The sequence below is a fragment of the Camellia sinensis genome, chromosome 13 (genome assembly GCF_055761805.1).
Source record: "Camellia sinensis isolate YWXY chromosome 13, ASM5576180v1, whole genome shotgun sequence".
Classification (NCBI taxonomy): domain Eukaryota; kingdom Viridiplantae; phylum Streptophyta; class Magnoliopsida; order Ericales; family Theaceae; genus Camellia; species Camellia sinensis.
In genome coordinates this window covers 144510741-144582829 of record NC_138973.1, presented here as the reverse complement: position 1 = coordinate 144582829, position 72089 = coordinate 144510741, and positions in this window count along the sequence as shown.

Here is a 72089-nt window from a genome sequence, read left to right as displayed (position 1 = left end):
TGAGTGTGGCTGAGACTCACTCATGTTGGTATAAGCCCATTTGTCATTTCCATGTCATTTCATCACATTTTGCCATTGCCTCGGTTTGCGTGCCCGTGTGCACGCATTTCGAGGCACTTCATTTTTATCCGCTGGCATCCGATGTGAGTGTGGCTGAGGCTCACTCATGTTGGTATAAACCCATTTGCCATTTTCATCGCATTTTATCATCGCCTCGATTTGCGTACCCGTGTGCACGCACTTCGAGGCATCTCATTTTCATCGCATTTTATCATCGCCTCGGTTTGCGTGCCCGTGTGCACGCACTTCGAGGCATCTCATTTTCATCGCATTCTGTCATCGCCTCGGTTTTCGTGCCCGTGTGCACGCACTTTGAGGCACCTCATTTTCATTGCATTCTGTCATCGCCTCGATTTGCGTGCCCGTGTGCACGCACTTCGAGGCATCTCATTTCCATTGCATTATGTCATTGCCTCGGTTTGCGTGCCTGTGTGCACGTACTTCGAGGTATCTCATTTTCATAGCATTCTGTATGTTAGGATTATATCTTAGTTGCATTTCATGCACATCATGCATATTGCATCGTGTCCGGAATAGGAGTTAGCCCGGGCACGGGAAACGAGGTACATTTCGTACTCCGAGTGACGGAATGTGTCTCAATTCCCCAGTCACCGACACTCCGGATTGTCCATGATGGAGTTAGGTTTTAGCTGTAGTTTCATGCGCATTCATCCTATATTGAGTTGTGCATTTCGACTCCTCGGCCATCATGCCTCGGTATGCGTGATTGGTAGCACGAGGATCGAGACATGCATATATCTGTGCAAATACGTTGCTATGCCCCTTTCCGGCTCTCTGTTGCAGCAAAACGAAGAATCAGCAACTTTTGGGACTTGGCACGCATTTCAAGAATAGGTGTAAACAGAGGCTAATTGGGGCATTCCGGTGGATTTCCGCGCAAGACAACCCGGACATGCATCATCCATCAGAAGCAAGGCAGTCCCTGACTTGCACGCCAGTTTTATTCGCTTTCTTAGTTAATTTGTTAATTAATTAGGATTTTGTAATATTTTGGACTGTAATATTCTTTTATTCGGGACTGTAATATTTGGACTGTATATTTATTCGGACCCTCCGAGTGAGGGTACAACTGTAATAAGTGTGGGTGAGTGTGATGTATGTCTTCCAACCCCACGTCTTTCTTCCTTTTATTTGTCCGCTTATGATGGTTAGATTAGGACATGTTTAAATTAGCATACAGTATGACAGCATGTTTGCATTCATTCATCTGTATTGCATGCACCGGGCTCGGTGCACCATACTAACTGCATCGTACTTTCAATTCCAAGTTGAATACATGGTAGTTGTAGCATTTCATATACCATCTTAGAATAGCCGAGCCTGCTATAGTTGCATTTTGCATGTGTTGCATTAGGCATTTCTGTATACTTAGGATCATGCATGATTTCTAATAAGTGTCTATTTTGGCTTGGAGTACTCGGTAAGTTTTTATGCTTTAGCATCCTTGCATGCGTGTGAGTGATTGCCATGAATAGCATGCTTACCATGAGGCTATTTGCTTACCTGATATAACTGCCTGAATGCCTGTGGGTGAAGGTTGGGTTATCTGGATTGGAGTAAATCATCAAATGTTTCAAGCCTACCTGCGGGTAGCAAAACCTCTTTCGAAAAAGGCAAACATGAAATGTTTTGTTCCAATTCGGGCGACCCGGTCTATACTTATATGCTGTGCGCATCACATAATAACCTAGGCTAATAAACCGGAATAAGAACTCACATTGTTTTCAAAATTTGATATCATGGTTAGTAGAGGCCGGTCTATGACCGGGCGAGCGGGGGTGCTCACGAAGTGACCTTCCCCAATCGTACCCAAGTTCCCGAGCCGAGGCAACTTTGGTGATGACGGGCACGTGGCCTTTTGGCACCGAGTCAGGGTTTCCTAAATTTCCCAAAATAAAATATTTAGGTGGCGACTCTGTATCTGGCAAAGCAGTCCATGTTTGGCACTACTTTTTCAAAAATCAGTTTCTCAAAACGATTTGCCAGATTTGGACTCTTTGGTTCAGATTAGGAACCGTGACATTTTAAGAGTCCGAGCTGTAGTGACCCCAAATGAACAGAACGGGAGTTAACCCTCCCGGGGCGTTCGGGGGGACGTCTACAGTTTCTGGCGACTCCGCTGGGGATTTAGAGAGCTTGACTCGAACTCTTGATATCTGTTTTTGACTACGCTTGTGTGTTTCTTTGCATTGCATTTGCATTGGTGCGCCTAGGACACCGTGTTTGCCATCTGCTATTCCTGAACGGTTTGCCGGAGGCTTGTCTTGTCAAGGCATGACCATAAGGCTGACCGGTTGTGGGCTCTGCCAGTATGGGAACACAAACCCCGATTTTTCCGGGGCACCCTCTTTGACCATTCGACCTAGTGCATATTCGGATCCATAGTGACCATTCCAAACTAGGACAGGTTGCTTACTCGATCATAGGTTGTTTGAAACCGCCGTGTGCGTAGTAAAACCCTAGCTTCTGACAAAATAGGACAGGGAAACCCTACCCCTTCATAGGGGTGTTTTGGCTCTCACTTACCTGTTATGTGCTTTAGAGTGCGTCTCTACAGGAATGCATGTATCAGTGTATGAGTTTGGGCGTCAGGCCTGCGGGCACCAGTTTGCGAATTTTGGCATCAGGCCTGCGGGCATTACTATCAGTATTTGGGAGTCAGCTTGACCTGTGGGTATCAGACTCAGATTTTGAGGCCGAATTTTGGGGCAGAATTCGGTAGAGAGCACACTCATTCAAATAGGTTCATATCTATTCAGGTGGAATCAGGCTGAGATGCTGTCTGTTTTCTCTTTTGCAGGGTAGTCTGGGAACCATAGCTTCAGAAGGCTCCAATATCCCCTGAGGTTCATCGAACTTGTGCTGATAGACTTTGTCAGGTCAGAGATTCAGTTCAAGGGTAATCAGTGTTCTTTCGCTGAGGCAAGGTAAAGAAAAGCCGGTCAGGGCTCATATGTTCATCTAATCCGTCAGTCGCCAGTCACATCACCTTTGTTCAGACTCAGCAGACTGTGATGGCACAAGGTTCGGAAGAGTTTGCGGCCGTGACAGCAGCGCTAAATCAGGGAACTACCATGCAGGCTGAGACCAGTATTGAAACGCAGCGCCCATCTGGGGCATCTGCCTCACACCCAGCTTTGGGACCCCAGCCGAACTTTGACCCAATTCCGCCAGTTGAAGATTTGCAGTGTCTGAATCCTCAAGAAGGGTTGGCTCAGGCTCAGGTGCTCAGACCCCTGGTGCAGCCTAATGAGAAAACTCAACCCTTTCATGTTGATGAGTTCAATCCGACTGCAGTGAAAATTGCAAACCTTGAGAAGCAATTCAAAAGGGCACAGGGCCTTAACTCCATTCCTGGCATTGAGGATGGGCACACCGAGGCTGCCATCCGGCTCCCAGACAGATTCAAAATGCCATATATCGACCGTTTCGACGGGTCTGGAGATCCAATGGTACATATCCGACTCTTCTTAGATGTCCTGAAGCCGATGGGTCTGACTAAGCCACAGAAACTCTCTCTGTATGGAAGAACCCTGTCGGGTGTAGCAGCCACTTGGTACACTAAGTTGGAAGATAAAGTGAAGCAAAACTGGGATGAACTGGCTGAGGCCTTTGTCGATCAGTATTCCTACAATACCCAAGTTGAAATGACCATCTAAGAGCTTGAAGCAACCCGCCAGAACCCAACAGAGCCTTTTGTGGAATTCGTTGCAAGGTGGAGAGCAAAGGCAGCACAAATGATAGATCGTCGCCCTTCTAAGAAGGATCAAGTGCAGATGATGGTCTGAAACCTCGAGCATGATATGTTGCAAAAGTTGATAGTTGCTCCACTATTCACTTTCAAAAGTTTGCATGAACTAGGGGTTCAAGTCGAGAATGCGTTCAACAGCGGGATCATTCCCAGGACAAGGGAACTGACAAGGAAGGTGATTTCAGGGAGTACCAACACTGGTAGTAGCGCTATTCCCAAACTCACCGAAATCAATACAGTCGCCACAGCCGACCCTTTTGCTAAACCAAGCCTACAAATAGCTGGCCCAGCCCGAGCTCAGGGTAGAACTTTCACCCCCCTCTATATGAGCCTTACTAGTGCACTAAAAGCCTTGATGGAACAAGGCCATCTCAAACCCCTCGATCCTCAACCTCTTCCCAACCCACTCCCAGCCAGACATAACCCCGCCAAGTACTGTGTGTACCATCAGCAGCGCGGTCATGGCACCGACCGTTGCTACCGCCTTCGTCATGAGGTCCAAAATCTCATCGACAACCGGACGATAGCTCCACCTTCAGACCCCAATGACCAAACATCTCCTGCCTACCTCAATCACATCCACATACTGCCATCCACCTTTGACCCCAGCATATACATCACCCCGGCCCATCTACCCAAGCCTGAGGTGTTTATCCCAGAAAGCATGGACTTATGCATGATGGGTGCACCTGAACCTCAACCATCTCAAACCCGTGAACCCACTACTTCTGAGTTGATGGGAATGATTAAAGATCTTCAAAAAACCATGACGGATCTGGCATCCGGGACATTGGCTCCATCATCGACCGCACCACATACCGGGAACTTCATGTCAAGAGACTCCCCGATGTTGGGACGGGCTGCATTTGAGGAAAGCCAATCCCTTGGCAGAATGGAGGTGAGTGGGAGGAACAAGATAGGGGCGGACATGGATCCCAATGAACATCTTCTGTTGGCTGTTGAGGCTTTGAAAGCCGAGGGACTGAACAAAGAGCAAGTCGTCGCAGTTGTTGCAAAAGCTGTGGATGACACTTTCGCTACTCAGGTTGGAGGCAGTCCGAATCAAAGGGAACATCGGGGGAAGGGCTATCATACCAGAGACGATCCTGTTATCTCTAATCCTCCACTCGGAAGAGATCGGCAAACCAGGCCAGCACCTGCCAATCCCTTTGCTGGTGCGCCCAGCAAAAATTCACAAGCCTTGAAATACCAACCCCGAGGACGGAGGGTCTTCCATGCCCTCTATATGCCTTTGTCCAAAGCTCTCCAAATCCTTGTTGGACAAGGCCATCTCAAACCCCTTGAGCCTCGGCCTCTCCCGAACCCTCTTCCGGCTACACATGATACTACCCAGTACTGCGCGTACCATCAACAAACTGGCCATACTACCAACGCCTGCTTCCGTCTTCGCCATGAAGTACAGGATCTATTTGACAATGGGGTCATCCCCGCACCAGGTCCTGCAAAGTCTATCGGCACTTGATCAGTGAACTTGTAGGGGATAATGTGATGTGATTGGAGGGATAAACCACCTGCGGGCAGCGCTCAGTTTACTCCAGATATGGTGGATGGCATGCACTGTTTTGAGCATTTGCGAATGCCGGTTTCCGACTCGGGTATTGGGTCAGTCTTGTTGTTTCGTTTTGAGTCTGTCGTTTTGTTTTGAGTCAGTCTCTTTTGTTTTGGGTCTGTCTTGTTGTATCAGGTCAGTCCTGTTGTATAGGAGTCAGGTGATTCCGGGGGGTGTTACCTCAGGCGTCACCATTTTGTTTTGTGTTTGTCTTTTCGTTTTGTTTTGAGTCTGTTTCTGCCAGGGAGCCAGTTGTACCAACAGATTTGAATGAAACAGCAGTGGTTTTTCATGCTTTGTGCTTGCTTCTGCTTTGTGCCAGTTGTGCTAGAAAGTTTGAATGAAACAGCAGTACTTTTCGCCTACTCTTCTGCACCCCGGAATCATTGCATTGACCTAAGTTTTTCAAAACTTTTTTGAACACTGCGGTGCAAACGAAGAGGAAGGAATTCCTCGGGATTTGCAAAACTTTGATCAATTGAGAGAAAGAGAGGCATGCTAAGCCCTTAATGATTGAAATCATGCCTGTTAGCGTGAGTACTGAGAAGGATCCTGGCTTGATCCAGATTGGTTCTACACTGTCTTCAGCACAAGCGATTCGTCGCTTTCTTAAAAATTTTCAAAAACAAAATGTTTTGCGCGGTCCTGCGAAGACTAGTGTGGAATCGCTCTTGAGATTGTGCAGTTTAGGATCGCTCTCAGCCTCGAGACTTGAGCCCTTGCTTTCAAACCTTGACCTTGAATTCAGGAGGTTCAACGATCAACTACGATGTGAGGCCTGCGTGGCCGGATTCAAAGCAGCCCTCGAACAAGAGGCCAGGAAAATCGGGTCAAGAAGATCAGATGTCATCAAAAGAAGCTTGCGAAGCTAGAACAACAGCCATTCTCCTGGATTCAGATAATCTCAGGATCTCAAAACCGTTTGGCATGGATTTACTACACTTTTACCCTTGAGAGGCTCGCTGGGCCGAAAACCCGGAAGGGCGACCCAGGCAAAAGTTAGAGCAAGAGAAAAATACAAAAAAGAAGCAATACAAAAATGTAAAAGAAAACAAAAAGAGAACAAAAAAGAAAGATGCAAAGAAAAGAACAAAAAAGAAAATCTGAAAAAATAAAGAAGGAAAAAGAAATGAAAAGAATTGAAAAGAAAAGAAAAACAAAGCTCGCAAGGTCGAAAACCCGCAACGGGCGCCTTGGCAAAAGTTAGAGCCTAAAAAGGAGAGGTTAATACCCGAGTGTACCTTAACCCCGAACTACGTAAGGCTTGATTCCCATCTTTGGGATACGTAGGCAACTTCATTCTGAAGTCCAGCCATAAACCCTTCCAATTCGATTGTGTCCATGCGATGGTTCTAATCATCTTTGTTTTCTCTGTATCTGAGGGTTTGGTTGTGTTCGTCGCTCTGAGAACTGCCTACAATGCGCTGCGGTGCCATCCAAACAGGGGGCAACTTTCCGTTGCCATTCAAATGCGCCGCGGTGCCATCCAAACAAGGGGCAACTTTCCGTTGCCATTCAAATGCGCCGCGGTGCCGTTCAAACAAGGGGCAACTTTCCGTTGCCATGCAGTTCCCCTCAAGCAAGGGGCAATCTTCCTTCGAATCCGAAGTTGTGCATCTCAAGAGTAGGTTCCGTGCTCGTTGGGCAGTGGTCGTTTGCAAAAATAGTTTTTGAGAATTTTTACTGAGGTTGACTAACCTTTTCGAAAAGTATTCAATTTTCAAAACTGGACCATTTCTTGGACCCAAAAGAGGAAAATTTTCAGTGCTCACAGCCTAACTTGCATGATTTTAAATCAGAAAATTGAACAAGCATGCTAATCTAACTCTCTTTTTGGTCAAATTTTTTTAGGAGAAAACTAAAACAAAAAATAGTCAAAATGATGAACTAGGGGCACAGTTGAGTCAGGCTTCCTGTCTTTCCCATTGTCAACATACTTGCCAAGAAGGGCACTCTACTTGCCAGAATAGGGCACAACTGAAGTTAACAACAAAGGGCTGAAAGCTCTCTCATCCTCCGAGCAACAAGGTATCAACCCAAGTGCGAAGCACGAACCGAAATGGGACAAGATATTCCACTCCGTTATCTGGACAGATCTTATCACGTCCGAACTCCCCAACAGAGCATCGTCAACCAATGTCAGCTGCAGATTTGCTACACACCCAGTTGTAGCGCAACCCTTCCGTGGGAGGAATTCACTAGCTGTGAGCGGAAGAGAGAGAATCTAGCAGAATGCTAGGGGCACGAGCCCACAATTTGTTGTTCGTCCATCAACCACCCAGGGGAGGGATGAAAAATGAGAGAATGAAGAATAGAGAGATGTGCGATGAGAGGAAAAGTGAGAAGAGGGCTTTTTCAGAAAAACAGAGCTTGAGGGCCAAGCGATGTAAGAGCCACAAATAAGAAAGGGTGGGAAACACTACCCGGTGAAACAGGCTCCCCGTGCACGTCTGATTGTCGTGTCTTTTTGTTTTTATCTCGATTCTTGTTTTGAGTCGTTTCGAGTGTTACTCGATGTGTCTAGGTTGTGTGCCTTTTATTTCCTTGTTGAGTCTTTTTCGCTATGTTCAGTCGTAGGCTCGATACCCAGTCAAAAAAACTCATCTCTCAAATTTCAAAAATGAATCGTTTTATGCTCAGAGTGCCGTGCCGTTCTCCACATCTGTGCAAAACAAGATTCGTTCTTTCATAAAAACCGCAGGGTTCAACCCAGGTCACGTCAGAACAGTAAAACCAGGACCTATTTGAAGCTATATGGGTTCCAGACTGTAAAGCAAAAGAAAATAGGGAAAATTTTGAGCATCTGAGTGTGTTTCACCTTTAGAAAATTCTGAGATTGCATTCCATATGTACCTCTTCAGGCCTTGTCAGTGCTCTGAAGAATGACTGTGCCTCTACTCCAAGCTTAAGCATGCTTCAAGTCAGAACGGCAATTAAAGCAGCAGCAACAGATGTTATCTCTCGCCAATATGAACAGGGTGTGCCCCTTTTTGAGCTGAGTGTGTTGCAAAGTCCTCTAAGAGGTAAATCAGAGGCACCAGAGTACATATTCGATACTCCTCAACTACATAGAATATGAATTTTCATATACACTATTGTTGCATGCGTGCCACACATAGTTATGATTCATGCATAGAATATGCTTGCTCTCGATTCTGCATAGAATTTGCTTTCAATATTGCTTAGAATATGCTCCTGTTTCTTGCATAGAAAATGCTAGTATCTTTTGCATAGAAAATGCACTCTTCCATACTTGCATAGAAAATGCACCTCATTTGCATAGAACATGCATTCACTCGCGCTATCTTGTGCACTTACACTTTGTATCTCACTAGCACTGTCTTGTGCATCTTGTGGTTGTATCTCACTCGCACTATTTTGTGCATTGCATTTCGAAATCAATCGCGTTGTTTAGCGCATCGCACTGTTTAGTGCATTTCAATCGCGCTGTTTAGCGCATCGCACTGTTTAGTGCATTTCAATCGCGCTGTTTAGCGTATCGCACTGTTTAGTGCATTTCAATCGCGCTGTTTAGCGCATCGCACTGTTTAGTGCATTTCAATCGCGCTGTTTAGTGTATCGCACTGTTTAGTGCATTTCAATCGCGCTGTTTAGCGCATCGCACTGTTTAGTGCATTTCAATCGCGCTGTTTAGCGCATCGCACTGTTTAGTGCATTTCAATCACGCTGTTTAGCGTATCGCACTGTTTAGTGCATTTCAAATCAATCGCACTGTCTTGTGCGTTTCAAAATCACTCGCGCTATTTTGTGCATCGCACTGTTTTGTGCAGTTTACATTTCGCGCTATTTTACGCACCTCAATCGCACTGTCCTGTGCATTTCAAATCACTCGTGCTTTCTTGCGTATTGCACTGTTTTGTGCACCTTACTTGCATTTTGCATGCATTCCATCGCGCTATCTTGCGCATCTCACCTGTACTTGTTAGTACATTGTATCGCGCTATCTCGCGCACCTTATCTGTTTAGCACTATTTTGTGCATTCACTCTGCATCGCACTGTCTTGTGCACTCCCCGGTCTAGGAGACCTTAAATCCTCTAAAGGTGCAATTCCTTTGGTGTTTGTCGTGCCCGAACGACTTCCGGTGGTCTGGTATAGCCACCTGCCTGTGTTCGCGGTGAGTTCCTAGGAGACCAACTGCGACGGTGGAAACTAGAGTTCGAATGGCTGATGCCTAGAACACAAAGGTTCAGGATTTCCGTGACTAAAGTCTGGTTTAAATACCCAGGGGCGTGTCCTCGGCTTGAAATCTGTATGGAAGCCCCATAGGTTGAGATAGCGTGTATGCACCTCAATTCTGGATACTGAGCCAACCTAGTCTGTCACCCCGTTGGAGAATAGGGAAAACTGCGACCATGGTCAGGGAGAAAAGTAGTACCTGTGGTTCAACCAAGAAGAAGCGAGAGATCCCCAGCACCATCAGGCACGATATTGTATGTACGGTTCATTTGAGGCTGGTGCGACCAGACGAATCGCGCAGGTATTGTATCTTCTCCGTGTGGGACGCGACGAGAATTGAGCAATTCTCCGCATTCTTAACTACATGAAATGTAGTTGCTGCTTTGCATTCATACTTAAAAACTATTACATCTATTTGCGAATACTTGCTTCATTACAGCTCTATTTGCAGGATCATGAGTGATAACCGGCTTCGCGTAGCGTATAAGTCCAACTTTCAAATCCGGCTTCGCGTAGCGTATAAGTCCAACTTTCAAATCCGGCTTCGCGTAGCGTATAAGTCCAACTTTCAAAACCGGCTTCGCGTAGCGTATAAGTCTAACTTTCAAAACCGGCTTCGCGTAGCGTATAAGTCCAACTTTCAAATCCGGCTTCGCGTAGCGTATAAGTCCAACTTTCAAAACCGGCTTCGCGTAGCGTATAAGTCTAACTTTCAAAACCGGCTTCGCGTAGCGTATAAGTCCAACTTTCAAATCCGGCTTCGCGTAGCGTATAAGTCCAACTTTCAAATCCGGCTTCGCGTAGCGTATAAGTCCAACTTTCAAAACCGGCTTCGCGTAGCGTATAAGTCCAACTTTCAAAACCGGCTTCGCGTAGCGTATAAGTCCAATCTTCAAAATCTCCCTGCATATCATTTTGCATTTTGCCCCTGCCTGCGGGCATTCCTGCGGGCACACATCTTTGTTTATCTTGTACGTTTGTCTAAGTCTTCGGCCTTGTCAAAAATGGGTCGTCTCTGGGCTTTGACATTCACTCCCGTCACTTATGACTTCCGAGTTCTGTCAAAGAGGGGCAACTGTAGACACCCCATTTTTGACCGACCTTAAGACTCAGACGTCACTGATTGAGCGCTTGGTGATGTTGTATAATGTGCTCGTTCAGAAGTTTCAGAGTCACGGCCGTGCACCCTGCCTCCGAACTTCCGAACCCTCTTCTGTGCCTTGCCTCGATTTGCGAACCAGGCTCGGTTTTCTCGGTTTCTTTTCCTGAGGGGAGGGAGAGGTCTAGTAGACCATCTCTCAATGTCCGTAGGCTACATTTGGTGGCCGTAGGCCATTTTGCCCATTTCGGAGCCCGGTTTCCGGTTTTCCGGGACCGTCAGGCCGTGTGCCTCGGTTCGGGACCGCCTAACCATCTCCGTTTGCTCTGATTTTTGACATACTTCCTATTTGCTCCCTTTTGAGGGACACTGGGGTCCCGGAAACCCACTTCGTGGCGGAACGCCACTTTCGGTGCTTAACAGCCCATTTTCGGGATCCCGAACTGCGTATTTTGGCCCCCGAACATTCGTTTTGCATCGGTTTTTGCTCATTTTTGGCAGGTACCTCTGTTTCATCACTAGGAAGGTCATGGAAGGGTGGAAGGCTAGTAATTGTTGCAGCAACCAGTTATCTCTCCTCCGGAGCCTCCCGGCGCCCGTTTTTCCAACTTCCGGGCTAATGTTGAACACCCTAGGGTTAGTGTTGCCAACTTTCAACCACATACCTGTGATCTACACACCTTGGAGAACCCAAAAAAGTCATGGCCGGCCACTAATTGTTCTTTCCATTTTTGCCCCTCCTCTTTGAGGCTAATGTTGAACACCCTAGGGTTAGTGTTGCCAACTTTCAACCACATATTTGTGATGTACACACATGGGAGGACCCTAAAAGTTGGTGGTCGGCTACTAATGTTGCTTGACCCTTTTGAACCCCTCCTTCCGAGCCAATGTTGAACACCATTAGGCCATTTTCTTAAACTTTTAACCACATATTTGTGATGTACACACATAGGAGAATCCTAAAAGTTGGTGGTCGGCTACTAATTCTCATTGACCCTTTTGACCCTTGGCCGGCCGGCCAAAATAGGTGGCCGGCCGGCCAAAATAGGTGGCCGGCCGGCCACCTGCAGCTCCAAAAGTGGCCGGCCATGATCCTCAGGTTGTGTGCATTACAGCTATGCACTTTTTTTCCGCAAAATATCTGTATCCGGGGGAAATATCTTGTGGGGGAAAGCTTACCTCCTTTTTGCCCCACCTTTACACCCTCTTTTTGTCCATATAACCAGCTGCAAGCATGCATTATAGAGGTTAGAAAAACTCTCCTTCAAGCTTCCATAGCCAACTCCATTTCCATAGCTTTCAATTCTTTGAAAAACCCTAAGTTCCTAACCATCATTCCTTCTACACCACCAAGCTCTACCACCACCACCTCATTTCCAGCAACAAGGAAGGTTTCTCAAAGGCTAAAGAAGCGGCAAATTCATCCAAGAAGCAACAAAAGTTTGAATCTTCAAGGGTAAGTAATACTTTTACCCTTTTGACCCTTTTTCTTGATCTATTTCTAAGCCCCACTTTCTTTTTGTTTCAAGCTCCGGCCCTAACTGAAAAGGGCCGTATTTTGAGCTCATCTTCACTTTTCATTAAGGGCTCAACCCTGTTTGAGCCCTCCATAATACACTTGCTTCATTGATCCTCTTGTATGTCATAGTTTTGCATGCTATTTTTAACCCATGAGCAATCTGTTTTTGAGCATGTTGTAAACTGATATTAGGCTTATTTTGAGCCCCTCTTCAACATTGGAGAAGGGCTCAACATTGTTTGGTGCCTCCATGTGTCACTTGTAGTTATACCCGTTATTTGGCTCCATTTTTGCATAAATTGGCAACCCCCTTTACTTCTATTTTTGGACCTTGGTCCGAACTGAAATTGACCTTATTTTGGCCCATAATTCATGTTTCATTAACATTTTTTTTCTGTTTGGTGATTATTTTGTATACTTCATGTTATAGCCATTTTTTAGCCTTATTTTGCATCACATTTTTATCATCTTTGTATACTGATTTTGAGGCTGCCATATACTGTAAATATTCATATTTTTGGTCACTCTTCAGTGTTGTAGAAGGAAGTTTTTCAGTTTGGGTTTTGCTTATATCACTTGCTTCATTACCCCTCTTTTGGCCCCTATTCTTGCATGCCATTCTTGCCATACCTATGCTTGCTGTTTGGCCATGTTTATAACTGTGAAAGTGCATTTTTTGGGACTTTCTAGCTTCTGTCTTTCCATTGCATGTCCATGTTGTGCATGTTTGGCATAGCTATAGGCCATTTCGGGTGCCTAAATTTGCATTTCGGGTTAATTCCATGCATTTCATGTCATTTCGCCTCATTTCGGGACTGTTTTCCCCCATATTTTAGTGCTGGAATTCCATTAGATTGTTTGCCATCCATTTCCATGTCATTACATCGCATTTTGCCATTGCCTCGGTTTGCGTGCCCGTGTGCACGCATTTCGAGGCACTTCATTTTTTATCCGCCGGCATCCGATGTGAGTGTGGCTGAGGCTCACTCATGTTGGTATAAGCCCATTTGTCATTTCCATGTCATTACATCGCATTTTGCCATTGCCTCGGTTTGCGTGCCCGTGTGCACGCATTTCGAGGCACTTCATTTTTTATTCGCCGGCATCCGATGTGAGTGTGGCTGAGGCTCACTCATGTTGGTATAAGCCCATTTGTCATTTCCATGTCATTACATCGCATTTTGCCACCGCCTCGGTTTGCGTGCCCGTGTGCACGCATTTCGAGGCACTCCATTTTTATCCGCCGGCATCCGATGTGATTGTGGCTGAGGCTCACTCATGTTGGTATAAGCCCATTTTTCATTTCCATGTCATTTCATCACATTTTGCCATTGTCTCGGTTTGCGTGCCCGTGTGCACGCATTTCGAGGCACTTCATTTTTATCCGCTGGCATCCGATGTGAGTGTGGCTGAGGCTCACTCATGTTGGTATAAGCCCATTTGCCATTTTCATCGCGTTTTATCATCGCCTCGATTTGCGTGCCCGTGTGCACGCACTTCGAGGCATCTCATTTTCATCGCATTTTATCATCGCCTCGGTTTGCGTGCCCGTGTGCACGCACTTCGAGGCATCTCATTTTCATCGCATTCTGTCATCGCCTCAGTTTGCGTGCCCGTGTGCACGCACTTCGAGGCACCTCATTTTCATTGCATTCTGTCATCGCCTCGGTTTGCGTTCCCGTGTGCACGCACTTCGAGCATCTCATTTTCATTGCATTCTGTCATCACCTCGGTTTGCGTGCTCGTGTGCACGCACTTCGAGGCATCTCATTTCCATTGCATTATGTCATCGCCTCGGTTTGCGTGCCCGTGTGCACGTACTTCGAGGCATCTCATTTTCATAGCATTCTGTATGTTTGGATTATATCTTAGTTACATTTCATGCACATCATGCATATTGCATCGTGTCCGGAATAGGAGTTAGCCCGGGCACGGGAAACGAGGTACATTTCGTACTCCGAGTGACGGAATGTGTGTCAATTCCCCAGTCACCGACACTCCGGATTGTCCATGATGGAGTTAGGTTTTAGCTGTAGTTTCATGCGCATTCATCCTATATTGAGTTGTGCATTTCGACTCCTCGGTCATCATGCCTCGGTATGCGTGATTGGTAGCACGAGGATCGAGACATGCATATATCTGTGCAAATACATTGCTATGCCCCTTTCCGGCTCTCTGTTGCAGCAAAACGAAGAATCAGCAACTTTTGGGGCTTGGCACGCATTTCAAGAACAGGTGTAAACAGAGGCTAATTGGGACATTCCGGTGGATTTCCGCCCAAGACAACCCGGACATGCATCATCCATCAGAAGCAAGGCAGTCCCTGACTTGCACGCCAGTTTTATTCGCTTTCTTAGTTAATTTGTTAATTAATTAGGATTTTGTAATATTTTGGACTGTAATATTCTTTTATTCGGGACTGTAATATTTGGACTGTATATTTATTCGGACCCTCCGAGTGAGGGTACAACTGTAATAAGTGTGGGTGAGTGTGATGTATGTCTTCCAACCCCACGTCTTTCTCCCTTTTATTTATCCGCTTATGATGGTTAGATTAGGGCATGTTTAAATTAGCATACAGTATGACAGCATGTTTGCATTCATTCATCTGTATTGCATGCACCGGGCTCGGTGCACCATACTAACTGCATCGTACTTTCAATTCCAAGTTGAATACATGGTAGTTGTAGCATTTCATATACCATCTTAGAATAGCCGAGCCTGCTATAGTTGCATTTTGCATGTGTTGCATTAGGCATTTCTGTATACTTAGGATCATGCATGATTTCTAGTAAGTGTCTATTTTGGCTTGGAGTACTCGGTAAGTTTTTATGCTTTAGCATCCTTGCATGCGTGTGAGTGATTGCCATGAATAGCATGCTTACCATGAGGCTATTTGCTTACCTGATATAACTGCCTGAATGCCTGTGGGTGAAGGTTGGGTTATCTGGATTGGAGTAAATCATCAAATGTTTCAAGCCTACCTGCGGGTAGCAAAACCTCTTTCGAAAAAGGCAAACATGAAATGTTTTGTTCCAATTCGAGCGACCCGGTCTATACTTATATGCTGTGCGCATCACATAGTAACCTAGGCTAATAAACCGGAATAAGAACTCACATTGTTTTCAAAATTTGATATCATGGTTAGTAGAGGCCGGTCTATGGTCGGGCGAGCGGGGGTGCTCACGAAGTGACCTTCCCCAATCGTGCCCAAGTTCCCGAGCCGAGGCAACTTTGGTGATGACGGGCACGTGGCCTTTTGGCACCGAGTCAGGGTTTCCTAAATTTCCCAAAATAAAATATTTAGGTGGCAACTCTGTATCTGGCAAAGTAGTCCATGTTTGGCACTACTTTTTCAAAAATCAGTTTCTCAAAACGATTTGCCAGATTTGGACTCTTTGGTTCAGATTAGGAACCGTGACATTTTAAGAGTCCGAGCTGTAGTGACCCCAAATGAACAGAACGGGAGTTAACCCTCCCGGGGCGTTCGGGGGGACGTCTACAATAGTATTCCTGTTGTTAGAGAATTCTCCGATGTATTTCCTAATGAACTGTTAGGGGGATTGGTTGACATAGAAATAGAGTTTACCATTGATGTTGTCCCAGGCACCCAGCCTATCTCAAAATCCCCCTACAAAATGTCTACTATTGAAATGAAAGAATTGAAAGAACGATTGCAAGACTTACTTGACAAAAGGGTTATCCGACCGAGTACTTCACCATGGGGTGCACCAGTGTTATTTGTAAAGAAGAAAGACAGGACTCTACGTTTGTATATTGACTAGCGGGAATTGAACAAGGCAACAATAAAAAACAAATACCCTTTGCCCCGTATTGACGATTTGTTTGATCAGCTACAGGGATTACAAGTGTTTTCAAAAATTGATTTGAGATCTGGGTACCATCAGTTAAAGGTGAAAGCTGAAGATGTTGAGAAAACTACATTCAGAGGAAAGTGTGGGCATTATGAATTTCTGGTTATACCATTTGGAATGACAAATGCACCTGTAGCATTTATGGATCTTATTAACCGAATTTTTAAATCCTACCTTGATGAATTTGTTGTGGTTTTTATTGATGATATTCTGATATATTCAAAGAGTAGACTTGAACATGAACAACATCTGAGAATTGTCCTGCAAACACTTAGAGAAAAGAAATTATTTGCTAAACTAAAGAAATATGAATTTTGGTTGGATGAGGTTGTTTTCTTAGGGCATGTCATCAACAAAGATAGGATTTCAGTAGACCCACAAAAGATAGAGGCAATTGTAAACTGGCCTACACCAACCAATGTAACAGAAGTCTACAGTTTCATGAGCTTAGTTGGGTACTATAGACAGTTTGTGAAGGACTTTTCAAAAATAGTTGTGCCTCTTACCCAACTTGCACGTGAGGGACAACATTTGAATGGAATGATGAAAGGGAATTCGCCTTCCAAGAATTGAAAATGAGATTGACTACTGCACCAGTGTTAACATTGCCCAAAGGTACGAAAAACTTTATGATTTATAGTGATACATCTTATAAGGGTCTAGATTGTGTATTAATGCAGGAAGGAAGGGTAATTGCTTATGCCTCTTGATAATTGAGACCATATGAAAAGAACTACCCAACACACGACTTAGAATTAGCCGCTGTTGTGTTTGCTTTAAAAATTTGGCGGCATTACTTGTATGGGGCGAAATGTGAAGTTTACACAGATCACAAAAGTTTAAAGTACTTCTTTACTCAGAAAGAATTGAATATGCGACAGAAAAGATGGATTAAATTAATAAAAGATTATGATCTTCAAATTTTGTATCCCCCGAGAAAAGCCAATACAATTACTGATGCCTAAAGTAGAACATCAATGGGGAACTTGGCTTGTCTACTCACTGAACAAAATGAAATCTTGCAAGACTTTGAGCAATCTGAGATTGAAGTAGTGTTATATGACCAAGGTGGAATGATAACCGCCATTTCAGCCGAACCAACAATTATTGATGAGATCAAGCAGAGGCAAAAAGATGATGAATTCCTCCATAAGATAATCGATAAATTTGAGGTAAATCTGAAACTAGGGTATAATGTTGCAAATAAAGCATTGAAATTCCAAGACAGATTGTGTGTTCCAAATATCCCTGAGTTAAAGAGGAGAATTCTCAATGAAGCCCATAAATCAATGTTTTCTATGCATCCGGGTAACAACAAGATGTATCAACACTTAAAACAGAGCTATTGATGGCCAAATATAAAGCGCGAAATTGCAAAATATGTCCAAGTGCCTTCAATGTCAGCAAGTTAAAGCTGAACATCAAAAACTGGCAGGTCTACTTCAACCTCTCCCTATTCCGAAATGGAAGTGGGAGTACATAACCATGGACTTTGTTGTTGGCCCACCTTGGACACCTAGAGGTATGGATTCTGTTTGGGTTATAATTGATAGATTGCCTAAATCTGCATATTTTCTGCCTGTGCAAACTACGTATGATGCATATAGATTAGCCACTAGTTATGTTGATGAAATTGTTTGTTTGCATGGAGTTCCGGTGTCTATCGTGTCGGATAGAGATCCAAAATTTGTATCTAGATTCTGGAAAAGTCTTCAAGTTGCAATGGAAAACAGAACTGAGGTTTAGTACAACATTCCATCCACAAACTGATAGACAATCAGAATGGACAATATAGACTCTAGAAAATATGCTCAAAATGTGTGCTTTGGATTTTCAAAGTAAATGGGAGACTTACCTACTGTTGGCTAAATTTGCATATAACAATAGTTTCCATTCCAATATTGGTATGGCACCATATGAAGCTTTGTATGGCCGAAAGTGTAGATCTTCAATATGCTGGACTGAAGTTTGGGATAGGGTCATGCTTGGACTTGAACTTGTGTAAACAACTACCGATAAAATCAAAGTCATTCAACAAAGGATTAAGACAACATAAAGCCAACAAAAGAGTTATGCGGATATAAGAAGAAGACCTCTTGAGTATGAGATTGGCGATCATATGTTCGTCCATGTAATTCCGATGAAGGGCCAGTCGAGTTTCGACAAAAAGGAAAAGTTGTCACCCAGCTGTATTGGGCCATTCCAAATTCTGGAGAGAATTGGTCCAGTTGCTTACAGAGTTGCCTTACCACCAAGCATGAAACAAATGCATAATGTGTTCTATGTATCCATGTTGAGGGGTTATCTCTGAGATTTGTTCCATGTTATTGATTACCACTGGGTAGCCCTTGATGAGAATATGGAGTACAAAGAATGGCCAGAACAGATCATGAATCGACAGGTCAAGCAACTGAGAAACAAATGCATTCCAACGGTGAAAGTGGAATGGAAAGAGCAATACAGAAGAGATGCCACGTGGGAAAAAGGAGATGAGATGCAACAACACTGCCCACATTTGTTTCCAAATGGAGATAAAATAAGTTTGGAGGACCAAACTTCCTAAAGGGGGGAAGATTGTGACAACCCCGTTCTGTGCTATCTTGTTAATCTTGAATTATACTTGTGATTATGTGCCTAATGTGAATTTGGCTACTAATCATATGATTATATGTGAATTTAAATTTATATCTATTTAACGTAGGAAAACTTATTATACATTCTATTATAATTTGAAATTGAGAGTTGTAGAGGCGACAAAAACCAAAATTAACTGCATCATTACTATCAGCATAATTTTTAGAGCCTACGGTGAACTTTGATTAAAAATTTCTTCGGACCAAATTAATTAGATTAAATTGATTAAAATAAGTGCACTTGATTAACATTAAGCAAGTTTGATTAGTTTAAGCTAATCACCACTATATATATGTATAGTTAGTGCTTAGGCTCAAGACATTGAGCTCATTCTCATCTCTTGGCTGAGTTTACACACCATAGGGAGAGAAAAGTGAGGATTACAAAGAGGGAGCTTGTTCTTGAAGAATTGAACTCAAGCTTGGGAAATTCAAGCGCTAGATTCAAGAATTAACTAGAATTGATGGAATTGAAGGCTCTAGGTAAATGACTAAACTCTAATTCATGTGTTTAACTCCATAATTATGTGTATTCAAGAAGAATTGGTAAATTAATGTGAGTTACAAACTTAACATGAAGAATTTTGTTGAGCCTCATGATTTTGAGCATCATTTGTACCATTGAAAAGGAATTAGAGAATATATTTCACATGCATTCATAATTCATGAAGTTATCGGACTTGATTGCATGAGTGTTGAAATTGACAAGAAGAATTTGAAATGATATGGGAAATGAACTATGATTTTGGACAATTGGTTTCAAGCCAACTATATTTTCATGCTGTATAATGTTTTTCCATGTTTTTGGTATCAACTTGCAAGCTTTGAGCCTTTAGAAACCTGTTTTGAATTTCAAACAAAGTTCTAGAAATCGCAGAATTCAAATAGTTTGCTCGAGCGCAGGAAATAGCACTCGAGGGTAAAAATTTAGCTCCCAGAAGTTTTACAGACAATTGCACGAAGGCTCGAGCGGCAAAAGTTATGCTCGAGTGGACCCTATTTTGAACTACTCTTGGTACGAGCAACCAGTTCTTGTGCTCAAGCCTAAAATTCAAGCAACCAGTACTTTTGCAGACCACTCAAGTGATCTAAGTTGTGCTCGAGTAGAGTGCCATGTTTCAGGAACTTTTGAAAAGTTGTTTTATGTTCCATTTTTCATTCTCTTTCATTTCTGAGCATTCTTAGACACACATTGAGCATCCTAAATGAATTAAAGAACATGAAAGAAGCCTAAGAGAATTAAACAAACTAAAAAACAGATTGAATTGTATTATGACCCAATGCCTTGTGAATTATGTAGGGTCAAGTGTAAGGACGAATAAAGTGCCAGAACCCTGTGAGTAATATCTTAGTAAAGATATTTTTGTGTATACATTATTTTCTAAGTGCTACCTATGTGGTAAGTTTCTAAACTTCTAAATTTGTACTATGAATGAGTATCCTATCTGTTTGATTTGTAATTAAATATGTGAAGTGATTGATGTATGAATGTGAAATGGGCTATTCAGTCTGATTTATGTTTGATTTATGTCTGATTTGTATCCACTGATTTGTCTAAGATCTTTGATCACCAAAATTGCTAGAACAAAAAAAAAAAAAAAATTATGAAAAACATATATATATCTTATTACAGTTAATACGTATTATCATAATAAAATAAAAAGGTATTATTGTCTCAAATATATATATATATATATATATAAATCAAGAAAAATGAACTTTCTGAAATAGAAGTCTAAATATATAGAATTTGATGGAACGCTAGAAAACTTTATAAATTTATTGAACTATAAATTTACTAAATAAGATTTATAAATAAATATCTCCATTTATTTGTATAACAGTTTACGGACTTTCCCAACTTCAAGCAAACACTCATCAAGTACCTGTTCTACCATAAATAAATGATAGTTTACGGGCTTTCCTAACTTCAATCAAACACTCAACAAGTACCTATTTTGCCATTTGAAACCACAACCTGTCATGACCCGAACCCGTCCCTATGGATTACGACAATAACCGGGCAGTAATCATGAGATTACTTACGGCCTCGACAGAAATCAAGACATAATTAATAATATGGGGGCCAAAATGCGGAAGCAGAACTTGTAAAGATTATCCAATGAGCTGTGCATACATGGCTTAACAAAAAACTTTTCTCATATATATAATAACTCACCATACAAATATCTTGAGAATGTAAATACATAAGTCCAGGATCATTCCATAGTCAGTCTTAACAAACCCAAGGCTATATACAACTTAGTCACATATGACCACAAAAGAAAACAAAAGGAAAACAAATCAAAAGTAAGGCCTCTTGCATGAGGCGACCTTGGTTGACTTCTTAAAACTCGGTTTTCTCACAGATCACTGGGGCTGGGGCTGGACATCCCGCTACTCACTTACATACATATACATAAAGAGTGAGCCAACACCCAATGAATAATACCAAAGTAAAGGGTTCATGAATGAGATTCATTAAATCAAAATCCATAAAACTATACTTATTGATCAATATCAAAGCAAAACGACCTCAGGTCCAATATATCATATCCATGTACAAAACGACCTCGAGTCCAATTAATACACAAAATGACCTTGGGTCCATTATGTGCAAAACGACCTTGGGTCCAATTCATATACAAAACGACCTTGGGTCCAATATATCATATCCATATACGAAACGACCTCGGGTCCAATTAATATACAAAACGACCTTGGGTCCAATTCATATACAAAACGTCCTTTGGTCCATTATATACAAAACAACCTTTGGGTCCAACATTTCATATTCATATTCGTGCGCACTTTTAGATCCATGATCATGTTCACATTTGCCTTCATATTCAAAATGACCTTAGCTCTGTAGACGTGCCCCGCGAGAACTCTCCGATATCTGCGCGCGATGGGCGCGAATCTCGTTTTGTTATCCAGGCTACTACAGTTCGGACTCAATGTCATGGTTCTGAATCTAATCTCACAATGTGCGATGTGAGACCAATAAATCACCAAAGAGTCCAAATCCGGAAAATCGTTTTGGAAAATTGATTTTTATAAAGAAGTGCCAAACATGGACTGCTTTGCCAGATATAGACGACGCCTAAATATTTTATTTTAGGGGAAACTTAGGAAACCCTGACTCGTGCCTAAGGCCACATGTCCGTTATCACCAAAGTTGCCTCGGCTCGGAAACTTGGGTACGAGAGGGGAAGGTCATGCAATGAGCACCCCCGCTCGCCCAATCAAAGATCGGCCTGTACTAAGCATGATATTTTGTTTTTGAAAACACATGTGCTCTTATTCCGGTTAATTAGCTAATCTTACTACGTGATGCGCACAACATACAAGTATAGACTAGATCACATAATTTGGAACAAAACATTGCATGTTCGTTTGTGAAAATGGTTTGAAGTTTGCTACTCGCGAGCAGGCTAAAACGAGGATTTCAATGAATTGTTTCAATTCAAGTAATCCAACCTTCACCCATAGGCATTCAAGCAGTTAATCACATAATCAGTTAGCCTCATGGCAAGCATTCTGAACATGGCAGTCAATAACACACATACAGTATGCTAAAGCGTAAACACTCACAGTGTACTCCGAGCCAAAACAAAGAACTAGTTAGAAATCATGCAAGATCCTAGTTTATGTTAAGATGGCTAATGCAACACATACGAGAATGCAACAAGATTGGCTCGGCTATCCTAAGATGTCATGTGAAATGTAACTTGGTACATGTATTCAAATTGGAATTGAAATATAATGCCGTTAGTATGATGCGTCGAGCCCGGTGCATGCAAAACAAATGAATGATGCACGCGTGCAAGCATAAGGATGCTAATCAAAATATGCCCTAGAACTAACCATCATAAGCGGTTAAGTAAAAGGGAGAAAGAAATGGGGGTTGGAAGACATGCATCACACACACGCACACTTATTACAACAATTGGCCCTCTCGACGGAGGGTCCGAATAAGAAGCTAACTAGCTAATCTAAGCTAATTAAACTAATTATTATATCACAAAACTAATCAACTAATCCTAGTTAACTAGTTAAGATATTACAACACAAATCGAATAGCCAAGCTCATTAACTAATTAAGTACAAACCAAAGCATAAACTAGCTAAGCAAATTGGCTAAGTAAAGCAGTAAAGCAAAGTCCTCAAAGGGAAAGGAATGCATGCATGCCCGGTCGCCTCGTTTGGAAATCCGTCGCGATGCCCCAATTTGCCTCTATTTGCAACTGCTCTCAAAAACTTTCACCAAGCTCCAGACAGCTTCCAACTCACCTGGGGACTTGTGGGAGGGTGGCAGACCAGTTGTTGATGTGAGAGACCACCTGCCGACCACTTTTGGTTATTGCAAACTAGAAAAAGTGGTTGGCCAACTAGTTTTTCTGGCTAGCCGACCAGTTGTTGCCGTACTTCTCCAATTTGCTGCAACAGAGAGCAAGAAAGGGCATGGCAATGTATTTGCAAGATATGTGTGCACAACCACCCTCCCTATCTGTAGACACCCCATTTTTGACCGACCTTAAGACTCAGACGTCACCGATTGAGCGCTTGGTGATGTTGCATAATGTGCTCGTTCAGAAGTTTCAGAGTCGCGGCCGTGAGCCCTGCCTCTGGACTTTCGAACCCTTTTCTGTGCCTTGTCTCGGTTTGCGAACCAGACTAGGTTTTCTCTGTTTCTTTTCCCGAGGGGAGGGAGAGGTCCCGTAGACCATCTCTCAATGTCCGTAGGCTACATTTGGTGGCCGTAGGCCATTTTGCCCATTTCGGAGTCCGGTTCCCGGTTTTCGGGACCGTTGGCCGTGCGCCTCGGTTCGGGACCGCTTAACCATCTCCTATTGCTCCGATTTTTGGCATACATCTTATTTTCTCCCTTTTGAGGGACACTGGGTTCTGAGAAACCCACTTCGTGGCTGAACGCCATTTTCGGTGCTTAACAGCTCATTTTCGGGATCCCGAACTGCGTGTTTTGGCCCCCGAACATTCGTTTTGCATCGGTTTTCATTCATTTTTGGCAGGTACCTCTGTTTTATCACCGGGAAGGTCACTGAAGGGTGGGAGGCCAGCAATTGTTGCAGCAACCAGTTATCTCTCCTCCGGAGCCTCCCGGCGCCCGTTTTTCGCACTTCCGGGCTAATGTTGAACACCCTAGGGTTAGTGTTGCCAACTTTCAACCACATACCTGTGATCTACACACCTGGGAGGCCCCTAAAAGTTGGTGGCCGGCCATTAAGGTTACCTGACCCTTTTGACCCCTTTCTTCCGGGCTAATGTTGAACCCCTTGGACCCTTTTTCTTGAACTTTGAACCACATACCTGTGATCTACACACCTGGGAGGCCCCTAAAAGTTCATGGCCGGCCAGTAATTCAAATTGACCCTTTTGAACCCCTCTTTCCGGGCTAATGTTGAACCCCTTGGACCCACTTTCTTGGAATTTTAACCACATGGTTGTGTTGTACACACATAGGGGTACCTCACCAGTAGCTGGCCGGCCAAAAAATCTCATTGAACCTTTTGACCCCTAGCCGGCCGGCTAGGTGGTGTGGCCAGCCGGCCACCTGAAACAAAAGTGATAGGCCGGCCGTGTTCCTTGCACTGTGCACTTTACAGCTGTGGGGCAATATCCCCCAGACAAGATATTTATCCGGGGGATATTTTGTGGGGGACTTTTACTCTCCTTTTCCCCCATCTTTACACCCCTTCTTTGGCCTATATAGCAAGCAAGCCTTGTAGTGTTAGAGGGTTGGAAAAACTCTTCTTCAAGCTCCCATATAGAACTCCATCTCCATAGCTCTCATTTCTTGAAAAACCCTAAGTCCCCTAACCATCATTCCTTCTACACCACCAAGCTCTACCACCACCACCTCATTTCCAGCAACAAGGAAGGTTTTTCAAAGGCCAAGGAAGCTGCAAATTCATCAAAGAAGCAACAAAAGCTTGAGTCTTCAAGGGTAAGTAATACTTTTACCCTTTTGACCCTTTTTCTTGATCTATTTCTAAGCCCCACTTGCTTTTTGTTTCAAGCTCCGGCCCTAACTGAAAAGGGCCCTATTTTGAGCTCATCTTCACTTTTCATTAAGGGCTCAACCCTGTTTGAGCCCTCCATAACACACTTGCTTCATTGATCCTCTTGTATGTCATAGTTTTGCATGCTATTTTTGGCCCATGAGCAATCTGTTTTTGTGACGCCCCAAATTTTGATAATATAATACAACAATGCACCAGGGTTTAGCTAGAGGATACACATCATTTTTAAGCACAAAATACAAATAATTACACTAAAATAAAATATTAATAATAGTTACAGATAAAATTCTTCAAGTCTTTAGATACATATCGGTTCCTTGATACAAAAAGATTATCCAAAATACAGGAAATATGCAATCTAATTTCTAAGACAGCCACTGTTCCACAAAGCTTTTAGGGATTCTGTTCTTGGTGTAAAACTCGCCTTTACCTGGCATAAAACGCCATGAGCTTGGAATGCCCAGTAAACACACACACCCCGACCCCTTTCCCATTCCAAATACACAAGAACATAACGGCATGATCATAACATACAATGAAAGCAATAATTAAGCAGAGTTTATAATTAAATTTCAATTCTCATGAATAATAGTCAATTTTAGTTAGTTCTAGGCAACTCCCCGCGGAATGCCGTTCCTACCCAACCACTAACACTGGCCACGGGCAATTCGGACTCCCCCTTGGTTAATACAATACCAATGCGTCGCTTACCGCATGACCACCAGTGCGTCACTTACCGCACAATTACCAATGATGCCCACGCACCTAGGTTACATACCCAAGTGGTGACATCACGGTCTGCCCCAAGGAAACGGGCTTCCAGGGATACTCTCCCTGTGTGAGACCCTCACTGCCACCCTTATGCCTCCCATTTCCGTTAAGCAGCCAGAATACCTCCCGTGCCATGTTAGGGTTCGGAAACACACTTGCGCAAGACTTCACAAAAATGGCATACATTCCATTATATCATACTCTTGAATCAATCGTTCATTATCTCATAAAATTTAATGCAATGGTCGCAACCCATTACCATCCCATTTGATTTCCCCTTTATTAAGTGCGTTATGTTCTCAGTTATAGCAAAGCATGGTCAGTATAATTATGAATCCAAACTAAACAAGAAGTAGTTTATTCATGGTAAAGAAAATTTACAATTTATCACATATTACATATCAAGACTAAGACATTCAAGAAACATAGAATATAAGAGTTGCAAACCAAATAAGAGCATATTAACACAAATTTCCAGATTTCCAGATTTTGAACCAGTTCGAAAATAATTTAAAAAAAATACTTTTATTGGCCCTAAGTATCTGGCCTCATGTGAGTTGGTAGATAAATAAGTCTAGTTTCAAACTCAATTTACGAAAGTAGGATAGGTATTTTAGATTTTAAGATAATTCAGAATTACCAAGATCTGTCCAGATTCGTTGACCGTTACGCAAATCGGTTTTTCTCTCAAACCCCTCGCTCTCTTGAGCTCAAACAAATTTTAGTTAAAATATAACACCAAGATTAATATTTTGACATAAAATTGGGCTCAAGATTATTTTTCTGGAATTTTCTAAAAATAGATAAAGTTGACTGTTTTTCTGGTTCTGTGAGTATCAAACTTAGAAAATTTGTTTAGGTTATAAAAACGCATCCTTAGGACCTACAAAAATTACCACATACTCTAGACATACCAAATATTGTACCATAAAAACAGATTTTGAGTTTATGGAGTTTTGGTGGGAAAATAAATTCAAGAGAGGGAAAAGATTTGCTGCTGGAAATTTAAGAAAGAAAGTGAAGCATACCATTTCTTGATTAATACACACTTATACAAGAGTGTAGGCCTAGACTACAACATATATATACAAAGAGCATGTATTAGGAGGGGAAAAACAAGTGGTAAGAGAACTTGAGAGAAGAGGTGTTGTATGTTTACCTTTGTTGTACAAGACTAACACAATTCTTCCTTTTCTACTCCTCTTCTTCTCTCTCACTCTCTCCCTCTCTCTTTTTTTTTCCAAGATCACTCTTTCTCACTCCTCTAGTGGATGGCTGAAAATGTATATAATGAGGGGGGACAAGTGTGCATATATAGATATATATAAAGAAAAGATTGGGAAGGTTTCTTGGGGACTAAGTTCCCTAAGTGCAAATTGTCAAAGTTGCAATTATGGCCCTTATTATCCATCACATGGTCAACAACTTGGGCTCCAAGACATACATATATATATATATATGATATTTGTATGAGATATTTGTATTTATAAACATAATATAATGCAAGTACATTAATTAATAAGATATTACAATTAAGGGTTGGAATGAAATAAAATAAAAGTATATAGGGACCAAGTCTAAATTTATGGAACCTTGATATATGTTATTAATATACTAACATTGGAAAATAGTTAAAATAATAAATTCGGGTCCCGTTAAATTAAAGCGCAAACAAATGCGAGAAACCGAGCAAAAACGGCATTACCGGGAATTAAAATTTTAGAGTGATTAATATCTAATGATAGGGTCTAATAACTAATAATATGGTTTTAAAGGTGATTATTAATCTACCGGGATCGATTAGGGTTTAGTTGAATTATTCCGCAATGCTTTCTGATTTTAGGGTTTAAAACACAATTAAATAAAAATTCAAGGGCTTTATTGAAATAAACTGAAGGTTAGGGATTTAATGGTAATTACAAAAATTAGGGTCTCTACAGTTTTTGAGCATGTTTTAAACTGATATAAGGCTTATTTTGAGCCCCTCTTCAACATTGTAGAAGGGCTCAACATTGTTTGGTGCCTCCATGTGTCACTTGTAGTTATATCCCTTATTTGGCCCCATTTTTGCATAAATTGGCAGCCCCCTTTGCTTCTGTTTTTGGACCTTGGTCCGAACTGAAAGTGGTCTTATTTTGGCCTATACTTCATGTTTCATTAACACTTTTTTTCTGTTTGGTGATTATTTTGTATACTTCATGTTATAGCACCTTTTGAGCCTTGTTTTGCATCACATTTTTAGCATATTTGTATACTGATTTTGAGGCTTCCATATACTGTAAATGTTCATATTTTTGGTCCATCTTCAGTGTTGTAGAAGGAAATTTTTCAGTTTGGGTTTTGCTTATACCACTTGCTTCATTACCCCTCTTTTGGCCCCTATTCTTGCATGCTATTTTTCCTTTACCTATGCTTGCTGTTTGGCCATGTTTATAACTGTGAAAGTGCATCTTTTGGGACTGTCTAGCTTCTGTATTTGCAATGCATGTCCATGTTGTGCATGTTTGGCATAGCTATAGGCCATTTCGGGTGCCTAATGTTGCATTTCGGGACAATTCCATGCATTTGGTATCATTTCGCCTCATTTCGGGACTGTTTTCCCCCATATTTTAATGCTGAAATTCCATTAACATGCTTGCATATCATTTTTGCCATGTTGCATTGCATTCCGCCATCGCCTCGGTTTGCGTGCCCGTGTGCACGCATTTCAAGGCACTCCTTTTTTATCCGCCGGCATCCCATGTGAGTGTGGCTGAGGCTCACTCATGTTGGTATAAGCCCATTTGTCATTTCCATGTCATTACATTGCATTCCGCCATCGCCTCGGTTTGCGTGCCCGTGTGCACGCATTTCAAGGCACTCCTTTTTTATCCGACGGCATCCTATGTGAGTGTGGCTGAGGCTCACTCATGTTGGTATAAGCCCATTTGTCATTTCCATGTCATTCCATCGCATTTTGCCATCGCCTCGGTTTGCGTACCCGTGTGCACGCATTTCGAGGCACCTCATTTTTATCCGACGGCATCCTATGTGAGTGTGGCTGAGGCTCACTCATGTTGGTATAAGCCCATTTGTCATTTCCATGTCATTTCATCGCATTTTGCCATCGCCTCGGTTTGCGTGCCCGTGTGCACGCATTTCGAGGCACCTCATTTTTATCCGACGGCATCCTATGTGAGTGTGGCTGAGGCTCACTCATGTTGATATAAGCCCATTTGTCATTTCCATGTCATTTCATCACATTTTACCATCGCCTCGGTTTGCGTGCCCGTGTGCACGCACTTCGAGGCACCTCATTTTCTTTGTTTCTACCATCGCCTCGGTTTGCGTGCCCGTGTGCACGCACTTCGAGGCACCTCATTTTCATTGTTTCTGCCATCGCCTCGGTTTGCGTGCCCGTGTGCACGCACTTCGAGGCACCTCATTTTCATTGCATCTGTCATCGCCTCGGTTTGCATGCCCGTGTGCATGCACTTCGAAGCATCTCATTTTTCATAGCAATCTGTGTATGTTAGGATTATATCTTAGTTGCATTTCATGCATATCTTGCATATTGCATCGTGTCCGGAATAGGAGTTAGCCCGGGTACGGGAAACGAGGTACATTTCGTACTCCGAGTGACGGAATGTGTCTCAATTCCCCAGTCACCGACACTCCGGATTATCCATGATGGAGATAGGTTTTAGTTGTAGTTTCATGTGCATTCATCCTATATTGAGTTGTGCATTTCGACTCCTCGGCCATCATGCCTCGGTATGCGTGATTGGTGGCACGAGGATCGAGACATGCATATATCTGTGCAAATACATTGCTATGCCCCTTTCCTGCTCTCTGTTGCAGCAAAACGCGGAATCAGCAACTTTTGGGGCTTGGCACGCATTTCAAGAACAGGTGTAAACAGAGGCTAATTGGGGCATTCCGGTGGATTTCCGCGCAAGACAACCCGGACATGCATCATCCATCAGAAGCAAGGCGATCCCTGGCTTGCACGCCAGTTTTTATTTGCTTTCTTAGTTAATTCTTTAATTAATTAGGATTTTGTAATATTTTGGACTGTAATATTCTTTTATTCGGGACTGTAATATTTGGACTGTATTATTTATTCGGACCCTCCGAGTGAGGGCACAACTGTAATAAGTGTGGGTGAGTGTGATGTATGTCTTCCAACCCCACGTCTTTCTTCCCTTTTATTTATCCGCTTATGATGGTTAGATTAGAGCATGTTTAAATTAGCATACAGTATGACAACATGTTTTGCATTCATTCATCTGTATTGCATGCACCGGGCTCGGCGCATCATACTAACTGCATTGTATTTTCAATTCCAAATTGAATACATGATAGTTGTAGCATTTCATATACCATCTTAGAAGAGCCGAGCCTACTATAGTTGCATTTTGCATGTGTTGCATTAGGCATTTCTGTATAATTAGGATTCATGCATGATTTCTAATAAGTGTCTATTTTGGCTTGGAGTACTCAGTGAGTTTTATGCTTTAGCATCCTTGCATGCGTGTGAGTGAATGCCATGATAGCATGCTTACCATGAGGCTATGTGCTTATCTGATATAACTGCCTGAATGCCTGTGGGTGAAGGTTGGGTTATCTGAATTGGAATAAATCATCAAATGTTTCAAGTCTACCTGCGGGTAGCAAAATCTCTTTCAAAAACAAACATGAGATGTTTCGTTCCAATTCGGGCGACCCGGTCTATACTTATATGCCGTGTGCATCACATAGTAACCTAGGCTAATAAACCGGAATAAGAACTCACAATGTTTTCAAAAATTGATATCATGATTAGTAGAGGCCGGTCTATGACCGGGCGAGCGGGGGTGCTCACGAAGTGACCTTCCCCAATCGTACCCAAGTTCCCGAGCCGAGGCAACTTTGGTGATGACGGACACGTGGCCTTTTGGCACCGAGTCAGGGTTTCCTAAATTTCCCAAAATAAAATATTTAGGTGGCGACTCTGTATCTGGCAAAGCAGTCCATGTTTGGCACTACTTTTTTTCAAAAATCTGTTTCTCAAAATGATTTGCCGAATTTGGACTCTTTGGTTCAGATTAAGAACCGTGACATTTAAGAGTCCGAGTTGTAGTGACCCCAAATGAACAGAACGGGAGCTTAAACCCTCCCGGGGCGTTCGGGGGACGTCTACAGTTTCTGGCGACTCTGCTGGGGATTTAGTGAGCTTGACTCGAACTCATGATATCTGTTTTTGACTACACTTGTGTGATTCTTTGCATTGCATTTGCATTGGTGCGCCTAGGACACCGTGTTTTCCATCTGCTATTCCTGAACGGTTTGCCGGAGGCTTGTCTTGTCAAGGCATGACCATAAGGCTAACCGGTTGTGGGCTCTGCCAGTATGGGAACACAAACCCCGATTTTACCGGGGCACCCTCTTTGACCATTCGACCTAGTGCATATTCGGATCCATAGTGACCATTCCAAATTAGGACAGGTTGCTTACCCGTTTATAGATTGTTTGAAACCGCTGCGTGCGTAGTGAAACCCTAGCTCCTGACAAAATAGGACAGGGAAACCCTACCCCAACATAGGGGTGTTTTGGCTCTCACTTATCTGTTATGTGCTTTAGAGTGCGTCTCTACAGGAATGCATGTATCAGTATATGAGTTTGGCCATCAAACCTGCGGGCGTCAGTTCAGTATTGTCAGTATCAGGCCTGCGGGCATCAGATCAGTATATGAGTTTGAGTATCAAGCCTGCGGGCGTCAGTTCAGTATTGACAGTATCAGGCCTGCGGGCATCAGTTCAGTACATGAGTTTGGGTATCAGACCTGCGGGCATCAACCAGTATTTGAGGATTAGTTATCTGCGGATATCAGATTCTATTTTAGGAGACAGTGATACAGGGATGATAATCAGTGTTTGAGGACAGTGTGTATTTTAGCTTATTGACTGTGTGTTGTTATGCCCGACTGCGTGTCATGCATTTTATTTTAAGCTGTTATGCTGTCCGTTTATCTGTTTATTTATTTCCTTTTCGCTTTATTTATCTTTTGCTAGGTCAGTTTTAGCACGATTGCTTCCAACCCAGCAGGCATTCCCCAAGCACTTTGGACACGAGGTCGTCGACTCCATCGATCTGAGGATCTAATCGACGGACAGCCAGTGTTCCATTCTCTACCCCCTGTTACCAGAAGGAAGCCGAAAAGGCGCAGTGTGTCAGAACAGAGGTTGTCAGGGCAGTGGGTTACTTCATCAGAGGACTATAGGACTGAGGTCTCAATTACTGCTGTAGAAATAGACATACCAGTTAGACAGATGGAGCAACAGAATACATCAGGGATGGAGGCTCTAATGCGCCAGATGCAGGAGAGTATGAAGCAAATGCATGACGATGCCGCCCGTCAAGCGGAATTCTCCAAACAGCAGGCCGCAGTCATGGCCCAGCAGGCTGAGCTGATTGCCAGATTGCAACAGCAGAATACAGCATCCGCTTCACACCAAATCCCTCCTCCGGCAGGGGCTCCGTTACCTGAGCAGGCACCTACTGTTCAGAACCCCCCACCAAATGCCCAGAATACCCTACCAAATGTCCAAAACTTACAAGAGGACACGAGTCTTCCAACGGGGCCAGCTCCGCCCCCGCTTCCACCACAACTGTCCAAAGTCCATACATCCAATCACCCGGACTCTCCATCTGAGGTCGAGGTTGATCATACAGCTCTGAAATTGAGCAAACTGGAAAAGCTCTTCAAAAAATCCCAAGGGGTCAAGGCTATGCCGGATATCAGAGATGGATATACCGAGGAGGCCGTAACACTCCCCGATAGGTTCAAAATGCCACAAATCGACCGTTTTGACGGGACCGGCGACCCCATGGTCCATATCCGACTGTTTGCAGATGTTTTGCGGCCAATGGGCCTAACACGACAACAGAAGCTCTCACTATTCGGCCGAACCCTGTCGGGTGTGGCCTCCCATTGGTACGCAAGATTACAAGATGAAGTGAAGAAGAATTGGGATGAGATGGCTGAGGCCTTTGTCACACAATATTCGTACAACACTCAGATCGAGATCACAACCCGTGATCTTGAAACGACAAGGCAAGAGCCCAAGGAATCTTTCTCGGACTTTGTGATCCGATGGAGGGCAAAGGCGTCAACGATGACTTTAAGGCCCACTGACAAAGATCAAATTCGGATGATTGTGCGCAATCTCCACCCGAAGTTAATGCAGAGAATGATTGTAGTCCCCTTCCCCACTTTCGCAGATTTACATGATATGGGGGTGCAAATAGAAGATGCTATGAGACAAGGTCTGTTTGACCAGGACAGAGAACAACCGAGGAGGACCTTCAACCGCAACAACAATGCGGGCCCGAGTGGTCTTGCTTGTCGTGTTAATTTGAAGGTTTTATCTTGCCTTGATTCGTTTAAGTTGCTTGCGTGATTTTGTTCCTTGCTTAGTGTGTGTGTGTGCGTAGCCGTGATCATCTTGAGCTTAGTCCACCTTTGACCCTTGTGCTTAGAACTATCTTGTGATCTTGTTCAACCCCATCTTCACCTCGGGCATTCTTTGCCGAGATGTTTTGCACTTGAACCTTGTCCGCAGGCAGGTATGGCCTAGGCCGAGATGTGGCGCACCCCGGCCAAGGTGTGGCACAGCTTAGTCAAGTGTCGTCCTCCCTAGCCGATGTTTTTTTTTCTATCCTGTTGCTGGATCCTTGATTTGAGCCGATGTCATCTCTTTGCCGATGTGTCTTACCCGAGCTTGCTGCATAAGCTTTGTCAGAGACTGTCTTATCCATCAATCACCTTTTGAGTTGAGCCAATCTGTCAACGCCACGTGTCCGAGCTGTTTGTTAAGGCAGCCGACAGACCTTGAAACAAATCATTTCTTGTCTCAATCTTTGTTTTAGAGAGAGAAGCTCTAGAGAGGAGGGAGGAGAGTTCTTGAGTGAGAGTTGTCTTCCAAGCTTGATCTTCGTAGTTTGAGCCGTTAGATTCGAGCTTTGGGGTAAGAATCTTGATCTACTTTGATTGTTGTGATTGATCATCTAGCTGCATTGCATGATCGGATCTGTTTTGCATGACATGCATCGTTTTGAAGATTGGTTTTGAAAAGAGAAAGTGGTTTCCATGTGTTCTTGAAGAAAAGCCTTGTTTTAATTCGGAAGTTTGGAACGAAACCGTGTTTTTGTGTTTGTTATTGCATAACCTTCTTGCGTGAGTACCCAGATCTATGTTTTGAACTCTTGGCTTGAAACCTCAGATTTTGTGATGAGTTTTGAACTTGCATCCACATTCCTCATGATCATATTTTCACATTCTTCAAAAGGAAACCCAGGTTCCTCCTGACCTTGTTTAGCGGGACCTCGGCTTAGCCCCGGATGGTACCCAGTGTGTTTTCGAGGAACGGGAGCAGTGATTAAGCTCCCAGCTTGTTTTGTTTTGTCTTTGACTTGGATCTGGCAAGAGTGCCGAGATCATTTGCACGTATATATAGAGCTTGCTTTGAGATGTGACTTGCCATGTGATTGTAGGTCCTTGATATTTGCTTTGAGTCTACACCTGAAGAACTAGGTGAGTGGTGCTTCTAATAAAGCTATGTTATACTTGTTTTGATAAATCTTGCTTGCTTGTTTTGACAAAAGTGTTTTGTTAAGCATGAATGAATAGCTCTTGTTTGATATGTCAAGTGTACTCTTTGTTTTGATGCCATCTTTGAAAAGGATACGGTCCTTGTTAAATCGGGCTACGGGCCTAAGTAACACAAGTCCCTTGTGCTGGAGGACTCTAAACTTTCGCAGTACTAAGTACAAAAAGGATACGGTCCTTGTTAAATCGGGCTACGGGCCTAAGTGACACAAGTCCCTTGTACTGGAGGACTCTAAACTTTCGCGGTACCAAGTGCACAAGTCCCTTGTATTGGAGGACTCTAAACTTTCGCAATACTTTTGACTAAACGATTACGGATCGTACAGCCTTTGATACTTGAATGATGAATACGGTTCATCCCTTGCTTCGCCGATGTTATGATACTTGAATGATGAATACGGTTCATCCCTTGCTTCGCCGATGTTATGATACTTGAATGATGAATACGGTTCATCCCTTGCTTCGCCGATGTTATGATACTTGAATGATGAATACGGTTCATCCCTTGTCTTGCCTATGTCAGTAAACATCTTTGGATACTTGTAATATTTGATTGATGAATACGGTTCATCCTCTGTCTTGTTAAAGTTTCGATGTGTTTCGTTTGAAGGACCTCGGCAGTATTCATGCAAAACCTTTATTTTTAATACCATTCACTGAGTTTTGTACTCACCCCTTTATATATATGTAGGTGATGAGCAGGACGGCGGCGACGCCTAGATCGTTTTGGATGCTTGTCTTGGATTTGTGCTTACGTCGGTTTTACTTTTGTATTTACGTCGGTGATGCTCTGCTTTGCACGTCGGCAAATCTTGAAAATCATGCTTCTTGAATTGTATTAGCTGTATTTTGTACATGTCGGCTCGAGAAGCCTTTTGATCAAGATGTAATATGTAATTTTACTCGTTGTATTCAAGTTGTGAAGTTAATTGGAATGTTTGGCATTGCTTTGATCTACGCACAGCTCTTATGGACCACTTGTATTTGTTTATCGCTTCCGCAATTGTGAGCCCCGTTTATTATTACTCTGATTGTGTTTAGTTTTGAAGGTTGGCCTTTGGTAATTACGGATTACTGGCCATCATGGCACCAAACAACTAGGGGCGGTTTGGGGTCGTGACAGAGTGGTATCAGAGCACAAGTTCCTCAGTGTACGTTATTCACACACTTGAGTCCTAAAGAGCACAGGATTCCCTTAGAAAGATGTTAGGGTTGCATCATGGTATTTGTTATTTGAACGAGGTGTGCATTGTCTTGATATGCTTAATTGTTGCTTGCCTACGGGGTTATCTGTTTAATTGTTTTAAAGTCATATTCTGCATACTCATAGCATTATGAGGAGAGGTAGACCACCGCTTGGCCGAGATCAACCCGAAGATAGAATGGACAGACTGGAAAGATTGGTTGAAGGTTTGGCCCGTGAGTTGAGGCAAACCAGGCAGCAGTTCGCTAGTGCTACGTCGACTCAGGCCGAGCAAACCAACGGCCGAAACGTAGTTCCACCTCCACCTCCGCCAGTGCCGCAAATTCCCCCGCAACCAGCCTTATATGGGGACGGCACGATCGCTTTGATCAGGGAGTTCAAGAAAATGAGGCCACCGAGATTCTCTGGAGGTATAGAGCCGATGAAGGCCGAGGCATGGGTTTTAGAAATGGAGAAGTTGTTTGAGATCTTCCCTAGCACCGACGCTCAGAAAGTGACGTTGGCAGCATTCACATTAGATGATGACGCCCGCAGGTGGTGGATGATGGTCAGAGGGAGCAATCCAGATTTGACCTGGACCCGATTCTTAGAGTTGTTCTACAAGAAACATTTTCCCCTAAGTGTTCGAAACCGCAAGGCTACCGAATTTCATACTCTGACGCAAGGCAACAGAACAGTGGCGGAATATGACCGCGCTTTTACTGAACTGGTAAGGTTTGTACCCCACATGACCAACGACGAATATATGAAGGCCAGGAAGTTCGAGTGTGGGCTTCGTGGACCGATTCAAGACCGGGTCAACTTGCTTGATATGCCGACCTATGCCGAGGTATTGGACAAAGCCATTCAGGCCGAAGCTAATTTGAACCGATACCAGAGCTCGGGAGAAAACCAGGGAAAGAGGCAAAACTATGACAATCGCCGAGGACAGCTGAGCACCAAGAAGAGAACGAACATGGGCAGTACTAGTAATGTAAGGCAAGAAGGGAGTGCTAAACCGATGTGTTCGGATTGTGGGAAACAGCATTTCGGGATTTGTCGACGAACGTCTGGAGCTTGTTATGAATGTGGCGAGATGGGCCACTATGTGAGGGATTGCCCCAAAGCAAAGGCTGATAACGACAAGAAAGGAGAGAATACCTCGGGTTCCGTTCAGAAGGGAAATGCTGGGAAAGGACAGATGAGACAGGGCAGAGTGTTTGCATTAGTACCAGGAGACACTCAGAATGCTGAGACAGTAGTGTCAGGTACACTTCTAATTTGCTCCCAAGATGCTTATGTGTTGATTGATTCGGGTTCTACTCATTCGTTTATATCTACTAAGTTTGCCGAGAAAATTAATAGGGAACTAGAGCCCCTTGATTTCGTATTATCTGTGTCTACTCCATCTGGGAAATCTATGATTGTTGCATCCATTTACAGAGCATGTATTATTGTGATTGAAAATGTTGAACTGTTAGTAGATCTGATGCCTCTAGACATAGCTCATTTTGATATTATACTGGGAATGGACTGGTTAGTCGCGAACAATGCATCTATTAATTGTGTTTCGAAAAGTGTCACCTTGAGACCCCCAAACCTAGCCGAGGTTATTTTCCAGGGAAAAGGGATAGTGCCCCCACCTTATTTGATTTCGTCCATTAAAGCCTATAAGTTAATTCAGAAGGGGTGCCGAGGTTACTTGTGTAGTATACTGAGTGGTCAGAATGGAAACGTTAGCTTAGCCGACATCCCAGTTGTGAATGAATTTTCCGACGTCTTTCCAGACGAGTTGCCTGGCCACTTAACCGATAGGGAAATAGAGTTTACTGTTGACATCATATCGGGAACACGGCCGATCTCCAAAACGCCTTATAGGATGGCCCCAGCTGAACTTAGAGAATTGAAACTGCAATTGCAAGAGTTGTTAGATAAGGGATTTATCAGGCCGAGCACTTCACCATGGGGAGCACCTGTTTTATTTGTTAAGAAGAAGGATGGCACACTCCGTCTGTGTATCGACTATAGAGAACTTAATAAGGTCACTATTAAGAACAAGTACCCACTGCCTAGGATTGATGATCTGCTTGACCAATTACAAGGAGCGCGGGTCTTTTCCAAGATTGACCTTAGGTCTGGTTACCATCAGCTTAAGGTTAAGGCCGAAGATGTTGAGAAGACTGCCTTTCGAACAAGATATGGCCACTACGAGTTTTTAGTGATGCCTTTTGGAGTAACCAATGCCCCCGCAGCATTTATGGATTTGATGAACAGAGTCTTCAAACCGTATTTAGATGAGTTTGTAGTTGTCTTCATTGATGATATCTTGATCTATTCCAAGAGTAAAACTGAACACGAAAATCACTTGAGACTTGCCTTACAGATTTTGAGAGAACGGAAATTGTATGCTAAGTTTAACAAGTGTGAGTTTTGGCTTCCTACTATCTCATTTTTGGGTCATGTGATTAGTAAAGAGGGTATCTCAGTGGATCCTAGCAAAGTTGAAGCCGTAGTAAATTGGCCGAGGCCGACTAATGTATCCGAGATTCGTAGTTTTCTGGGTTTGGCAGGTTACTATAGAAAGTTTGTGAAAGATTTCTCAAGAATTGCAATTCCATTGACGCAATTGACTAAGAAGGGAACATTGTATGAATGGACTGAAGATCGGGAATCAGCCTTTCAGGAACTGAAGACGAGGTTAGTTACAGCGCCAGTACTCGTACTTCCATCAGGTAACGAAGAGTTTCATGTCTATAGTGATGCATCGCATAAGGGTTTGGGTTGTGTATTAATGCAAAAGGGTAAGGTTATAGCTTATGCATCTCGTCAGTTGAAACCTCATGAGAAAAACTATCCTACCCATGACTTAGAATTAGCAGCCGTAGTATTTGCTTTGAAGATTTGGCGTCACTATTTGTATGGAGCAACTTGTCAGGTTTTTACAGATCATAAGAGCTTAAAGTACCTATTCACCCAGAAGGAATTGAATTTAAGGCAGAGACGGTGGCTTGAGTTGTTGAAGGACTACGATATGAAAATTCAATATCACCCAGGTAAAGCTAACAGTGTAGCCGACGCTTTGAGCAGAAAGTCAGATGGAAATTTGGCGTGTTTGACCGTGATGACAGTGGAGCCGACGATTATTAATGAGGTAAAGATAAGACAGATGGAGGATGAATACTTCAAGAAAATAACCGAGGAGATTGTCACAAGGCCGAGGTCAGGGTATACCTTCGAAAATCAAGTGCTTAAGTTTGAAGGAAGGCTATGCGTGGCCGACATCCCAGAGCTGAAGAAAAAGATTTTGCAGGAAGCTCATGGTTCTAAGTTTGCAATTCATCCAGGGAACACTAAGATGTATCAAGATGTGAAGCAGACCTTCTGGTGGCCAAATATGAAGAGAGAAATAGCCGAATTCGTGTCCCAGTGTTTACATTGTCAACAAGTAAAAGCAGAACATCAAAGACCAGCAGGACTTCTTCAACCTTTGCCGATTCCTGAGTGGAAATGGGAGCACATCTCCATGGATTTCGTGATTGGGTTGCCGAAAACACCTAAGGGTATGGATTCAATTTGGGTTGTTGTGGATAGATTAACTAAGTCAGCACACTTTCTACCCGTTAAGACTACCTTCAACGCCAATCAACTTGCCTTGCTATATATGAGTGAGATTGTCAGACTTCATGGAGTGCCGATGACAATTGTTTCAGACCGGGATCCTAAATTTGTTTCTAGATCTTGGCAGAGCCTACAGAGGGCTTTCGGAGCCGAACTGAGATTTAGTACAGCCTTTCATCCCCAAACGGATGGGCAGACAGAGAGGACAATTCAGACACTTGAAGATATGCTGAGACTTTGTGTATTGGACTTCCAAGGAAGTTGGGGAACACATTTGCCCTTAGTGGAATTCGCTTACAATAACAGTTATCAAGCTAGCATTGGCATGGCGCCATATGAGGCCTTGTATGGAAGAAAATGTAAGTCGCCGATATGTTGGACCGAAGTCGGGGACAGAGCTCTGCTTGGTCCCGAATTGATTCAAGTGACAACAGAGAAGATTAAACTTATCCAACAGAGGATTAAAACCGCCCAGAGCCGACAAAAGAGCTACGCCGATCAGAGAAGGAATGAGATTGAGTTCGAAGTTGGGAATCATGTATTCCTGAAGGTCTCACCAATGAAAGGGGTTTCCAGATTTGGAAGGAAAGGTAAGTTAGCACCTCGTTATATTGGACCGTTTGAAATTCTTGAGAAAATTAATCCCGTTGCCTACAGACTTGCTTTGCCGCCGGATTTGAGCCAAGTCCACAATGTGTTTCATGTTTCGATGTTGAGGAAGTACATTCGAGATCCACTGCATGTAATTGATCATTCCGAGATCACAGTTAATGAAGATTTGGGCTACGAGGAGAAGCCAATGAGGATTATTGACCGACAAGTAAGGCAATTGAGGAACAGATCGATACCGATGGTAAAGGTCGAATGGAAGGAGCATTATGGCACAGGAGCCACGTGGGAAAAGGAAGAGGATATGCGAGTCCGTTATCCGGAGTTGTTCTGGGAACAAGGTAATTCAAGTTTGGGGACCAAACTTCTTTAAGGGGGGTAGGATGTAACAACCCTCACCTTATTCTTGTCATACTTGCATACATTCTTGCATGGTCTTGCTTGTCGTGTTAATTTGAAGGTTTTATCTTGCCTTGATTCGTTTAAGTTGCTTGCGTGATTTTGTTCCTTGCTTAGTGTGTGTGTGTGCGTAGCCGTGATCATCTTGAGCTTAGTCCACCTTTGACCCTTGTGCTTAGAACTATCTTGTGATCTTGTTCAACCCCATCTTCACCTCGGGCATTCTTTGCCGAGATGTTTTGCACTTGAACCTTGTCCGCAGGCAGGTATGGCCTAGGCCGAGATGTGGCGCACCCCGGCCAAGGTGTGGCACAGCTTAGTCAAGTGTCGTCCTCCCTAGCCGATGTTTTTTTTTCTATCCTGTTGCTGGATCCTTGATTTGAGCCGATGTCATCTCTTTGCCGATGTGTCTTACCCGAGCTTGCTGCATAAGCTTTGTCAGAGACTGTCTTATCCATCAATCACCTTTTGAGTTGAGCCAATCTGTCAACGCCACGTGTCCGAGCTGTTTGTTAAGGCAGCCGACAGACCTTGAAACAAATCATTTCTTGTCTCAATCTTTGTTTTAGAGAGAGAAGCTCTAGAGAGGAGGGAGGAGAGTTCTTGAGTGAGAGTTGTCTTCCAAGCTTGATCTTCGTAGTTTGAGCCGTTAGATTCGAGCTTTGGGGTAAGAATCTTGATCTACTTTGATTGTTGTGATTGATCATCTAGCTGCATTGCATGATCGGATCTGTTTTGCATGACATGCATCGTTTTGAAGATTGGTTTTGAAAAGAGAAAGTGGTTTCCATGTGTTCTTGAAGAAAAGCCTTGTTTTAATTCGGAAGTTTGGAACGAAACCGTGTTTTTGTGTTTGTTATTGCATAACCTTCTTGCGTGAGTACCCAGATCTATGTTTTGAACTCTTGGCTTGAAACCTCAGATTTTGTGACGAGTTTTGAACTTGCATCCACATTCCTCATGATCATATTTTCACATTCTTCAAAAGGAAACCCAGGTTCCTCCTGACCTTGTTTAGCGGGACCTCGGCTTAGCCCCGGATGGTACCCAGTGTGTTTTCGAGGAACGGGAGCAGTGATTAAGCTCCCAGCTTGTTTTGTTTTGTCTTTGACTTGGATCTGGCAAGAGTGCCGAGATCATTTGCACGTATATATAGAGCTTGCTTTGAGATGTGACTTGCCATGTGATTGTAGGTCCTTGATATTTGCTTTGAGTCTACACCTGAAGAACTAGGTGAGTGGTGCTTCTAATAAAGCTATGTTATACTTGTTTTGATAAATCTTGCTTGCTTGTTTTGACAAAAGTGTTTTGTTAAGCATGAATGAATAGCTCTTGTTTGATATGTCAAGTGTACTCTTTGTTTTGATGCCATCTTTGAAAAGGATACGGTCCTTGTTAAATCGGGCTACGGGCCTAAGTAACACAAGTCCCTTGTGCTGGAGGACTCTAAACTTTCGCAGTACTAAGTACAAAAAGGATACGGTCCTTGTTAAATCGGGCTACGGGCCTAAGTGACACAAGTCCCTTGTACTGGAGGACTCTAAACTTTCGCGGTACCAAGTGCACAAGTCCCTTGTATTGGAGGACTCTAAACTTTCGCAATACTTTTGACTAAACGATTACGGATCGTACAGCCTTTGATACTTGAATGATGAATACGGTTCATCCCTTGCTTCGCCGATGTTATGATACTTGAATGATGAATACGGTTCATCCCTTGCTTCGCCGATGTTATGATACTTGAATGATGAATACGGTTCATCCCTTGCTTCGCCGATGTTATGATACTTGAATGATGAATACGGTTCATCCCTTGTCTTGCCTATGTCAGTAAACATCTTTGGATACTTGTAATATTTGATTGATGAATACGGTTCATCCTCTGTCTTGTTAAAGTTTCGATGTGTTTCGTTTGAAGGACCTCGGCAGTATTCATGCAAAACCTTTATTTTTAATACCATTCACTGAGTTTTGTACTCACCCCTTTATATATATGTAGGTGATGAGCAGGACGGCGGCGACGCCTAGATCGTTTTGGATGCTTGTCTTGGATTTGTGCTTACGTCGGTTTTACTTTTGTATTTACGTCGGTGATGCTCTGCTTTGCACGTCGGCAAATCTTGAAAATCATGCTTCTTGAATTGTATTAGCTGTATTTTGTACATGTCGGCTCGAGAAGCCTTTTGATCAAGATGTAATATGTAATTTTACTCGTTGTATTCAAGTTGTGAAGTTAATTGGAATGTTTGGCATTGCTTTGATCTACGCACAGCTCTTATGGACCACTTGTATTTGTTTATCGCTTCCGCAATTGTGAGCCCCGTTTATTATTACTCTGATTGTGTTTAGTTTTGAAGGTTGGCCTTTGGTAATTACGGATTACTGGCCATCATGGCACCAAACAACTAGGGGCGGTTTGGGGTCGTGACAGAGTGGTATCAGAGCACAAGTTCCTCAGTGTACGTTATTCACACACTTGAGTCCTAAAGAGCACAGGATTCCCTTAGAAAGATGTTAGGGTTGCATCATGGTATTTGTTATTTGAACGAGGTGTGCATTGTCTTGATATGCTTAATTGTTGCTTGCCTACGGGGTTATCTGTTTAATTGTTTTAAAGTCATATTCTGCATACTCATAGCATTATGAGGAGAGGTAGACCACCGCTTGGCCGAGATCAACCCGAAGATAGAATGGACAGACTGGAAAGATTGGTTGAAGGTTTGGCCCGTGAGTTGAGGCAAACCAGGCAGCAGTTCGCTAGTGCTACGTCGACTCAGGCCGAGCAAACCAACGGCCGAAACGTAGTTCCACCTCCACCTCCGCCAGTGCCGCAAATTCCCCCGCAACCAGCCTTATATGGGGACGGCACGATCGCTTTGATCAGGGAGTTCAAGAAAATGAGGCCACCGAGATTCTCTGGAGGTATAGAGCCGATGAAGGCCGAGGCATGGGTTTTAGAAATGGAGAAGTTGTTTGAGATCTTCCCTAGCACCGACGCTCAGAAAGTGACGTTGGCAGCATTCACATTAGATGATGACGCCCGCAGGTGGTGGATGATGGTCAGAGGGAGCAATCCAGATTTGACCTGGACCCGATTCTTAGAGTTGTTCTACAAGAAACATTTTCCCCTAAGTGTTCGAAACCGCAAGGCTACCGAATTTCATACTCTGACGCAAGGCAACAGAACAGTGGCGGAATATGACCGCGCTTTTACTGAACTGGTAAGGTTTGTACCCCACATGACCAACGACGAATATATGAAGGCCAGGAAGTTCGAGTGTGGGCTTCGTGGACCGATTCAAGACCGGGTCAACTTGCTTGATATGCCGACCTATGCCGAGGTATTGGACAAAGCCATTCAGGCCGAAGCTAATTTGAACCGATACCAGAGCTCGGGAGAAAACCAGGGAAAGAGGCAAAACTATGACAATCGCCGAGGACAGCTGAGCACCAAGAAGAGAACGAACATGGGCAGTACTAGTAATGTAAGGCAAGAAGGGAGTGCTAAACCGATGTGTTCGGATTGTGGGAAACAGCATTTCGGGATTTGTCGACGAACGTCTGGAGCTTGTTATGAATGTGGCGAGATGGGCCACTATGTGAGGGATTGCCCCAAAGCAAAGGCTGATAACGACAAGAAAGGAGAGAATACCTCGGGTTCCGTTCAGAAGGGAAATGCTGGGAAAGGACAGATGAGACAGGGCAGAGTGTTTGCATTAGTACCAGGAGACACTCAGAATGCTGAGACAGTAGTGTCAGGTACACTTCTAATTTGCTCCCAAGATGCTTATGTGTTGATTGATTCGGGTTCTACTCATTCGTTTATATCTACTAAGTTTGCCGAGAAAATTAATAGGGAACTAGAGCCCCTTGATTTCGTATTATCTGTGTCTACTCCATCTGGGAAATCTATGATTGTTGCATCCATTTACAGAGCATGTATTATTGTGATTGAAAATGTTGAACTGTTAGTAGATCTGATGCCTCTAGACATAGCTCATTTTGATATTATACTGGGAATGGACTGGTTAGTCGCGAACAATGCATCTATTAATTGTGTTTCGAAAAGTGTCACCTTGAGACCCCCAAACCTAGCCGAGGTTATTTTCCAGGGAAAAGGGATAGTGCCCCCACCTTATTTGATTTCGTCCATTAAAGCCTATAAGTTAATTCAGAAGGGGTGCCGAGGTTACTTGTGTAGTATACTGAGTGGTCAGAATGGAAACGTTAGCTTAGCCGACATCCCAGTTGTGAATGAATTTTCCGACGTCTTTCCAGACGAGTTGCCTGGCCACTTAACCGATAGGGAAATAGAGTTTACTGTTGACATCATATCGGGAACACGGCCGATCTCCAAAACGCCTTATAGGATGGCCCCAGCTGAACTTAGAGAATTGAAACTGCAATTGCAAGAGTTGTTAGATAAGGGATTTATCAGGCCGAGCACTTCACCATGGGGAGCACCTGTTTTATTTGTTAAGAAGAAGGATGGCACACTCCGTCTGTGTATCGACTATAGAGAACTTAATAAGGTCACTATTAAGAACAAGTACCCACTGCCTAGGATTGATGATCTGCTTGACCAATTACAAGGAGCGCGGGTCTTTTCCAAGATTGACCTTAGGTCTGGTTACCATCAGCTTAAGGTTAAGGCCGAAGATGTTGAGAAGACTGCCTTTCGAACAAGATATGGCCACTACGAGTTTTTAGTGATGCCTTTTGGAGTAACCAATGCCCCCGCAGCATTTATGGATTTGATGAACAGAGTCTTCAAACCGTATTTAGATGAGTTTGTAGTTGTCTTCATTGATGATATCTTGATCTATTCCAAGAGTAAAACTGAACACGAAAATCACTTGAGACTTGCCTTACAGATTTTGAGAGAACGGAAATTGTATGCTAAGTTTAACAAGTGTGAGTTTTGGCTTCCTACTATCTCATTTTTGGGTCATGTGATTAGTAAAGAGGGTATCTCAGTGGATCCTAGCAAAGTTGAAGCCGTAGTAAATTGGCCGAGGCCGACTAATGTATCCGAGATTCGTAGTTTTCTGGGTTTGGCAGGTTACTATAGAAAGTTTGTGAAAGATTTCTCAAGAATTGCAATTCCATTGACGCAATTGACTAAGAAGGGAACATTGTATGAATGGACTGAAGATCGGGAATCAGCCTTTCAGGAACTGAAGACGAGGTTAGTTACAGCGCCAGTACTCGTACTTCCATCAGGTAACGAAGAGTTTCATGTCTATAGTGATGCATCGCATAAGGGTTTGGGTTGTGTATTAATGCAAAAGGGTAAGGTTATAGCTTATGCATCTCGTCAGTTGAAACCTCATGAGAAAAACTATCCTACCCATGACTTAGAATTAGCAGCCGTAGTATTTGCTTTGAAGATTTGGCGTCACTATTTGTATGGAGCAACTTGTCAGGTTTTTACAGATCATAAGAGCTTAAAGTACCTATTCACCCAGAAGGAATTGAATTTAAGGCAGAGACGGTGGCTTGAGTTGTTGAAGGACTACGATATGAAAATTCAATATCACCCAGGTAAAGCTAACAGTGTAGCCGACGCTTTGAGCAGAAAGTCAGATGGAAATTTGGCGTGTTTGACCGTGATGACAGTGGAGCCGACGATTATTAATGAGGTAAAGATAAGACAGATGGAGGATGAATACTTCAAGAAAATAACCGAGGAGATTGTCACAAGGCCGAGGTCAGGGTATACCTTCGAAAATCAAGTGCTTAAGTTTGAAGGAAGGCTATGCGTGGCCGACATCCCAGAGCTGAAGAAAAAGATTTTGCAGGAAGCTCATGGTTCTAAGTTTGCAATTCATCCAGGGAACACTAAGATGTATCAAGATGTGAAGCAGACCTTCTGGTGGCCAAATATGAAGAGAGAAATAGCCGAATTCGTGTCCCAGTGTTTACATTGTCAACAAGTAAAAGCAGAACATCAAAGACCAGCAGGACTTCTTCAACCTTTGCCGATTCCTGAGTGGAAATGGGAGCACATCTCCATGGATTTCGTGATTGGGTTGCCGAAAACACCTAAGGGTATGGATTCAATTTGGGTTGTTGTGGATAGATTAACTAAGTCAGCACACTTTCTACCCGTTAAGACTACCTTCAACGCCAATCAACTTGCCTTGCTATATATGAGTGAGATTGTCAGACTTCATGGAGTGCCGATGACAATTGTTTCAGACCGGGATCCTAAATTTGTTTCTAGATCTTGGCAGAGCCTACAGAGGGCTTTCGGAGCCGAACTGAGATTTAGTACAGCCTTTCATCCCCAAACGGATGGGCAGACAGAGAGGACAATTCAGACACTTGAAGATATGCTGAGACTTTGTGTATTGGACTTCCAAGGAAGTTGGGGAACACATTTGCCCTTAGTGGAATTCGCTTACAATAACAGTTATCAAGCTAGCATTGGCATGGCGCCATATGAGGCCTTGTATGGAAGAAAATGTAAGTCGCCGATATGTTGGACCGAAGTCGGGGACAGAGCTCTGCTTGGTCCCGAATTGATTCAAGTGACAACAGAGAAGATTAAACTTATCCAACAGAGGATTAAAACCGCCCAGAGCCGACAAAAGAGCTACGCCGATCAGAGAAGGAATGAGATTGAGTTCGAAGTTGGGAATCATGTATTCCTGAAGGTCTCACCAATGAAAGGGGTTTCCAGATTTGGAAGGAAAGGTAAGTTAGCACCTCGTTATATTGGACCGTTTGAAATTCTTGAGAAAATTAATCCCGTTGCCTACAGACTTGCTTTGCCGCCGGATTTGAGCCAAGTCCACAATGTGTTTCATGTTTCGATGTTGAGGAAGTACATTCGAGATCCACTGCATGTAATTGATCATTCCGAGATCACAGTTAATGAAGATTTGGGCTACGAGGAGAAGCCAATGAGGATTATTGACCGACAAGTAAGGCAATTGAGGAACAGATCGATACCGATGGTAAAGGTCGAATGGAAGGAGCATTATGGCACAGGAGCCACGTGGGAAAAGGAAGAGGATATGCGAGTCCGTTATCCGGAGTTGTTCTGGGAACAAGGTAATTCAAGTTTGGGGACCAAACTTCTTTAAGGGGGGTAGGATGTAACAACCCTCACCTTATTCTTGTCATACTTGCATACATTCTTGCATGGTCTTGCTTGTCGTGTTAATTTGAAGGTTTTATCTTGCCTTGATTCGTTTAAGTTGCTTGCGTGATTTTGTTCCTTGCTTAGTGTGTGTGTGTGCGTAGCCGTGATCATCTTGAGCTTAGTCCACCTTTGACCCTTGTGCTTAGAACTATCTTGTGATCTTGTTCAACCCCATCTTCACCTCGGGCATTCTTTACCGAGATGTTTTGCACTTGAACCTTGTCCGCAGGCAGGTATGGCCTAGGCCGAGATGTGGCGCACCCCGGCCAAGGTGTGGCACAGCTTAGTCAAGTGTCGTCCTCCATAGCTGATGTTTTTTTTTCTATCCTGTTGCTGGATCCTTGATTTGAGCCGATGTCATCTCTTTGCCGATGTGTCTTACCCGAGCTTGCTGCATAAGCTTTGTCAGAGACTGTCTTATCCATCAATCACCTTTTGAGTTGAGCCAATCTGTCAACGCCACGTGTCCGAGCTGTTTGTTAAGGCAGCCGACAGACCTTGAAACAAATCATTTCTTGTCTCAATCTTTGTTTTAGAGAGAGAAGCTCTAGAGAGGAGGGAGGAGAGTTCTTGAGTGAGAGTTGTCTTCCAAGCTTGATCTTCGTAGTTTGAGCCGTTAGATTCGAGCTTTGGGGTAAGAATCTTGATCTACTTTGATTGTTGTGATTGATCATCTAGCTGCATTGCATGATCGGATCTGTTTTGCATGACATGCATCGTTTTGAAGATTGGTTTTGAAAAGAGAAAGTGGTTTCCATGTGTTCTTGAAGAAAAGCCTTGTTTTAATTCGGAAGTTTGGAACGAAACCGTGTTTTTGTGTTTGTTATTGCATAACCTTCTTGCGTGAGTACCCAGATCTATGTTTTGAACTCTTGGCTTGAAACCTCAGATTTTGTGACGAGTTTTGAACTTGCATCCACATTCCTCATGATCATATTTTCACATTCTTCAAAAGGAAACCCAGGTTCCTCCTGACCTTGTTTAGCGGGACCTCGGCTTAGCCCCGGATGGTACCCAGTGTGTTTTCGAGGAACGGGAGCAGTGATTAAGCTCCCAGCTTGTTTTGTTTTGTCTTTGACTTGGATCTGGCAAGAGTGCCGAGATCATTTGCACGTATATATAGAGCTTGCTTTGAGATGTGACTTGCCATGTGATTGTAGGTCCTTGATATTTGCTTTGAGTCTACACCTGAAGAACTAGGTGAGTGGTGCTTCTAATAAAGCTATGTTATACTTGTTTTGATAAATCTTGCTTGCTTGTTTTGACAAAAGTGTTTTGTTAAGCATGAATGAATAGCTCTTGTTTGATATGTCAAGTGTACTCTTTGTTTTGATGCCATCTTTGAAAAGGATACGGTCCTTGTTAAATCGGGCTACGGGCCTAAGTAACACAAGTCCCTTGTGCTGGAGGACTCTAAACTTTCGCAGTACTAAGTACAAAAAGGATACGGTCCTTGTTAAATCGGGCTACGGGCCTAAGTGACACAAGTCCCTTGTACTGGAGGACTCTAAACTTTCGCGGTACCAAGTGCACAAGTCCCTTGTATTGGAGGACTCTAAACTTTCGCAATACTTTTGACTAAACGATTACGGATCGTACAGCCTTTGATACTTGAATGATGAATACGGTTCATCCCTTGCTTCGCCGATGTTATGATACTTGAATGATGAATACGGTTCATCCCTTGCTTCGCCGATGTTATGATACTTGAATGATGAATACGGTTCATCCCTTGTCTTGCCTATGTCAGTAAACATCTTTGGATACTTGTAATATTTGATTGATGAATACGGTTCATCCTCTGTCTTGTTAAAGTTTCGATGTGTTTCGTTTGAAGGACCTCGGCAGTATTCATGCAAAACCTTTATTTTTAGTACCATTCACTGAGTTTTGTACTCACCCCTCTATATATATGTAGGAGATGAGCAGGACGGCGGCGACGCCTAGATCGTTTTGGATGCTTGTCTTGGATTTGTGCTTACGTCGGTTTTACTTTTGTATTTACGTCGGCGATGCTCTGCTTTGCACGTCGGCAAATCTTGAAAATCATGCTTCTTGAATTGTATTAGCTGTATTTTGTACATGTCGGCTCGAGAAGCCTTTTGATCAAGATGTAATATGTAATTTTACTCGTTGTATTCAAGTTGTGAAGTTAATTGGAATGTTTGGCATTGCTTTGATCTACGCACAGCTCTTATGGACCACTTGTATTTGTTTATCGCTTCCGCAATTGTGAGCCCCGTTTATTATTACTCTGATTGTGTTTAGTTTTGAAGGTTGGCCTTCGGTAATTACGGATTACTGGCCATCATGGCACCAAACTACTAGGGGCGGTTTGGGGTCGTGACAGGAATTATTGAACAAACAGCTGTGCTGATGCAGTTGGAACAAGAAAAGTTTGAGGCTACTGAGAGAGCCAGAAAGGCAAAAGGCCCTGAGGGGACTGAAAGTGCTGTGTGCACGAAGACAGATAATACTGCGAGCATATGGACAGAGAGCACTGAGAGTGCGAATGGACCGGAGCCAGACAGGTGTCTGTTGGCTGCCAGCGGAATGTGGTGGGAAGATGACGATTTGTGTCTTGCCCACACCGATGAAGACTGGGGAAGTGGCCAGCCGGATGATACTTGGTACCTCGATGAGGTTGACCATATGACAAGAAGCGGGCGGTACTTCAAACCCCCACACCTGGACCAACCCGAGGCATCCGGGAAGGATAGAGAAGTGGAGAGACAGAAGGAGAAGCAGATTGAAGATGAAGCTGTGCTGAAACAGTTAAAGAAAATACAAGCGGACATCTCCATCTGGGGACTGCTAATGGCATCACGAGTACACAGAGAAGCTGTCCTATCTGCCATGGACAAGTCCAAACTCTCCATAGACACCACGCCTGAACAGCTGGTTGGGCTGGTTTTTCCGGGAGGAGGTTCCCCGGCATTAACCTTTTCGGACAAGGAACTACCGCCTGAGGGCACAAGTCATAACAAACCTCTCTATATTTCTGTGGAATGTAGAGATAAGTGGATACCGGTGGTACTTGTTGATACCGGGTCTGCGATTAATGTCTGCCCGACCAAAACGGCATATGCAATCGGGTTAAAACCCGCGGACTTCGTCCCAACTACCCAAGTGATCAGAGCATACGACAATACCAGCAGAGAAGTGATGGGGACTGTTAAAATTCAAACTAAGGTTGGTCTAGGACAACACAACATCGAATTTCATATCTTGGACGTTCCCGCAACCTTTAACCTACTTTTGGGGCGACCGTGGTTGCACCAGGTCAAAGCAGTCTCTTCCACTCTACATCAGATGCTAAAGTACCCCCACGGGAAAGGGGTAGCGATCGTTTTTGGAAATTCATCAATCCATCCGCCGCCGGAAGTGTCCACACCTGTCTTGGAGATCGAGCACGGCACGGAGGATGTGTTTTTGTCGGGGTTCACTTTGGCCGAGGCTCAAGTGGTGCAGAATGTCATGGCTGTGAATGAGGGCATGTATGTTAGTGCTCAATCTATATACCTCATGAACAAGCTAAAACATACCCCTGGGATGGGATTAGGGAGAAGCAGCCCGAAGGGCGTCTCAGTATTGGCCAAAGTGCCACACAACCCCCACACCTTTGGACTGGGTTATCTGCCCACCAAGGAGGATTGGGTGAGGAAAGGAAGAGAAATGGCCGGAAGGGCCAGGGCAAAGAAGGCCGGGAAGCCATTTGATTTAATGCACAGGCCCATCTGGGGTACCCAAAACGGACGTTTTGTCCGGGAGGGGGAAGATTTTCCATTCTGCGGCTTCCCGGAGCCATGGCTAAACGTGGAGGGGAAGCGCGTGCCTGGTTTTGAAATCTTCTTCGACATACAATTATCTGGGGATGACGTTGCCGAAGCGCAGACAGACCCACCAACTGAGGTTGAGCAATGTGAAGCAGTGGATCCTGAGAGTACAGAGCTTGAAATGGGGGTAGCACTGGCAAGTCTACTATCAGATCCTCCGATCGGCCAAGAGTGCTTGGGGGATAACTCTTCGGTTTCTGTGATTGGAGATGAAATAGCTGCGGGCTTTCCAGCGCCGATCTTGGATGCATCTATCGCACCTTCTCTCATCTGGCAATATGAAGAAGGCTTTTTATCTAGCAATTCCGGGTCAGGTAGTGAGCCGGAATCTGATTCTACCGAATCTTGTGAGTCAGAATCAGATTCCAGCTCGACTGAGTCTGAGTCCGGTATTCCTGGGGGTGATAACCCGGATGCCACAGTCCTGTCTAGGTCATCTTTTTCATTTTCTTTTGAGTCTGTTGTAACAGAGGAATCTGACGGCTTGGAAGTATTTAATGAGAATGATGTGGATGTGGTTTCCGAGTATTTTTCTGTGCCTTTGATTTATTGCTTAAATCAAGATTTTCAAAATTTTGATGAAAACAGCGAGGAAGAAATTCCCCCAGTTTTGCAATGATTAATTAATCAAGAGCAGGAGAGATTTGTTAAACCTTTAATGGATGAAATCACTACTGTGAATGTTGGTACTGAGAAGGACCCGCGGCTGGTCCAAATCGGGTCCACGTTGTCTTCAGAGGAACGCGAGCGCTTAGTCGCTTTATTAAAAGATTTCAAAGATGTTTTCGCGTGGTCCTATGAAGAGATGCCTGGAATCGATCCTGAGATTGTACAGCACCGGATCCCTCTTGATCCCGAGGCCCGCCCTGTCAAACAGAAACTCAGAAGGATTCGCCCGGACTGGGCTCTCAAAATTAAGGAAGAGGTCACCAAGCAAATTGACGCAGGGTTCCTGCTGGTATCTGAATATCCAACTTGGTTGGCCAACATAGTTCCGGTGCCAAAGAAAGACGGCAGAATTCGGGTCTGTGTAGACTTCAGAGATTTGAACAGGGCCAGTCCGAAGGACGACTTTCCCTTGCCACACATTGATGAATTGGTGGATTTCACGGCAGGACACGCCTTGCTTTCGTTTATGGATGGTTTCTCAGGCTATAATCAGATAGTAATGGCACCCGAAGACCGGGAGAAGACTGCGTTCACTACCCCGTGGGGTACATATTGTTATCGAGTGATGCCATTCGGGTTGAAAAATGCTGGAGCTACGTATCAACGGGCAGCAACTACAATATTGCATGATATGATCCATAAGGAGGTCGAAGTGTATGTGGACGACATGATTGTCAAGTCCAAAGATAGAGAAGGCCACTACACCGCCTTACAAAAATTCTTTCAACGGATCAAAGAGTTTCGGCTGCGACTGAATCCCCAGAAATGCACGTTTGGTGTTACAGCAGGGAAGATGCTAGGGTTTCTGATCACACAAAGGGGCATCGAGGTCGACCCTTCCAAAATCAAGGCCATCTTAGAAATGCCACCACCAAGGACTGAAAAGGAGGTGCGAGGCTTTCTAGGTAAAGTGCAATTCATAAGACAGTTTATTTCTAAATTAACCTTGACTTGTGAACCACTTTTTGGTCTTCTGAAGAAAGGAAAGAAATTCCAATGGGACGGCCGATGTCAAGCAGCTTTTGAGCAGATCAAAGAGTATCTACAGAACCCACCCGTGTTGTCACCGCCAGAGCCGGGGAGACCGTTGATACTGTACCTTTCGGTAACTGAGACTACCATGGGCTGCATGCTTGCGCAGGAGTCAGAAGACAAAGTGAAAAGAGCCATTTACTATCTGAGCAAAAAGATGCTGGATTACGAGACCCGCTATACACCGCTGGAGAAGGCTTGTTTGGCCTTGGTATGGGCAACCAGGAAGCTGCGGCACTACCTGTTAGCCCACTCTGTAATGTTGGTTTCGCGTTTGGATCCCATCAAATATCTTTTCGAGAAACCAGCACTTACGGGTAGGCTAGCTCGATGGCTGTTGTTGCTCTCCAAATTTGAATTGAAGTATGTAACGCGCAAGTCAGTAAAAGGCAGAGCGGTAGCGGAGTTCCTTGCCGACCACCCGGTTGAGGGGGATGAGGCGGTTGAGTATCTATTCCCAGATGAAGCCATTCTGCACGTCGAAGATGAAACCTGGACGATGTACTTTGACGGAGCGTCAAACCAGTATGGGTATGGGATAGGGGTGTTGCTGATAGCGCCTGATGATTCCCGTATTCCTTTAGCATTCAAGCTCCAGTTCAAAGTTTCCAACAATGAAGCAGAGTATGAGGCATGTATTGCTGGCCTGGAAGCAGCCCTGGAACTAGGGGCAAGACGGTTGGACGTCATTGGGGACTCGAACCTTGTTGTGTCTCAAGCAAAAGGAGATTGGAAGGTCAAAGAGGAAAGGATGATAATCTACCACCAAACCTTGGATCTGCTAATTCCTTGGTTTGAGAAACTAAATTTCACCCACCTCGTAAGAGAGAACAACAGGTTTGCAGATTCACTAGCAACTCTATCTTCTATGATAGACATCCCGTCCGGAGTCCGGATGCGTCCAGTCATTATTGATCAGAAGTTCGTGCTGGCATACGAGTCAATTTCCGCCATAGATGAGGTTCAAGACGGCAACCCCTGGTATTACGACATCTGGAACTTCTTGGAAAAGGAGACATATCCACTAGGGGCAAATGCCAAGGATAAGAGGGCTGTCAGAAGAATGGCTGCTCAGTTTATCATCTGCGGGGGTAAGCTGTACAAAAGGGGTCATCTGGGAATGCATAAGCTCTGTGTTGAAGCTGAAGAGTCAAAACGCCTGATGGAAGCCATCCATGGGGGGGAGTGCGGTGCACACATGAATGGAGTAATGCTGGCCAGAAAGATCCTCAGACAGGGCTACTACTGGTCAACCATGGAGGAGGATTGCATTAGTTTTGTTCGGCGATGCCACAAATGTCAAATCCATGCAAATCGCATGAACATCCCGCAGTCAAAACTGTACAACATGACTTCGCCGTGGCCTTTTTCAGTCTGGGGAATTGATGTGATCGGAGCTGTTACCCCGAAGGGGTCAAACGGGCATGAGTTTATCCTAGTAGCGATAGATTATTTCACAAAGTGGGTCGAGGCCCAATCATACGCGGTGTTGAAGGCGTCACATGTCGCAAAGTTCATCAGGAACAACATCATCTGTCGCTACGGGGTGCCAAACGAAATAATTTCAGATAATGGTTCCCACTTCAAGAAAGAAGTGATAGACTTGTTGGAGAAATACAATGTGGCTTTCCATAAGTCATCTACATACCGGCCGCAGACCAACGGAGCGGTTGAGGCCGCCAACAAGAATATCAAGCATATATTACAGAAGATGGTGGAAACCTATCGGGATTGGCCAGACAAGCTGCCATTTGCTCTGTGGGGCTACAGGACTTCAATCAGAACTTCTACTGGAGCAACTCCATATTCATTGGTCTATGGAATGGAGGCTGTTCTACCCATTGAGATTGAGGTTCCATCGTTACGAGTATTGGCTGAATGCCAGATAGCCGAGGCAGATTGGCAGCAAAGCAGATTCGAAGAACTCATGCTCTTTGATGAAAGAAGACTGAAAGCACTGTACCACATCCAAGGCTATCAACGCAGAATCGCCCGGGCTTTCAACAAGAAGGTTAAGTCCAGGAATCTGAAAGAGGGAGATTTGGTGCTCAAAGATAACCGAGCTCCCATCCACGACCCAAGGGGCAAGTTCAAACCTAATTGGACTGGTCCTTACATCATCAAAGCTATCTGGTCAGGTGGAGCTGTGGTTCTGATGGATCTAGATGGCTTGGAGTTCTCACAACCGATCAATATGGACAAGTTGAAGAAATATTATCCTTGAGAGGCTCGCTAGGCCGAAAACTCGAAAGGGCGACCTAGGCAAAAGTCAGAGCACAAAAAAATTAGAAAATATAAAAACTGAGCTCGCAAGGTTGAAAACCCATAAAGGGCGGCCTTGGCAAAAGTTAGAGCGCAAAAGGAGAGTGAAAATACTCGAGTGAACCTTAGCCTGAACTACGTAAGGCTTGATTCCCATCTTTGGGATACGTAGGCAGCTTCATCTTGAAGTTCAGCCATAAACTTTTCCCCGATCAACTTTGTCCATCTTGATCATTTCAGTCATCTTTATCCATCAGCATTTATCGTGATCTCCGGTACAGTGCTGTTCAAACTAGGGGCAACTTTCCGTTGCCGCGACGGTGCAAAGTTACTCAGACTAGGGGCAACTTTCCGTTGCTGTGCAGTGCCGCATTGTTCTTCAGACTAGGGGCAACTTTCCAGTTGTGGGGATCTGGGGTTGTACATTTCAGTGACAGATCTCCGGCGTGTCCAATTCTGATCCACATCGAAAATAGTTTTGAAAAGTTTTAATAAAAGTTGACTTTGTTCAAATCAATCTTTTTACGACTAAGACCATTTTTGGACCAAAAGTGGAAAATTTTCAGTACCATAACTTTCAATTTCATTGATTTCAAAATAGAGTTCTCCTGCTCTTGCATTACAATCGAGGTTGCTTTTTTAGTACAATCATAAAGAAAACTTGAAAATACTAATAAGCAATAAATTTGGGGCATAGTTGAATCAAGTATCTCTGCGTCCCCTCCCAGAGCTGGACGGAGCATCTGATGCCAGGCTAGGCCCAACTTGTGCCTCCTCGTTGAGCCAATCCACGCACTCATCGGACAAGGTGCAACTGAAAGTAGAAGCAGGGGTCAGGAGCTCTCTAGTCCTCCATGCCGTGGCATATCGGGCAAGCTGTGCCCCCCGGACCGAGAAAGCGGCTGGGTACTCAATCCCCTCTGGTGGGCAGGTCTGATCATGGCCAAACTGACGCAGAAACCGGAACGGAAAATAGAATACGCAGTGGGTTAGGCCAACCAATTGGATCCCAATCAGCCGGGACATACTATAGCTCATTGCCGGGAGGTTGAGCCAAGGGCAACGCCAAGCAATGCCGTCTGCGGACAAATTGCACATCCAATCGAACCACCACCTTTCGTCAAGAGCATTGACAAGGCGCTGCCGAAAGAAGTAGCCTCGAGCTGAATAGGCCGGGCAAGAGTCCACAACTTGCAACTTATCCATTAACCATACCTAGGGGAGGGATGGAAAATGAGAGATTAAAGAACAGAGAGATGTACGATGAGAGAAAAGTAAGACAAGGGTTTTGTGAGAAAAACCGAGCTTGAGGGTCGAGTGATGTGAGCAAATATATATGTGAGGTCGGGTGGGAAACATTACCTGCAGTAGCAGTGGACTCCCAGCAAACCTAGTCGCCTCCCGGCGATAGACAGAATCTAAGCCCATCAATGTCTCGGCCAAGGTCATGGCAATACAGCTCTTTCCTTCTCTCAAACCTTGGGCGACTTCAATCAGGCGAATGCTAGCCCCGCCGAAGCCCGAGGAAAGCAGAAAGTGAGACAACAAACATAAGCAGAGGGCGTGTTGCCGGAAACCCTGCCAATAATGGTCGCTGCGGTCACCAGCGTCGGAAAAACGATGGATCAAGCCGAGGATGTCCAGTTCCCCACTGCAGATCAGAGATCGAGCGTCGTGCGCCGTCAGCCCACACATCCGCCCTAAAGCCTGGGCGTGACCAAAACGGAGCTGAGGCAAGATCACTTCAGAGCACTCAGACTCCATCAAAACCTGAAAATCTTCGAAAGTGGGACACATCTCTTGGCCGCCAAAGCTAAAAACATGCATCACTGGATTCCAGAACCTTACCGCGGCATGGAGAAAAGGAAGATGTAACGGAGTACGGCTCAGCGTGAATAGTGCATTCAAGCCGAAACCCTGGAAATTCAGCTTTTCCGAGCCATCTAGAGAAGAGATCCAAGATGTGATATTTTCTGCGAGAAACGCCTCCATCTTTGTCTAAAACTAAGATGAAATGAATGTTCCCGAAGTTGAGACTTTTATAGAAGGAAAGACACTATTCACGGGGACACGTGTCAAAAATCTGGAGGCTGCAGGACTGAATGGCCGGCCAGCCACCTTTTCTGGCTGGCCAGCCATTTACTTTTTGCAGAAATGGCCGGCCAGTTGTCTCTCTCCACAAAAATGGCCGGCCGGTTCCCAGGAATGGCTGGCAATGCTGCAGTGTATCTCCTTGGCCCTGTTTTACCCTTCGAGGGAAAGTTCCAAACATTTCCATGCAACGGGGGAGTCAAAGGCCTTCATCTCCCTCCGTTTCGGATGCGTTCCGGTGCCCAGATCGTCAAAAGTACACTTTGTTATGGTTGAGTTTTATTTATCGAGTTGTTGTTTTTGCTTATCGAGTTGTTTGTCGAGCGGACGTGTTTTGTATTTTTGAGTCATTGCTCTCTGTTTAAGCAATTTTTGTTAAAGTCTTGTTTATTTGCGTTGTTGCACTTTGCTTATCGAGTTGTAAACTTGCTAAAGATTCTGTTATATCTTAGTAAGTTGAATTGCTTAGTTTGATTGCGTCGGTTCACTACCTGACTTGGTGATTACACAATGCGCATTACCATTCAATTTTATTCTTGTGCAAAATAATGATGCGATACGATGCTAAAAGTTTAAAATACAAACACCTTTTCAAAAGCTATTTCATTTCATCATGCTTTACAACAAACAAAGGTACAAGTTTTACAAAAATAAAACTGCCTAACAATGTGCAAAGTGCTACAAACTACTAGTAAAAGAAAAATAAAGCAGGAAATAGCAATATCAAAGTCCTCGGGAGCGGGAACGAGAAGCACGCCTCATCCTCTTTTGCGGGACAATCTCCGCACCATCATCTGAGTCAGGGCTGTCATCCTCAGGATCCCCCTCGGCCTCGCCTCTATTCCCCGAGCCAAAACCGGAGCCTCCCTCCTCAGCAGATGTCTCTGACTGATGGTCGGTAGCCTCCTCCTCCTCCTCAGCATCCTCCTCCTCCTCATCAGGCTCCACCTCCACAACGTGAGCCCTGCGTCTGCGGACAGGCCCTCCTCGAGCTCCTCGAAAAGGTCTAGATGGCCCGGCTCCTCGGGAAGGCCGAGATGACCCCGCCCCCTGATGAGGCCCAGATGGCCCAGCTCCCCAATGAGGCCCAGATGGCCTGGCCTGCGGCTGACCGGACCATGAAGGCATCTGAAAACAAAGAGTTCAATTCAAATGCATCAGTCCAAATGTATACATCAGATGAAGATACAAGCAAAAGCTACATGAAGTGGGTGCATGTAAATACAGTGTACAAGTGGAGTGTGTGTCAGATGTGCTCTACACAAGTAGTCTATCGATGCAGTAGAAATCAGCATGTCATCAGAAGATATGATAAATGCTAGAAAACTGAAGGGTACCTGGATGCCCGCGACAGACAACTGTGCCTCCCTACGCAGGACCATGCCTTCAAGTGTGGCCACCAGTCCAACCACCTCCTCCATGTACCCTCGCGATGGCTGCAAAAATGAGCTCATAATCATCAGTGAACAGAAGAGTGTCTAAACATCTGAATGATGAATAAAAAGAGTGGAGCATACCGGTGGTGAGTCCGGATCAATGGCGTATCGATCACTGGGCATCGGAGGCTCTAGTGGAATCGGAGTCGGAGAGCTAGCCCCATACTGCCACGCCATCAACTCAGTAGGCATATCTGGCCATCCGGGATGAGGATGAACCGACGGAGCCGGAGGAACCGGTCTACTCCCACCTCTAGATGTACCAGCCCTGCTAGTAGAAGGGGCGTCTGCAGCCCGAGCCTGAGCCTGGCCCGAGGATGACATACCGGCGGGTCTCATCATCGGGATACGAGCTTCCGTCAATGGAGGCATCAAATATATGTGACGGTAAGTGGCGTAGTCCCCCTCCTCAATGTATAGTAAAGCATAAGTACCCAGCATGGCGCCGACTACCTCCGAGTAAGAGAGCCTGTCAGCGGTCCGCATACTAGCTGGGGGTACTGCGGGAATATCCTGAGAAAGATACCCCCATACCTGGCGCAGAAAGCGCTCCCCCAGGAACCATGCCCTGCCAACCGGCCCTTCAAGCAGGACCCTATACTGGGAGATGTCCGACGCTCCGGTGTACTGAAGTCGGAGACCATCACCCAGGGACACCCAGGGCTGCCATGTGATCTGCGGATGATAAATGCATAAACCAATCAGAAATCGAGAATATACAGAGCAAATCAAAGATGAGAATGAAAGGAACAGAAAGTTCTGAAGTACCTCTGAATGCCGCACAGTGTCAAAGTACTGTCGAAGGCGAAGGAGGGTCTCTCGAGGTCTCGGCCGGTGCGGGCCCTCGAATATCAATGAATATGGGGTCACGGGAATCCCTACCACCTCCAGCTCTGGGGCTAATGATGGGAAGTATACATAGACCCATAGCTGAGAAAAGCAATGCAGAATGTAAGTACGAAATGCTGAGAGCAAAATACAGACTGTAAAAGTGCGCTGTGTGTGCAATGTACAAGTAATGAGAAGCAGAAATGTAAATCAAGGGGACAGAAAGTACCTCCCAGGCTCTTCAGTAGCCGCCAAGTAAATGTCCCCATCCGCGGGAAGTCGCGCTCATGTAAAAGTAAAGGGTAGCCAGGCCGGCGCCACCCCAGTCATAGCTATGGACCTGTGATAGGTCGACTAGAGCGCTCAGCAAATATAGCCCAACTGTGTTCCCTCTGTCGGCGAACAGGGTAGTCCCGAAGAGGAACATCAGGAAACCACGGGCATACTGCTCTGTCTCCTCGGGACTCTCAGGCACCATCTCCGCCCGCCGGAAGTGGGAGGAGAACCAAGTGTATCGGACTCTCCCAGAGACCCTGTCAACAGGTGGGCGAGCCCCTAATAAATACATCCAGGCGGCCTCCCACTCGCCCATATCCTCATCGTAAGGGATGGACCAACCTCCGACGTCTAAGCCGGTCAATACAGCGAAGTCAAAAGGGGTCATGGTCATATCCCCGGTAGCAGAGAAATGAAAGGAATTGGTGGTGTCCCACCATCTCTCTACCAGGGCTGCCATCAGTGTCCTCCTGGCAGGACAACGTGACAACCCGACGCAGAAGGGTCCAAATCCTGCCAGGTCCACTAAGTCTCGAACGGCCTCCGGGAGCTCGGCATACCAATCCCGCGCGAGGGTGGAACCATACCCCCGCACACTGCGGGAGCAAACCTACATTCAGAATGAATACATGTGTCAAATAATGAAATGAAATGGGTTGTGTGCCAATGAAATGAAATGGGCTGTGTGCCAATGAAATGAAATGGGCTGTGTGCCAATGGAATGAAATGGGCTGTGTGCCAATGGAATGAAATGGGCTGTATGCCGATGAAGTGAAATAAGCTACATGCAAAATCTACCTGGGCTGCGTGTTCAGAAAATTTGAAGTTTGGGCTGCGTGTTCAACTTTCAGTTAAATTGTGGGCTGCGTGTTCACTATCTACCTGGGCTGCGTGTTCAGAAAATTTGAAGTTTGGGCTGCGTGTTCAACTTTCAGTTAAATTGTGGGCTGTGTGTTCACTATCTACCTGGGCTGCGTGTTCAGAAAATTTGAAATTTGGGCTGCGTGTTCAACTTTCAGTTAAATTGTGGGCTGCGTGTTCACTATCTACCTGGGCTGCGTGTTCAGAAAATTTGAAGTTTGGGCTGCGTGTTCAACTTTCAGTTAAATTGTGGGCTGCGTGTTCACTATCTACCTGGGCTGCGTGTTTAGAAAATTTGAAATTTGGGCTGCGTGTTCAACTTTCAGTTAAATTGTGGGCTGCGTGTTCACTATCTACCTGGGCTGCGTGTTCAGAAAATTTGAAGTTTGGGCTGCGTGTTCAACTTTCAGTTAAATTGTGGGCTGCGTGTTCACTATCTACCTGGGCTGCGTGTTCAGAAAATTTGAAGTTTGGGCTGCGTGTTCAACTTTCAGTTAAATTGTGGGCTGCGTGTTCACTATCTACCTGGGCTGCGTGTTCAGAAAATTTGAAATTTGGGCTGCGTGTTCAACTTTCAGTTAAATTGTGGGCTGCGTGTTCACTATCTACCTGGGCTGCGTGTTCAGAAAATTTGAAATTTGGGCTGCGTGTTCAACTTTCAGTTAAAATTGTGGGCTGCGTGTTCACTATCTACCTGGGCTGCGTGTTCAGAAAATTTGAAGTTTGGGCTGCGTGTTCAACTTTCAGTTAAATTGTGGGCTGCGTGTTCACTATCTATCTGGGCTGCGTGTTCAGAAAATTTGAAGTTTGGGCTGCGTGTTCAACTTTCTGTTAAATTGTGGGCTGCGTGTTCACTATCTATCTGGGCTGCGTGTTCAGAAAATTTGAAGTTTGGGCTGCGTGTTCAAATTTCAGCTAGTGTGGGCTGCGTGTTCACTATCTAATCTGGGCTGCCTGTTCAGAAAATTTAAAGTTTGGGCTGCGTGTTCAAATTTCAACTATTGTGGGCTGCGTGTTCACTATCTATCTGGGCTGCGTGTTCAGAAAATTTAAAGTGTGGGCTGTGTGTTCACTTTCGAATTCGGGCTGTGTGTTCGACAAGTCAGTGTTTGAGCCGTGTGTTCTAATGTGGGCTGTGTGTTCGCAATTAATTGGTGAGCCAAGTGTTCAGAAATCCAAGTGTTGAAACTACATGCTCAAGATGTAAGCAAAGTACTATGTCATAAGCTAAACTGCATGTTCAAGCATGGCAAGGGTGCGAAATGTAAAATACAGAAGATGAGGTAAATACCTCTCGGGCCTCGTGAGAGAGATGCTGCTCCGGCTCTCTGAGAAGCAGATCCCCGGGTGCTCGCTCGTCAAAACTGGTAAAGTGACGGAAAACAGCACGAGGGAGGACGTGTGCTGACGGACGGTACCTCCCAGGAATGAAAGGTCGGGTCCTCGGGGGTAGAGTCATGGGATCGAAATCATCTCCGGCACCTGGAAAACCTCCACCGTGGGGAGAATTGCCCGCCATTTTTCAAAAAATCTGCAAAAGGGAGCAAAATGAGCAAAATGAGCAAAAATTAGAAAAAGTCAACAAAAGTCAACTCTCGGGAAATGAAAAGTCAACAAAAGTCAACCCCCGAGAAAATATTCCAAATATTAAGACAAACTTACCTCAAGTGGTGAAAATGCAAAAAGAAGCTCCGAAGCCGGAATTTAATCGCTCCAAAGTGCTTAAAACTGAATGTTTTTGCGAAAACAATTTGCGCGGGGCGTTGGAAAACGCACGTGAAACTCAGATCTGGAGAGGAAAGTGTTGAAGGAGGCAAGAAATGAAGGGGCCTCGGCTGCCTTTTATAAGCCTAAAGCCTTGGTTGAAGAAGCATGCAAAAAGGAGGGAAAAAGACCAAAATAGCCCCGGAAAAAGCACATGGCCGGCCGGCCCCTATTCCTAGCCGGCCAGCTATCTGCTTTTTTGCAAAAATGGCCGGCCAGCTATCTACTTTATTGGAAAACGGTTGGCCACCTCCCCTTGGGAAGATAAATGGCCGGCCATGTTCCTCACATGCTCACCTAGCTCTCTGCAAATTTTGAGGAAGATCGGAGTTCCCGAGACCTGAAAAAGTTCAAGAAAAGTACACTTCCGGTCGCGAAATTGCTCCGTCGGGACTTCGGCTTCAAGTTCTGACATATGTCTCATCATCACTCATCAAAATCAAAGTGTATCCTTTTTGAATGAGTTGTAACCTTTCAGGAAAGCGGATCGGAGGCCGCGATTGAATTACCTTCGCCGAAACACGCGTTTCCGTACTCGTTGTTTCATGACAAACGGACGCCCTGATTCATGCTCGTGTCACATTATCTTACATTCTCATGAGCATACCCACTTTTTTATGCACATTTCTTGATGTTAATCATACTTCTGTGTTTAAGCATATGTTGTCACGCATATTCTGTTCTTGCATTGCGATGCATACACTCACCGGCGCTGCGTGTGTCGAATTTTCGGAATCACATTAAATACATGTTGGTAGTATATTGTACTTGTTGCAATTTCTCTCTTTTGCAGGCACGATATTGTATGTACGGTTCAATTGAGGCTGGTGCGACCAGACGAATCGCGCAGGTATCGTATCTTCTCCGTGTGAGACGTGGCGGGGATTGAATAATCCTCCGCATTCTTAACTGCATGAAATGTAGTTGTTGCTTTGCATTCTTGCTTAAAACTGTTGCATCTATTTGCGAATACTTGCTTCATTACAGCTTGCTGCATTTGCACGATCATTGGGTTACCTTCGGCTTCCTGCATATCATTTGCATTTTGCCCCCTGCCTGCGGGCACGTCTCTGTCTATCCTGTATGTTTGTCTAAGTCTTCGGCCTTGTCAAAAATGGGTCGTCTCTGGGCTTTGACATTCACTCCCGTCACTTATGACTTCCGAGTTCTGTCAAAGAAGGGCAACTGTAGACACCCCATTTTTGACCGACCTTAAGACTCAGACGTCACCGATTGAGCGCTTGGTGATGTTGCATAATGTGCTCGTTCAGAAGTTTCAGAGTCGCGGCCGTGAGCCCTGCCTCCGGACTTCCGAACCCTTTTCTGTGCCTTGTCTCGGTTTGCGAACCAGACTCGGTTTTCTCTGTTTCTTTTCCCGAGGGGAGGGAGAGGTCCCGTAGACCATCTCTCAATGTCCGTAGGCTACATTTGGTGGCCGTAGGCCATTTTGCCCATTTCGGAGTCCGGTTCCCGGTTTTCGGGACCGTTGGCCGTGCGCCTCGGTTCGGGACCGCTTAACCATCTCCTATTGCTCCGGTTTTTGGCATACATCTTATTTGCTCCCTTTTGAGGGACACTGGGGTCTGAGAAACCCACTTCGTGGCTGAACGCCATTTTCGGTGCTTAACAGCTCATTTTCGGGATCCCGAACTGCGTGTTTTGGCCCCCGAACATTCGTTTTGCATCGGTTTTCGTTCATTTTTGGCAGGTACCTCTGTTTTATCACCGGGAAGGTCACTGAAGGGTGGGAGGCCAGCAATTGTTGCAGCAACCAGTTATCTCTCCTCCGGAGCCTCCCGGCGCCCGTTTTTCGCACTTCCGGGCTAATGTTGAACACCCTAGGGTTAGTGTTGCCAACTTTCAACCACATACCTGTGATCTACACACCTGGGAGGCCCCTAAAAGTTGGTGGCCGGCCATTAAGGTTACCTGACCCTTTTGACCCCTTTCTTCCGGGCTAATGTTGAACCCCTTGGACCCTTTTTCTTGAACTTTGAACCACATACCTGTGATCTACACACCTGGGAGGCCCCTAAAAGTTCATGGCCGGCCAGTAATTCAAATTGACCCTTTTGAACCCCTCTTTCCGGGCTAATGTTGAACCCCTTGGACCCACTTTCTTGGAATTTTAACCACATGGTTGTGTTGTACACACATAGGGGTACCTCACCAGTAGCTGGCCGGCCAGAAAATCTCATTGAACCTTTTGACCCCTAGCCGGCCGGCTAGGTGGTGTGGCCGGCCGGCCACCTGAAACAAAAGTGATAGGCCGGCCGTGTTCCTTGCACTGTGCACTTTACAGCTGTGGGGCAATATCCCCCAGACAAGATATTTATCCGGGGGATATTTTGTGGGGGAGTTTTACTCTCCTTTTCCCCCACCTTTACACCCCTTCTTTGGCCTATATAGCAAGCAAGCCTTGTAGTGTTAGAGGGTTGGAAAAACTCTTCTTCAAGCTCCCATATAGAACTCCATCTCCATAGCTCTCATTTCTTGAAAAACCCTAAGTCCCCTAACCATCATTCCTTCTACACCACCAAGCTCTACCATCACCACCTCATTTCCAGCAACAAGGAAGGTTTTTCAAAGGCCAAGGAAGCTGCAAATTCATCAAAGAAGCAACAAAAGCTTGAGTCTTCAAGGGTAAGTAATACTTTTACCCTTTTGACCCTTTTTCTTGATCTATTTCTAAGCCCCACTTGCTTTTTGTTTCAAGCTCCGGCCCTAACTGAAAAGGGCCCTCTTTTGATCTCATCTTCACTTTTCATTAAGGGCTCAATCCTGTTTGAGCCCTCCATAACACACTTGCTTCATTGATCCTCTTGTATGTCATAGTTTTGCATGCTATTTTTGGCCCATGAGAAATCTGTTTTTGAGCATGTTTTAAACTGATATAAGGCTTATTTTGAGTCCCTCTTCAACATTGTAGAAGGTCTCAACATTGTTTGGTGCCTCCATGTGTCACTTGTAGTTATATCCCTTATTTGGCCCCATTTTTGCATAAATTGGCAGCCCCCTTTTCTTCTGTTTTTGGACCTTGGTCCGAACTGAAAGTGGTCTTATTTTGGCCTATAATTCATGTTTCATTAACACTTTTTTTCTGTTTGGTGATTATTTTGTATACTTCATGTTATAGCACCTTTTGAGACTTGTTTTGCATCACATTTTTAGCATATTTGTATACTGATTTTGAGGCTGCCATATACTGTAAATGTTCATATTTTTGGTCCATCTTCAGTGTTGTAGAAGGAAATTTTTCAGTTTGGGTTTTTCTTATACCACTTGCTTCATTACCCCTCTTTTGGCCCCTATTCTTGCATGCTATTTTTCCCTTACCTATGCTTGCTGTTTGGCCATGTTTATAACTGTGAAAGTGCATCTTTTGGGACTGTCTAGCTTCTGTCTTTGCATTGCATGTCCATGTTGTGCATGTTTGGCATAGCTATAGGCCATTTCGGGTGTCTAATGTTGCATTTCGGGACAATTCCATGCATTTGGTATCATTTCGCCTCATTTCGGGACTGTTTTCCCCCATATTTTAATGCTGAAATTCCATTAACATGCTTGCATATCATTTTTGCCATGTTGCATTGCATTCCGTCATCGCCTCGGTTTGCGTGCCCGTGTGCACGCATTTCAAGGCACTCCTTTTTTATCCGCCGGCATCCCATGTGAGTGTGGCTGAGGCTCACTCATGTTGGTATAAGCCCATTTGTCATTTCCATGTCATTACATTGCATTCCGCCATCGCCTCGGTTTGCGTGCCCGTGTGCACGCATTTCAAGGCACTCCTTTTTTATCCGCCGGCATCCCATGTGAGTGTGGCTGAGGCTCACTCATGTTGGTATAAGCCCATTTGTCATTTCCATGTCATTACATTGCATTCCGCCATCGCCTCGGTTTGCGTGCCCGTGTGCACGCATTTCAAGGCACTCCTTTTTTATCCGACGGCATCCAATGTGAGTGTGGCTGAGGCTCACTCATGTTGGTATAAGCCCATTTGTCATTTCCATGTCATTTCATCGCATTTTGCCATCGCCTCGATTTGCGTGCCCGTGTGCACGCATATCGAGGCACCTCATTTTTATCCGACGGCATCCTATGTGAGTGTGGCTGAGGCTCACTCATGTTGGTATAAGCCCATTTGTCATTTCCATGTCATTTCATCGCATTTTGCCATCGCCTCGGTTTGCGTGCCCGTGTGCACGCATTTCGAGGCACCTCATTTTTATCCGACGGCATCCTATGTGAGTGTGGCTGAGGCTCACTCATGTTGATATAAGCACATTTGTCATTTCCATGTCATTTCATCACATTTTACCATCGCCTCGGTTTGCGTGCCCGTGTGCACGCACTTCGAGGCACCTCATTTTCTTTGTTTCTACCATCGCCTCGGTTTGCGTGCCCGTGTGCACGCACTTCGAGGCACCTCATTTTCATTGCATCTGTCATCGCCTCGGTTTGCATGCCCGTGTGCATGCACTTCGAAGCATCTCATTTTTCATAGCAATCTGTGTATGTTAGGATTATATCTTAGTTGCATTTCATGCATATCTTGCATATTGCATCGTGTCCGGAATAGGAGTTAGCCCGGGTACGGGAAACGAGGTACATTTCGTACTCCGAGTGACGGAATGTGTCTCAATTCCCCAGTCACCGACACTCCGGATTATCCATGATGGAATTAGGTTTTAGCTGTAGTTTCATGTGCATTCATCCTATATTGAGTTGTGCATTTCGACTCCTCGGCCATCATGCCTCGGTATGCGTGATTGGTGGCACGAGGATCGAGACATGCATATATCTGTGCAAATATATTGCTATGCCCCTTTCCTGCTCTCTGTTGCAGCAAAACGCGGAATCAGCAACTTTTGGGGCTTGGCACGCATTTCAAGAACAGGTGTAAACAGAGGCTAATTGGGGCATTCCGGTGGATTTCCGCGCAAGACAACCCGGACATGCATCATCCATCAGAAGCAAGGCGGTCCCTGGCTTGCACGCCAGTTTTTATTTGCTTTCTTAGTTAATTCTTTAATTAATTAGGATTTTGTAATATTTTGGACTGTAATATTCTTTTATTCGGGACTGTAATATTTGGACTGTATTATTTATTCGGACCCTCCGAGTGAGGGCACAACTGTAATAAGTGTGGGTGAGTGTGATGTATGTCTTCCAACCCCACGTCTTTCTTCCCTTTTATTTATCCGCTTATGATGGTTAGATTAGAGCATGTTTAAATTAGCATACAGTATGACAGCATGTTTTGCATTCATTCATCTGTATTGCATGCACCGGGCTCGGCGCATCATACTAACTGCATTGTATTTTCAATTCCAAATTGAATACATGATAGTTGTAGCATTTCATATACCATCTTAGAAGAGCCGAGCGTACTATAGTTGCATTTTGCATGTGTTGCATTAGGCATTTCTGTATAATTAGGATTCATGCATGATTTCTAATAAGTGTCTATTTTGGCTTGGAGTACTCGGTGAGTTTTATGCTTTAGCATCCTTGCATGCGTGTGAGTGAATGCCATGATAGCATGCTTACCATGAGGCTATGTGCTTATCTGATATAACTGCCTGAATGCCTGTGGGTGAAGGTTGGGTTATCTGAATTGGAATAAATCATCAAATGTTTCAAGTCTACCTGCGGGTAGCAAACCTCTTTCAAAAACAAACATGAGATGTTTCGTTCCAATTCGGGCGACTCGGTCTATACTTATATGCCGTGTGCATCACATAGTAACCTAGGCTAATAAACCGGAATAAGAACTCACAATGTTTTCAAAAATTGATATCATGATTAGTAGAGGCCGGTCTATGACCGGGCGAGCGGGGGTGCTCACGAAGTGACCTTCCCCAATCGTACCCAAGTTCCCGAGCCGAGGCAACTTTGGTGATGACGGACACGTGGCCTTTTGGCACCGAGTCAGGGTTTCCTAAATTTCCCAAAATAAAATATTTAGATGGCGACTCTGTATCTGGCAAAGTAGTCCATGTTTGGCACTACTTTTTTTCAAAAATCTGTTTCTCAAAATGATTTGCCAAATTTGGACTCTTTGGTTCAGATTAAGAACCGTGACATTTAAGAGTCCGAGCTGTAGTGACCCCAAATGAACAGAACGGGAGCTTAAACCCTCCCGGGGCGTTCGGGGGACGTCTACACTATCATTTCATAAGCTCAAGGGAGTGTGGTTCTCGATCCTCAGGCCACCAATCGCGCATTTCAATGCATGATGGCCGAGATACGAAGTTGCACAATGCAATATGAAATGAATGCGCACAAGTAAACACATAAATGCCTAGAGCTCTATCTTGTATGATCAAGATCGTCGGTGACCGAGAATTGAGGCACGTTTCATCACTTCAAGTATGAAATGTCCCTCGTTTCTCGTGTTTGGACTAACACCTATGCCAAACACAATGTAACACATAACATGGCATGCACAATGCTATGTAACATGGAGCATGCAAAAGTGCAATGCAACACAAGCATGCAAATATGCAAAATGACTTAAGCATGTAAACATGCAATGCAACATGAACAACCTAACAAGGCTAATGGCATGCATACACAATGCAATGTAATATAAGCATACACAATGCAAAGAACATGGCATATACAATGTAATGAATCAATATGCAAACAACATGGCATACTCAATGCGATGAACTACATGGCATACACAATGCTAAATGGACTTAAACCAAAAGTGGACAGACCTCAGCCATGCCCAAATCAGTGGCCATAATGCTAAAATAAAGACACAAAAAGGGCCAAGCAAACATGCACAAGTATTGGCCCATCAACTAGGTCTAAGAGCACAACCCTCAAGGGTGCTCAAGGAGTGATAAACATGGAAGTGTGACAACACTAAATGCACTGAAATAAGGTATGAAATGATGCCAAACCATTCAAACAAAGCAAACATAGCATGCAAAGGTCCTTAAAGCATGAAGCTAGTAAAGAGGACTGCAAAGGGGGCATGCAATACATGGCACAAGTGCATGAACCAACCTGGACAAAGCTTAATTAGGTCTAAACAAAGGCCAAAGTATGCTAAGATAGAGGCTCAAGGACTAGGCAAGATGGCATACATGCTAGACCACAATAAGGCAACAATGCACAATACTCAAAGGCATTCAAAGCATGAAAAAAGTGGGAACATAGTCATGCTATAAGCTCTGAAATGAAGTATTAAATGATTCTAAATCATATAAATAGCTCAAAGATAGCATGCATGAGTCATCAAAACACAAAGCTCGCAAGGCTAATTGCACTACAGCTATACAAAGCATGAAGCATATGGCAAAGGCAGCCCAAAATAGTCCTAGAACATGTCAAAATGATACTAAAATATTTATGGAAGGAAGCCAAAATAAGCTAGCATGAAGGGGATAAGGCATGATGAATGCAAGACAAATAAGGTGGATTACACTACACCTATTAAGACCAAGCATGAGATGACTTAACCAATAAAAATCGGAGTTATATCATGGCAAAATAACTCCAAAAACACATTGAAATGATGGTTCGTAAGCTTAGGCATGAAGGCACACGCAATGACCCATGTTAAGGTATAAAGGGGGAAACCCTCCAACGCGTTGAATGAGTAAAAAATGCAAGTGCATGACCATGAAACATGGGCTGAAATCACATTATAAATTATGCCAAATCATTCAAATAGTCCAAGTAATGCATGCTAGTGGACTTGATGCACAAAGCTAACAAGCTAGAATACATTATAGCTATACAAAGCATGGCATGCATGACGAAAACAACATAAATCAGAGCTAGAGCATGCTAAAACATAGACAAAAGCTTCTTAGAGTTAAGCCAAAAGCATGCTAGAATGACATGTTAAAGCATGATGCACATTAGGCTAGTTCATGGAAATGCACTACAAGTGCATGGAGCATGCAAAGGCCAACCAAACCAAACCTTAACAGAGGTATGACATGGAAAAACATCACCAAAAACTTGCTGAAATGGAAACAAAACAAGCTAGAATGACATGCTACTTCATGAAGCATACAAAGCTAGTTTATGAGATTTACACTACAAGTGTCACGCCCCTAACTCGCCCCTAAAAGTTCGAGCATGACCCATACAGAAACGGACACTTAACCTGCTATACGTAATATATGGGGCCTTGGCGGAAGCACTAAAATTTAACATAATAACAAACTCCATTGAGCTACCTCTAATATGCCAGGATCACATGCATCATGTACATTATAATAACCAGTCACAGGCCAAAATTATATTGTGAGCATCAGTCATATAGATATACATATACAGCCCCAGCCCTAAGATTGGGCATATGCAAAAACATTGAAGTCATGTACATTTAGCCTTAAATGAGTAATCAAAAAAAAAAAAAACAAGACAATGTCTTAACAAAGCTTCACAAAACTGAGTGATCTCGCTTAGTGCCTGGACTCGTAAAGGTTGACAAAAGGGGACGAACGTCCTGGTTGGTTACCTACAGGAACAGACATACAGAGGGTGAGCCAAGCTCAGTGAATAGTAATACATAAATAAAATACTGCTTAACTTGAAAAATTGTATAATAGAAATACACATGGATTCGTAACATCTCAATATTTATTGAACCATAAATTGTGTCTAATATGCTTTGGAAATAAGTAAGGATAGACATACGAACTAAATGCAACTTTTCAAATGTTCCTGAAAATAGGTCTCCGCTCGAGCAGACCATGCAATTTCTGAAATTCTACAGTGCCAAGTAAAGTTCCAACCTGGTATTCAAAGCTTCAAACATGTACTTTCGTATACTAATGCAGCATTCACAATGCGAGTTTGAATCTGTTCTTATTCACTATAGACTTAGATCTTATCATGAAACATATTGGCTTGAATATAATGGTTTGGATTAATATCCTTGTATAATGTGGCACAAACCCTTAATCATGGTGGCACGAAGCCCACTAACATAGTGGTGCAAGGCCCTTAGATACTTACCAAGCTTCAAAACATATACTTACTAAGCTTCAAAACACATACTTACTAAGCTTCAGAACATATACCTATCAATCTTTAAACATATGCTTACCAAACTTTAAAACATATACTTACCAATCTTGAAAACATATGCTTATCAAACTTTAAAACATATACTTAAGCATACAATGCAAAGTCCACATGATTTGCCTGAGTCTGTTTCACTTTATAGGCCCTTTCTTGAAACATATCAGCTTGAACATAATGGTTGGCTTAAAGCCCTTGAATGGTGTGGCATAAGCCCTTAAACATTGGCATAAAGCCCTTAAACATTGGCATAAAGCCCTTGGAAGGTGGCATAAAGCCCTTGAAAGGTGGCATAAAGCCCTTAAACATTGGCATAAAGCCCTTGGAAGGTGGCATAAAGCCCTTAAACATTGGCATAAAGAATGCCCTTGTAAATTGGCGTTAAGCCCTTGTAAATTGGCATTAAGAATGCCCTTGTAAATTCTTGTATGAACTCAAGAGGTGTCTCACACGGGTTCTAGCGGTGACTCACAATGTAGCACTTAGTCCCGTGTAGCACTTTGTTTCATAACGTAGTTACTTCCATCGTATGGCCAAAGGCCCATAATCTTAAAGAATGAAAACACTTCATTTTTCCTCCTTTCTTTATATACACACATCAAAACATAACGTAATTACATATCGTGTATAAACAAGGTGTTAATGACAATCATTAGCTATATATATGAAGCAGATAATGGTACTACTACTCACAGTGCTATAACGGCATGCTTGTCCTTCTCAGGTTATGCCCTACACATGTAAACAACTTATACATTAAGGGCATCAAACACAAATTCCAGAAATACTAGAGGGTTAAGCACGTAAAACAGAGCAAACAATATTTTGCAGCATGAAGTTTCAAACC